The sequence below is a fragment of the Falco cherrug genome, chromosome 5 (genome assembly GCF_023634085.1).
Source record: "Falco cherrug isolate bFalChe1 chromosome 5, bFalChe1.pri, whole genome shotgun sequence".
Lineage (NCBI taxonomy): Eukaryota > Metazoa > Chordata > Aves > Falconiformes > Falconidae > Falco > Falco cherrug.
Window position 1 is genome coordinate 31,590,037 of NC_073701.1, and position 63,859 is coordinate 31,653,895.

Sequence of the window (63,859 nt, forward strand, 5' to 3'; positions counted from 1 at the left end):
CTTTTCTTTGTCCCATATAGATGCAGCCAGGGGTGCAGGATCTAGCAAATTTAAGGTGAACCAGGAAAATTAGATCCATTAGCCTTATCTCCTGCATAGATTTCACTCAGTGACACGTACTCTGAACCAAAAGACTTGCCTCGAACAAAAGCATTCTTGTGTTCAGGCAAAAAGCCTATTTTAGGTGGGAGGCAAATGGTGGGATAGACTGAGATAAGCAAAACTTGCATTACCATGGATATGGCTGAATGAACTGCACACTCATCTTCACAATCTCTTCTGGTAAGATGGGAACGCTGCTGGGTCCTTGGGAAATTTTTGAATGTAGACCAAGAAGGCAGTCATCTGGAGGCAAGGTAAGGAAGGAGAGCTGTGATAGCAGTTCTTTGGCCAGCAAAGGTGATTGAAAGAGCAAGCACTGATACCTGGCCTCCATCAAAAATTTGCAGTGAGGTTCTGCTGTGGAGCTGGAAAGAGGGTGAGACAGCAGACACAAAATAATTGCTTATGGCAGAGCTGCATGAATGCACAGACCTCACTGTTCCAAGCTAAGTAACCTCTGCTCTGCTCTCAGAAACTCTTTACTTGGGGCCAGTGGAGAAACAGGATGCAGAGTATGGATTGTCCTGAGGGTGGCAGTCCCTTTATCCTAACCTTTATTTTTCCTTAGGATCCACTCAGACCCTTCCTATTTTGCTCAAGAGCTGTAGGTGCTGCTGTGATGGCATTCTGAGAATGCTGGCCATATTTTGTGCATCCAGGGTCCCACTGGACACCAGTCTGTGCAACCATGCTCACAGCCGCCCTCTCCTACTTGCCCACGGAGCTTGTCTGTGGGAAGGGGGCTGCCATGGTGGTCTGACCAGTCAGGAGGGCTGGTCCTGGCTCGAGTGTGCCAGCAGACAGCCTAGTAATGTGCAGGGGCAGAGCTATTGTCCCAACTATCTTCTTTTGTAGAAGAAAGATGCTTTGCTTTATATTCCCTTGACATCTCATTGGTAATTTCTTCTTCACTTCCTGCTTTAAGTTGTCGAATGCTGTTGTGCCAGCCCAGTGGAACAGAATTCTTGTTTTCTAGTCCTAAGGCTAGGTTTGCTGTGAAATTAAAAGACATGTCCCAGCTTTAGTTTTAGCATACTGTGCTAGTAACAATTCACTGAGCTCTGGCATTCTGCTTGGTCAAAGGGCATTTCCTCCCCTCCCTCCTCCCTCCTTCCCTCCCTCCCTACTAGCCTCTTATGAAATTAATAAAAATAGAGTGTTTGTTGACTGGGTGGAGAAATTGCATTCAGATCACATAATGTCTGAGGCCTGGCAAGTCTTTGTGAATCTGTTCTGGTCTTTGCTAAATGGAGCAGGGTGCCCTCCAGTCTACTAGCAAATATCTTTTGTGTGGGAGGGAAAAAGAAAAAGAAAAAGAAAAAGAAAAAGAAAAAGAAAAAGAAAAAAAGAAAAAGAAAAAGAAAAAGAAAAGGCTTGTATTGCTATTAATTAAACAGGTCAGTATGATTTGCAGCCCCTTGACCCTTCTCATTTATTTATTTATTTATTCATATTGGGTAAGAGATTGTGGTCCTCATAATGGTGGAAAAATAAAGTCTGTGGTTGGAACCACATTACATAGTACTCACCAAAACTGGCAATTCTACAGGTCTTTTATAATGTGATAAATATGTCTGGGCCAGGAACTTTGTACAGTCTTGTGAGTATGCACGTATCACCCAGTTCCTTTTCAAAGAGAGATTAATGTATCTGAACACAGATGGGCTCCCAGGCCAAAAGATAGGAGCTATGACAGCTCCAAATATGCATCTCCCTCAGCTGATAGGACAACCTGCAGCCTTCTAGACCCCTGTTAAGAGGTCTTGACCTGTTCGAGGTGTCTGGAGTCTATCTTAGGGCCTTGTCCACTATGTTGTGGAGGCAGTTCTGTGCTGCTGTACCAGATCCGGTTTCTCTAAGACTTGTCTGTCAACGCACCCTCCTCAGTTGACCTGACAGGTTATGTCTAAGTGGATGCCTTGTTTGCTGCTTCTACCAAATTACACCGTTTCCCCTGGACCACTATCAAAGACTACAGCAGTGCATGCCTTCCTGTTTTTTATTTGTATGTGTATGTGTGTGGCTCTTCTCAACATGAACAGGAATTTCCTTTCCTGAGTCTAGACATCAGCCGCTCACTATTTCTGTAGCTTGCTAACAGACTGTCTGCTGCCCTGGGCCTTTTGATTTTTCCCATGAGACTGACAAATTCACACTGGGCTGATAGTAGGGGCCTCATATGATACTCTGGGTGCAGTCTGGTTTGTGCTTGTGGTGTTTTGACTGCACTAACGATACCTGTAAAGCAAACTGGGCGCCTAATGGGAGTTGTTTCTCTGCCTCCTGCTGCAGGGTCTGTCCTTGCTACCCAGGTGTTGCCAGAGCACCTCTGCCATGGGGAGAAAGAGACGTGGCATGATCCCAGACCAAACGTGTGCCCATGAGACGCAACCTGGAAAACCGCATTGCCCAGGCAGCCATCTGGGAGCAGGCAAGCCTAGGTGAAGTTCTGCCTGACCTGACATAGCTGTCCCCTTCCCGCTGAGTGGGGTCCCCTCAGTAGCACCCTGGGGCTTCCTGCACTGATTTTGGCATGGGCACACTGCAGTGACTCCCGGGCTGTGCTTAGTGTAGCATGGTTCCGAAATAGGGCTCTTGGGATGCTTCCGGGCTTTGCAGACTCGCAGGGTGTGGGCTGCTTCAGATGAATCTCACAGATTTCAGTGGTCTTTCAGAGTAAATTAAGCCTGTCAGTACTTTCCTAAGACTTGCTGAGAGCAACAGATGGAGCCTGGGTACACTCGGTAGTCACTTTTTGCAGCTTTTCTGGGTGGCTACTATAATATGAATTTACCAGGAAGAGGGGTAGGAGAGAAATCTTCCTAGGCGAAAGACTGCCAGAAGGCTAGAAAAGCTGGTAGGATTTGCCTCACTGTCCATCAAGGGTGAGCAGCCAGCGACTGCACAGCACAGATTGTGAAGTGGTGGAGAAAAGCTTGGCAAGGTGGTTGAGAGCAAACTCCCACCACACAAATGATTTATCTCTGCCCCCTTTTTAGCCTGTGACTGTCCGTCTGCATGAGTGTCTGTCTGCCTGCATGTCATTCCTCCTCTCCCCAGAAAGTTTTGAAGTGGTTGGCTAATTTCAGCCAAACAGCTGAGGGATAAAGACCTCAGCATTGCTAAGGTCCTGGGAGTTTCTGGAAAGTAGGCATCTGGCTTGGAGCAAGAGACTCCACCAGTGCCTCAGCTGGAGCAGAGACCACAGGACAAGCTGAATCCCTGCAACGTTTGGTGGGATTCCCGTGGGTCCACAGGCAAGCAGCATGGCAGAAAATCAGACTTCAGTGCTCCCACTTTTCACAGACATGTTTATTTATGCATTCCCAGCACCCTGCTACAAATTCAGGTTATGCCACACTGCAGGACAAAAGAAATGTCTAGATGTGAATACCATCATCGCTGAACTATTTTTAAGTGCTATAGCTTGGGCACAGCCATTCCTGTGCCTCCCCTGTGAAACATGCGTGTTATAGTCATGTACCAATGGCTGTGAGAACCTGTGGAGCCAATTAGTATGGGCTTTTTGAGAAGTCTGTCTTTGGACTTTGCAGCTGTAGCCTCTCAAGGATGTAAGGAAGTTGACAAAAGTAAGAAATTCATTACCATAAGCTTTATTTTGTAACAAGGAAAATACCAAGTTTCCAGGTGATGTGGCATTTCCTGAGGGAATAAATAGCCAAAGGCATACCCAGAGTGGCATAAGCAGAGCTGTTCAGGAAGCCCAGTGGTGCAAAAAACATGCTTTTCGAGAGGAAGAATGAGAGATTAGGCAGACGAGGAATAAACACTGTGGACCAGGTGAGGAAGTAGTGTGTCCTGGGAAGTGGTGACAACATGCCGTCAGGCGGGTGAGCGAGCAGCAGTGGCACGAGATGGCAGTGGGGCTAGGACAAGGGAGCCAAGGCTGGGCTGTGTCCAGGAAGAAGTACTGCTCAGGAGCAAACATGTCCCACCCTGCCCAGTTCTGCTGCCTCCCATGCCGGTCTCTGCCCTTAGACCAAATACTGAGAACCTGCAGAGACATCAGAGAGGAATTACCAGAGTTTGGTGTTAAATCCACTCCTGACAGCTAGAGACGTGAGAAACTCCAGGTGGTGGGTTTATCTGAGTAGGAGACAGAGAAGCCCCCTTCAGGTCTCAGCCTGAAGTCTTTGCACGGCGTGAAGGCTAGGATATCAAAGAGAGCTTATTGTGCCTTGAGCACAGCAGGACATAAGGCTTGGAAGGTGAAAAATCAGAAAAATCTGAACTGGAAATGAAACGCAAATGTCTTAACCATGAAGGCAACATACGTCTGGAATGGCTAACCAAGGATATGGTAAATTCTCCAGCACTTGGAGGCAAAATCAAGATAGCCTGGATGTCCCACAAGGTACAAGGCTTGATTCAGAGATCAGAGGGTGAAATGCTGTGGTGCATGTTTTGCAAGAGGCCAGACCAGATGATCAGTCTGGTCTGCTCCAGCCTTCAGAAATATGAATCAATGTTTTAGCAAGGATCTAGGAGAATTACCAGGAGACAAGAAACAGAATAATTAAATAACCACAGTATTTCCAAGGGTTCACATCAAAGAGTGGACCATTTCTTTTAAGCAGCAGCAGAGACTTGGGGGAAGATCTTTGGGAGGAAGGAGGTTGCTTTGTTTTCCTATTTGGAAACTTGCCCTCTGGATGCCTTTGGCCCCAGAGATAAAGTTGGTCTTCATACTGGAGGTTCGTGAGCTCATTCATGGACAATGTTTATTGGAAAATTACAGGAGTTCCAAGGTGGGCTTATTCTAAAACATTACTGGCTTCCAAAATGCATTCATCAGTCTTCAGGGGTGCAGTAAGGCATGGTCTTGCACAGAACAGATTTACACAAATGGCTTATTAACAAAACCAGGATTAGGGCCAAGCAGATGTCAGTATGACTGATTAGCTCAAAATAAACGCAGTTGTGAGATAAGAAATAGCTGTGTTTTTGCTTCATCTTCTTGTGGTTGCGTACTCCATAGATGATGGGAAATGACATGTTAGGTATGAGGTAAAATGACTCATCCACTGCTGCAACTCGTAGAAGGCAAAGCAGAAGAATTCAGGAATTTTCAGTCCATGGGTATAAAATAAGCAATGGCCCCAATCCAGGAAACTTTGCCATGGAGATGGATCCCCCCAAGGTGTTCAGTCTCTCTTTCTTAGGATTGTGCAGGTGTAGGGTTTTATTTTGGCAGCTGAAACTCCCTCAGCACTGACATTATTATAATTTTCATTATGCCACATGCATTAAAGTTCTGATAGCGAAAAATATTAGGAAAGAAATAACAGTTGTTCTCTTGTGAGACTTTAAATATTAATTGGTCTGGCCAAATGAGGAATACAAACTTTTTTAATAGTTTCTCAGTTTCTCAGGAGAGGTCTGTGTTACCTTGCTTGGTCCGTGTCATCAACATGTGCAATATTAGGAGATGTACAGACCAAATCTAGTGCTAGAGGTCATAGAATTGCGTTAAACATGAACAGATCACACCCATAAATGCACACTGAGAACTGTTGATCAAGTTCATTTGCTACACTGCTTTACAGAGAATGTGCAAGTCAGACTAAAGGCGTGGAGATTAAAATGGCAGCAAGAGTTACTTTTTGGCACTCCCTTTTGTACAAAACATCATTGCTTGCTCAAACATGGTAGAAATTCCCCATTTTTAAAATGTTTTTAGTGAAAAAACGGGTTTTGCATTACAATGTACTCTGGTTTGTTAAGTGTATAGATCCACAAAACCAATTTCTAGTAATTCAAACAGTTGTATTCATCTTACCATTCTCTAAGTGACATATTTGGATTTTTCAATTTAATTTTCAGAGCTGATTTTGCACTTCAATAATTTAAGAAATTACCTGTCTAAACCCCTGCTGAAAAAAACATTGTAGTCAACCTAATAGTCATTCCTCTTCTGAACCATTTCATTGTGAAAGTGAATCAGCTAGGGAGAAGGAGGACCTGTTTCAGATCAATTGGAAAAGAAACTAACCTTGAGGAATACTCCTTATGATTTTTCTTTCCAGTAGGCAGAAGAATCAACACAACAAAAGCTCTACACATAGGCTTCCTTGAAAACCTGCTGTGTTGGGAGTGGATTGCACTCTAAATGATTTAGTTAGCCTTTCAAAACCCTGCCTGGATCACTTTGGATCTTACTTTATTCCTTTTCAGATTGCACTACAGGAACGTTATGAGAATAACATTCTCAAAATGGGAAAGATTTCTCACTTTGATTCCAGCCCTGATCTAACTCTTGTGTCTAGTGGTGCCATCCCTTATGTTGTCCAGGCAAAGACATGTGCAGTCATAATTGCTCCTCCCGTCCTGCCTTGGTCACTTCCCATGTACCTTGCCCCTGTCTGTGTTCTGGCTCAGCTACTGGCTGATCTCCAAAATAAAGGAAAAGGTTTCGTGTATTTTTTCCTCTCTGTCCTGGTCTCTGCCCTTTTACCACCATATGGCCTCAGCTTTCCCTCTCTGCTTTTAGTCAATAGCAAGTGTTAAGATAGAAGTTCATTAATTAGCATATTCCCACTTCTTGTTTACCCTGGGACCTCTAAATATTTCTGTATCATATGGATATTACTGAGAAGCAGTAAAATTAAATCTAATCTAGGTTCCCAGAAATGCATGGGCTTGTGTTTACATATTTACACTTTTTTTAAAAAAATAGTCTTCTCTAAGAGTCTGATCTTTGAGTTGGGGAGTATCTGTTTTCTTAGCAAGAATGTAAGCAGTCTTGAGGGTATGGGAAGTGAGGATTTAGTATGATTAGGCTGAAATTCATCTCATCCCCTCTTTAGATACCAAACTGAAGTGTTTAATTTTAAGAGATTTGTTGCTCTAAAGTCCTATCTAATCAAATGGGATGAACACAGCACATTCAACAGATAGTTCAGTTCTCTAGCTGGACCCAACACTATCATTTTAAAAGGGAGAAGTGGCTTATAATACACATCCTCAGACAGGTCCCCAGCTGATGCGAATGGATAGTATCTTTCTCAAGGTCAATGGAACTGTATCAACTTACTTCAGCTCAGGCTCTGTCCTTCCAAACTTTTCTGTGGATAGGATTGGTACTCCTCATTTTTATCCTCCCCAGTCAGAACGTTTCTGCTCCATCAGTGCAATTTTCCCTATAACGTATGGTATTCCACGCTAGCCAAATTTCAAAGTATTGCTGAATCTGACAAAAAAACAGTCTATGGCGACTGCTCCCCGTCATATGCCACAACCAGATTTCATGCACCTGCTGGAAAGGACTGAGGTCAACAGCAACTTGTGAGCAGCAGAGTCTTGTTCTGCCCATGACAGTGGGGGGTGCTTTGGGTGCAGTCAGGACAGTATCTCGGTCTTGAGGCTCTTCTTCACAGGGTGCTGTCAGAGAGGAGATAAAAGTCCTTATGTGCAGAGCAGAAAAAAATGAAATGTCTGAAAGGAATTTTTCACAACTTTGCAACCAGCAGCAGTAATGTTTTTTGGTCAGGGATTGTCTTGATAGTTCTGTGAGTGAAAGCCAATTTTCCTTTCAAGGCACTGTATATTTAATTATTTAACCAAGCTAAATTATTCCTTCTCTCCTCACCCACAGTTAGATCATGGCACAAAATTAAGCACAGCCTTTCATTCTACCTCCTCTTGCCTCTCTGTTTGACCTAGACTTTGGGGAGCCATTAAGTTGTCTGAGATATTGATTTAATAAGGGTAGGAGAATTAAAAAGGACAAAGAGACACCTGACTAATTGGCATTTCCAAGAGATCTTTGTAATCAGCCAATGGGGATTTTATAAGGTATGAAGTATTTGCTTTCACATAAATTTCTTCCACATTCTTTCTCTCATGTTTGCTTGGTAAACCTTCTGGAATAAAGATCACATCTGCCTCTCTGTAAGCCTTATACTTGGGAGGTAATTGAGTTGGCTCTTTATTATGAGAGCATGTACTCATTTAATTGCACATATGTGTCTGTGAACACACTGTCCCTGCTTCTCTCCTAAATTTGATTTGGAATGACTCCCACAAAGGGCCGTTTTCCAGCGTTAATGGATAAAAGGTCTTTACCAAGGGGAAAAGTATTCAAATGCTAGATTTAATAAAGTTTAGTTTAAAAGTTATTTCTTTGCAGGAACTCTCTTTGAAAATACACAGTTCTGAGAGTAATTCCTTTTCCCCCCACAGTGATTTAATAGCAGGTATCTTCTGTTGGTTTTGTGATTTGTAACCATTCAGTTTCTATTTTGGAAATATGACATAATAACATGACAATTTAATGGCATGACAGTAACACATTTACACTGTTGTAAGAGTTACTTTTTACATCCTGCCCTGCCATGCTGAGAGGTAATGCAAAACTTTGGGAAGATAAGATCCTTACAGTGAGATGAAAATAAACACTGTGGTAATCTTTGTTCCATTTCTGGGCTTAAGGTGCTGACCTTAAGGGAGTGATGCAAGCAAGTATTCATCTTCAACATGTTGCTCTCAGGAATAGCAGAGCAAAGGGCTAGGAGGGAGGTAATATGAGGGCCTGGAGATCATAGAATCATAGAATGGTTTGGGTTAGAAGGGACTTTACTGTTCCAACCCGCCCTGACACAGGCAGGGACACCTTCCACTCTACCAGGTTGCTCAAAGCCCCATCCAACCTGGCCTTGAACACTTCAAGGGAAGGGGTCATCCACGACAACTCTGGGCAGCCTGTTCCAGTGTCTTCCCACCCCCACAGTGAAGAATTTCTTCCTAATATCTAATCTGTCCCTTAGGCTGAGAAGTCACATTACTCAAGCCACGTTAGGCAGTATATATTAGGTAAACTATACTTTGTAATGCGGTGTGTCGAGTGTGATAGATGACTCTCCTGTGGGCTTTTTATCATCTTCCATTAATTTGTATTTTATTGATGCCAAGGCTCAGCAACTTATTGTTATGAGCTGACAACCTGATATTTTTATTCCATTTCTACTTTGCATTTGTTTAACACTAACTCAGATAAAACTGCCAAGAACTGAGTTCTGCCTGAAAGAGAACATCAGAGTTAGCTGAATGATGCACACTTTTGCCAAAGGATGTCACTCAAGTTATGGCTCCCTCTGAGCTTAGGAGAGAAGGAACAGGAGCAGAAGAGGTTGTGTCTTAGTGTGGCTGGTGGTCTGCCCTTGATGTGCTTTCGTACACCTGCAACTAAATCATGTTGCTTTGTGTCAAGTGATGCTTCTGTGGGGTACAGAGAGAAAAAGTCCTCTTTCATTCACTGATACCTTGGTCATGCTTTGTTTTTTTAAAAAATACATTGTTTCCTTTTCTGTCTCTTCTGGAGAATTTGGAGATGTTTAGGGTTTTTGTGTTTTGGTCTGTCCCAGCAGCAGGGCTATAAAAGCAACATAGCAGTATTTTCAAATATCAGTATTTTCCAGCCAAACTGTTTACCTTGGATTCTTCAGGCATTTGTAACAGAATACTTGGTGCTTAGCTGGGTGGTTAAGAACAAGTAAGAGATATGGAAACAGGGCTCTCAGCTGAGTGCTGTAACCACGGTTTCATAGGGCATAACAAGGAACCAGAATCTGGTTCCATGGAGCAAAGAGACATTTATAAAATACTCTTAGCAAAAATATGGTTCTAGTTCAAGCTGTAGTTGCCTGAATTTCCAGATTTTACTTGGTCACCAGTTTATTCTTTATACTGGTGCAAATACTTGTACACAAAGAGTTGTACAACCAGCCATTTGTGGTGTCATTAAATCAAAGACCAGTCTTTTCAAAAGCAGTGGATTTCCATGTCTTCTATGTCTCAGGTCACGAATAAACTGGCTGCTAATTGGAGTTAATTGATTACATAATCCAAAACTGATATTTTCTGAAGAGGATGAGAAGCATCTTTTCTTGCAGTCTCCTCTAAGCAAAGCTGTGGTTATAACTAGATGGTTAGGCCAGAAGGAGAAAATTGGGAGGCATTTGTCTCTTTCAAGGTGTTGGGATTTATGGCAAAGTTCAGAGGCAGACTAGATTCATGCCTTCCGAGAATCCTGGCTTACATCTGAGTTCTATATCCATGCTCATAAAATGGCTACTGCTTAGGTATGTGTAAGAAAGCAATGGCACAGAAGATTTCTTTTTCAAGGTTTATCCAGGTGGAGCCTATCAACATTTTGCTTCATAACTTTCAACTCTGACAGAGAATTGCAGTTCCTGCAATATTTCAGTACCTCTGAAGTGTCTACTCTATATGGAAGTGGCTTAATGTTTTTTTGCTCAGTGTTAAACTGAAAACTGTCATTTTTAGTCAGAGGGTACTCTGAAGTCTTCAGCTGCTCTGAATTGTATCACAAAACAGATTTTTTTTTTCTCGAATATTTGCTATGAGCATGTTTCTGTTTTAATTTGCTGATAAATTTTTGATATACATAAAAAAAAGCAGTATTGGCCAGTGACCTATACGTGAACCTGGCACAATATTGGCTTTGTATCAGAAGGGTTCAATTTTGGATCCAGTGCCCGTACCAGAAAACAGAGCTGTGATTTTTGACTCGGTCTGGGCAGCCCTGGGACAGCATATCATCAGGAGAGCTGCTGATGCAATAGAGCCCTCCAGAACGTGTCTCAAGGCTACAGACACTAGGTCTTCTCTTTCACCTGGATTCATTTTCATAAGCTTGATAAGGCTCTTAATACTCATCTGGTGTCAAGTGGCCACAATTCTGCTTCTGGGTTTGTTCTTCCCATCTACAGAGGCTGCAGAAGCATAACAAGGGCTAAGACAAACCTCGCTAATGCTGTCAGCTTAATTACAGAGAATATCAGGCCTGCAGGTTCCTGACACCAGTTTTCATTCAGAGAGTTTGAAACTGGGCCAGATGTTCTGTGAGTGCAAATCCACATTGCATCACTGACTTTGACAGGGCAACGCCAATTTACACCAGTGAAGAGTCGTGGTTTTGTTCAGTACTATCAGTACCAACATGGAAATACAGCGAGGGATGACAATTCAGACAACAAGGCATAATGGAGAGTCTGCTTATCTGCTGGTCAGTGCACACCTTGTAATTTATGCAGTGCAAAGCCCAGTAACAGTACTGGGGAGCCAAATACTTCCTGATAACCGCACCTCCTGGAACTATGCAATGCTGCAGCTAATAAATCTTAGTGATGGCACGCAGCTAAGCCGGGAAAAAATTAAATCAGCCACTCGGGCAGCTGAACAGCCGTCTCAGCTGTGCTGATTCACCCAGAATGATGCACTCCAAGGGGTTTTCACTGCCTAAACAGATGTTCCCCTAGCACAGGATGCTTTCCATTCTTACATTGCTCATGCTGGATTTCTGTGTTGCTGATCAGATCTTCAGCTGCTGTAACCAGACCTGTCTAGTCAAAGGCTGTCAGGGCAAGACTGATGCTCTCAGACCCCATCTCCCACTTCCGTCTGCGGTGCAGGCCCCCCTCCCCCTGCAGGCTACGCCAGCTGCGTGGCGGCCCCAAGCTGGAGAGAAGCCATGGTGATGTGCTGCATGTGGCACTGTGTCTCCAGACAGGCTTTGCTGGAAGGCGTGTTTCCCAGGCGGTGGGAACATTTCCCCCGCTGCTGCTCCCCATCGCTGGGGAGGGTGGGATTGCATGGCCACATCCAGGTGGCTTGGGTGCTCTGCAAGTTAGTGAGCACCGAGGGGCAGGACAGGGAGAAATACCACCTTTGCATTACTTCTGCACATATATTGCTAAGTGTGTGTGCTAGTTTTGTTATTTTGGCTCTGCAACATCAAAGTTGATCAATCTTTTATCCTGCTTAGCTCTGCAAAGAAGATATAGTTATTTGCCTTTTTATTTTTTTCTTTCAACAACTGAGGGAGTGTGGCTTGGTAGCATGCTGAAGCAGAAGAGAATGATAAGGGAGGGCGACAAAAATACTGGCCAGGTAATATTGCTATGGCGTGTTGAATTTTTTGTAATCTGCAACTTTCACATTATCACATCTCATGAGAGTGATCTTGTTTTTCAAAGTTTCACTGAACAGTCTGAAGTTTGCCCTTCACAGGTGTTAAATTAGGTTATTACTGACAGGTGGAGGGAGAGAAGGAGGATAACATAGTTTAATTATAAAGGCAAATATGTGACTGTACAATGCCAAGTGTGCTGAAGTGCTAATCCCTGTGTGAGACTGCAGCAGTGCAATACAATAAATAGCAATAAAAACAGACACAGTAGCAATTCCAGACTTCTGTCAGTTTAGGAGCCTTTTAAGTCAATGGTATAGCAACCTTTTCTTGCCTTGGACTGTGCTGCTTCTTGGATGTTGTAGAGCTCTAGTCAATCAGACTAAGGGTCTGCTTTACAGCCCAAGGTTCACCTTGCCCCTCTGTAGACAAATACAGCCTTGGGTTAGTAGAAATACCAAAGTGCTAGGCACAAATTCTGAGCAAAATGTGGAAGTGTTGTTCTTAAACTTATCAAAATATACTGGAAGGTGTTTACATGTGTGAAAACAAATGGAAATCCATACTCTTAAACCTAAAATTGACCTGAAATGCAAGCTGAAGACTGACCACTGTGTTTCAGTGTCATGTGAAGAAGGATATGCTATGTGCAATATATACAAGCAAGGCAGAAATCTACACAGAAGTGAAGGTATTACTAGTCAGTATTTAGTAGTGGCTATCATACAGTGTGATATGAAATACTGTGGTTTTCCCTAGTCTATATATGGGGGCTAGGAGAGCTTAAGAAAGGAATAAGTGGTACTCTTGGCTACTAGAGCACAGTAATTGCTGGCAGATGCTGACTCAGCTGGTTGCCACCATAGCACTAAATTCAAGCTGTTAGTGTCCTGTCTGACTGCCAGTCCAGACTTGAGGACTGATGTGCCAGCATGGCATCTGTTGTGAGGTCAAGGCTTTGACTAATGAGATCAAGGGGTTATGTTACTATAAGACATGGATTAGACCATTGACACCTTTGCTTCTGCTTTGACTGTTAGCCCATAGGGAGTGGAATTGTGGGTGAATCTTCTTGCACACAGTATCGGTGGACTGTCTCTTTTCTCTGCTACTTCATTAGATATCTTTAGGGTGTTTTGGTTTCAGTGAATCCCAAAACTCAAAGGAAGACTTGACCACAACTGTAAGTTTTTCATCTGCTCTGTATTGGAAGCCAAAAAAATCCATCAATCATTCAAGATTTGTTTAAGTGTTTGTGAACTGAGCACTACTGAACCAGAACAGAATTCCTAGGGAAGCCCATGCCCAGGTTTTCTCTTGTTGCTTGTTTTATAGAAGTTATTTTGCACCAACATCCATTTCAAGTAAGTTCTTGCTGCTCAACCTTCAAGTAAGTAGCCATCTCCTACAGAAAATAGGACCTTCTCCTACTGTGCAGTGATAGCAGTCACAAAAGGGTAACACTTGATGGTACCTTCATGACTTAGGAAATACACAGTGAATAACAGTATCTTTGAGTCCCCTTGAGTCTCATCCGACTTACTGATGTGACTGTTGGCCATATAAAATGCTCAGGAGGAATACTGGTTTTTAAAAAATATAGGTTTTTTTTCTGTGCTGGTTCTTGTAACCTCCTTTTGGTTTAAAGAAAAGCACAAAACTTCTTATTAGTTGGAGGAGAAAGTCAAAGTGAGTATAGTCCATTCACGTGAGTATTCTGGAGGCCCAAAGTCTCCACAAGAAGATAAGTAATGTCTTTCTGCATTGTGCAGCAGGAACTCTTATTTAGATTGCAATAATAGAATTAAAGCTCCTTAAAAATTATTTTTAGCTGTGGATATTTAACAAGGTTCTCCTTATGTAATTATATACCTGAACTGTCCAATACTGACAGACGCTGACACTTAGGAAATTATGTAGTAAAGGCAGTGGCCATCTTCTGTCAGAAAGAGAAAAAATGAGACAACTACAGCCACACATTTTAATTTTTAAACCTAAGATAGGTTATGGTCATCCTCTAGTATGACCTCCTGTATGACACGTCTACAAACTTCAGTGCATCACCTCATGATTTTTTTGGTTCGTAATAACGGATGGCTTTTTAACCTTTCCTTAAAGACCATGTGCGATAGAGAATTCAGTTCATCATATTCAGTTGCTGTGCCCTTCACAGTTTAATGAAAAGGCATGCCCCAGCCTTGAAGTTTGTCCAGTTTTGGCTTTTACCTATTGGATTTCATTATGCCTTTTACACTAGTTATGACACCTACAGTTAAAAATCTCTTTCTCACAGTTATAAGTTACTCTACCATCTGGGTATCTGTGAGCTGTGATCATATTACATTTTAAACTTCTCTGGCATAAATCAGATTAAACTTCTTTAGTCTCAGTCTGATTTCCAGACCACAGGTCAATCTCGTAGCTCTTTTCTGAACCCTTTCCAAATTTTGGATACACTTTGTAAAGTTTGGATGCCAGAACTGCATGTGGTATTTCAGCAATATTCTCACTAGAACTATACACTCTTTCAAACTCCCTTGCTTATTTATCTAAGGATCAGAATTGCCCTGGAGGGTCATGTTCAGCTGATTATCTAAGGTGACCATGAAGTCTTTCCAAAGTTAATGATATCTGAATTGCTGGTTTATAGCTTAAAGGGTGACATAAAGCCTTTGTGCAAGATATATAACTTGCATTTTCAGAACAAAATTTTGTAGTATGCAAAAATGCAAGTAATACAAATGATCAGGAATTAATTCTTATAAAAAACTTGTTCCCCACATCACTTTTATCACCCTATGTCCACTTTTCGTTGTCTCAAACTTCTACCACAGTGGGGTTTTTTTTGTCTGCAGGGTTGGTATAGATGTCATTGACAGCATGGAATGCCTCCCTGAATGATAGGGATTCTGCTACAGCTACTTTTAGAAATACATTTGTCAGACAGCTTTTAAGCCATTTAACACTAATAGATTGTTATGTGGGAGTCAGTTAAACACCTTAAAAGATCTAAATATTTTTCCTTTTTGCAGCTACTTCTGTCAGCCAAGCTGGCAATCTGCACAAGGACTGTAATAAAGTCCTGCAGGTTTACAAATGTTGTCATTAATGACTGCTGTTTAACATAATCTCTAATTGCCAGTGGAATAGTAAATATCAAGTTGGACTCTGAACATATCATTCTGCTTCCTTCTGAATCTGAAACAGAAACATTTGTCAAGTACTCCTCCATTTCCCACATTATGATTGATAATTTTGCTATTCTTTGCTAGTGTTGGATCCATCCCATACAATCCAAACCCAACTTTTCCACCTGGAAATGAACTTCTCTGGAGCTTGTTGAGAGAATGTAACTGTTTCAACTATAATATCAGCAGAAAACCTTCCTAGACTGGTAGGGGAATCGTGGAAAGGAGAAAATGAGTCCTACTCTGGAGATGCCTGATATCAGCTTCTTGGAAGCCTCAAATCCTGCTGGGAGAGTCTGTGTGGGGGCCTGTATGGCAGAGCTGAGGGGCATGGGCATGCTTGCACGCTGGTTCACACGACGATACTAGCACACTGGCTGGATATGTGCCCTCCCATGGGTTTCCTTTCAGAGCAAAGCCCCCAGAAGAGGCAGCTCCCCCGGAACTGGCTGACTGCTTCAGCCTTCCTCCCACTGCTGCTTTACGTGTGAGAGCTGATTGATCTGCCAGCGGTTAGGAGGCTTCCCTGCGAAGTGCATCCCTAGGTTTGAGTCCTTGCTCTGATTTGGAGTGGTTCCCTGACCGCCAAGCTGTGCTGGCCGTTTTGCTTTCTTCCAATGAATACTTAATTGAAATCAGCTTCAAATCAGACGGAGCAAGAACTTGAATCTGCAGCTCCTTTTTATCTCTAGGGAACTTCCTAACCACTGGACTGCATACTCTCATTCTCTCTAGCTCCGTTCATATGTATTTATTTACACAGAGTGGAGAGGTTCCAAGGAGATGGGGGCAGAGGGTGAGAGAGAGTTAACTAGAGGAGTGTGTGGGGGAAGAAAACCTGGCTGTCCCTGACCTTCTGGTGGGAGAGTCCAAGCTGCTGTCCCTCTCCTGTCTGACAGTGCTTGGGAGCTGGGAGCCAGGCTTTCCCCTCTGGAGAGGAATCACCAAGATGCTAGATTATTTGCTGCTTGGCCAGCCCTTCTCTTTCCTCTCTGGCCCTTAGATGTGAAGGTTTTGGGAATACAGTGGTTTTGTTCTGATGTATAATGAAAACAGGTTTGAAAAACTTCAAAAAACCTGATTTTTTTCTTCTGAATATTCTTCTTTTGTGGCCAGCCCTGTGTAACACATCTGAGAGGCAGAACTTGCAGCAGAAAGATTGATGAAGTCGAACCTGACAAAACCTGATTGTGCATTCCTTTCCCATTCGTCAGCAGGCTCCTCTCCTTAATAGATGAAGAGTTTTTGGACTAGTGGCTCATTCTTAGGTTGAGGTATATTCTTTCATTCATCCCCTTCAGTCATACTGTGGAAGCACGGCTTGTATTAGCTCAGTCTAGTCCACCCACTTCCCGCACCTCCATCTTCCCTGCCTGGTGCCAGTTCACTTGCTGAAGGACAGATCAGAATATGCCAGGAAAGGTTGTTTCATGTAGCACAAAGCAAATCTGGTCCTTCTGCATCTCCATTTGTGCACCACCCATCTAGTTCAGATATGGGGGAACCTACACTTTCTATTTCAAGGTGCTGTTTTTAGGGATCTCTCTGCAGATTCATTGTGGGGACAATGCTGCAGGAGGAGACACAAAATGTAGAAGAGAAACAGCTTGAGTGTACCATAGCCTTTCCACTGATGGTTGGGGTTCCAAAACAAATGTGCCAGGCCAGACCTGTGGTGCATATTCACAGCTTTGATCCACTGATTTATGCCAGGTCAGCCCAAAGGTGAGGTGCTGGCCTCACGGCACTGACTCTGCTGGTGAGCGAGTGCCAACGTTACCAGCATTTTTTACATCAGGGTTGCAGCTCTCCATGCAGTAAAGTTGGATTAGCACAGTGGAGAAAGAGAGCCTATTGCCAGAAACTTGAAACAATGTCTTTTCCAGGCCTCTCAAAGCAACCCAAACCACACAGTGGTTTCACTGACTTTTGGGACTTTTCACCATAGGTCACACTTTCAGATTTCACACTGCAACCATTAAGACTGCGAGCCTATTCCTTTCACTCTGTATTTTGAAGAATAACATCAAAGGTGTTCAAAAGTATTCAAAGTGCTGAGAGTGCTGCTCTACCTTGCCTATAGCAAAGAATGAAAGTGCTGTGCTGGAGGATTTGTCATCATACAGAAGTGCTCACCAGCAAATACATGCAATAGGGGATGCAACATTTTTTTCATTTTGTTTCTCCCCTCACCCCCAGCTTTTATTCCTTCCCTGGTGTCTCTGTACTATTCCCAAATACATTCTTCTTGCTTATCCCTGCTCACCTAAAATAACTTGTATCAGTCTACTGATATTAAATTGTCAGTACCACACGTACCTTTTGAACACTTCTTTTAAAGTCTGTGTCAAGAAGATACTTTTTTCTCACATAAACATTTTTTCTTTTTTGTCTGATAAGGGATATAGTAAAAAAAATTGCTGAGTCAAACTCGGCAAGTTAAGTTAAATGGACTTTTTTGAGTCTTCAGTGAAAAAGTTGCATTCATAAGGAAAAACTGTAAGATCAGATTTCTTAGCTCCAGGGCCATTTTCACTCATTGGAAGAACTAGGTGCAGTTTTCAGTTTGCCCTAGATAAAGATTTCCAGCCACCAAAGTGAGCTAGCTCACTGTAACACAGGGTTGTGGAGCAGGGAGGTTGCCACAGATGGCCTAGACAGTTCATCTTGGGGGACTGTTTTCCCTTTGCAGTTATTGCAGCGGAAGGGGTAAGTCTGGCATTGCTGTTGAATAAATGCCGGTTTAATGCTCTGGGCATAGTAGGTGGTGTGCATGATCCTTTGTGACAAAGGTGTGTTACTTGTCTGATTCTATCTCATACCTCAAAACATTCACAACTAGTAGCAGGCATTGCTTGGAGACATAGTTATTTTAGCAGCGACCTAGAAAAGTTGCTTTGTGAAAGGCGCCCTTTTTCTAAATGTCTCCATGTCACTTCAGTATAGTGAGTGAATTATGCTACATCCGTCGCAGAATGACTGGAAGTCAACCCAAACCGAACAACTCTAACCTGGAGCTTGGAGATTTGGTTCCAGGGATTTAACTTGTTCTATTACAGAGGAAAAAGTAAATGAGAAATTCAGGTTTGTGTGAAGCCCTCCTGTAGCCTGTTCAGTAGAACCCTTCAGTGTATAAATCAAGGCTTAGCTCAAGCCTCAGGTTAGTTTTGCTATTGAGCTTTAATGCTTATAAATGCTTTTTACAGTTTAAATGATGTCAGCCTTGATGTTTATGAAACCATGGAAGTGCTGAGTCGAAAACATTCACATTAATAAGGAAGCACTGGGAACCACTGGGTTGGTGCCAGTGTTGACTGGTGTTATTAAGCTAAGAAGTTCTTTGGCACAGCTGAGTTAGGGAAGATCATACCCAATTTATCTCTTGTGGTTAGTCATTTGATTCATGGCTTCTGATTCATGCCTTTGTCTTGGCCTGAAAATACCAACTTTCTTATCAACCAGCAAAGACAGATTGATTTTTTAGAAAGGTTTGACCATATTTTTATGCTAATTGGAGAAGGACCACTCATTTAGCAAGAACATATCTTAGTAGCAGCCAGTGCCTTACTGATACGTTACTGTACTGCATCTTGCTGGACCCAGCATCTCTGACTGGTATGAGTTTAAATAGTGAAGATTTATTTCTCTGAGGCCCTGCACAGATTAGTGCAACATCACAGCTGCTCTCTTGTACCAATGAATACCTGGTTGAGATTGAGTGCTCATAACTCTGCCTTTTTCCATATAATGCTCTTGGGAGGATTTGGAATACTAAGGAAATGCAAGGGTTCCTTTGCTTTGGTGTCATCCTCAGGTGCTGCACTATGGGAAAGATAAGTCTCCCATGTGTCTTTAGAGTGTCCTCATCAGAAAAACCTCAGAACATGATAAAAAGAAGTAGTTTCGTCAGTGTAGCTTCATGCAAAATAAAAACATTAAATGAATGAAATCACTGTTATCACTGTTGTTCACCTAATTGGTGGGGGTGGTTAGTATGGTCCCGTTCCCCCCCCCCCCCCATCCCCCCCGCCTTGGAATGGGAGAAGTCTATTTATTAGGGTTGCTAAAAAACAGCCACAGTTTCTGGGTGACAGGCAGTTCACTGTCCTTTGTTTCTGCTCGCTTTTGGATGCACCTCCATTGTTCCCCATGTGCTTTTTAACAGTCACAAAGTTTTGTGGTAAGATGCAGTAGGATTATTATTATTGTTATTTCATAATGCAGCTATGGTCACACATGACTCTGGGGCAGATGGAAGATCTCTGAGGTTTTTCTGTTCTGTGTTTTGAATGTGGTGCACTCCCTAACATAACATACTCTGCATGTCTTAGCCAGAAACATCCAAATGAGAAATGAGGAATATCAATTTTATCTACCAAAGCTGACTGAACAGCCATATAAAGCAAGTCTCGTTGGTCACCACTTGGACATGTCTTGAAAGCCACTTTCACGAAAAGGCCCATAAAGGCTCACTAAAACCTCAGTATTTTGTGGTTTTATTCCCATAGTGGTACATACCATTTGGCTGAAGAAGCTTGAAAACACTGTGGGTTTGGACCTTCTTTTGCTTAATCCATCCTCAAGCGCCTCCACCCTGACTTCTAGAAAGCCAAGGTTAAAGAGCCTGGCTCGCTATTCTGCTATTCCAGCTTTATGCTAATGCAATTCTTCTGAATGTAATAGCAGGACAAAATCAGGGAAAGCCATCACTTAGTCCCAGAACAAACATGACCTTCAGCAAGATGCAAACATAAGTAGAAGGCTCCTCAATATAGCTGGAGTTTGCATCTTTGCTACACCTTTCCTCCTAGGAAGTCCCTAGGCAAATAAACTGTGTGGTGGATGTGAGAGGAAAAGGTATAAACTTTCACTGTTATGACTTTTAAGCAGAGATTTTTTTGGAAAGGGAGGGAGCCCAGTGTTCTGGGGAGAACAAAAGAGAGGTTTTGGTGAAGCTGGTATTTGCCACAATTATAGAGGGAGACTTTGGGGCTGGATTCCGATGTTGTGTAGATGTGTGTAAGTACAGGCTAACTGCTGGTTACAGTGGAGTCATGCCCGATGTGTAGCAGCCCATGCGAGTGTGCAGTTTCACATGCAGCCTTTTTATTCCTGTTCATGGCAGGCTGCTTTTTCTCTTCTTTCAGCTTTCTCTCTCTAACGTTTATGATGAACAATTGTCTGCTCCTTGTAATTGGAAGAGCGTTACAAGCCATGAATGCCTTTGTTGCAGTGAACCACTTCGTCTTCATGTCTCTCTTGTCCTTGCTTTGTAAGAACAGAGTAAGCTCTATTTGGCATCCAAAAATAGGATAACATCAAGTTTCTGCATCTGTCCAGATGAGCTTCTGCAGGGTCTGTTGTGCCAGATGCATTTAACCTGGCCTGGCCAGAAACATTATCCCTGTTCCCAGAATGCCCTGGGATGTAATTGGATGTCCAACCCCCATACATTACACAGATTCAGGCAGGCTACTGCGGTTTGCCACAAGCTTGCATTGTCCACTCACTTTAGAAGTAAAAGCTAGTATTTGGCTTTATGAAACTTATCACAACACTTACAATACAAATGGCAGATACCTTTAATGCATTGGTTTACACTGCCTTTTTCTTTAAGCAACTGCAAATCACCTTATATGTGATTTAGCTATCTTATAGAGATAGTGCCTGTTTCTGCAGCCAAGCCCATTCAAATGTCCTTCTGCTCCTAGAGGGAGTGATGTTATATAGCCCCTTAAAAAGGCATGCAAGGCAAGGTACCTGAATTGGTATACCACCAATTAGATGAACAAACCAGTGGGTTGGTGGTAAAAGGCCTTGTGGGACAGGCAGTTTCAGGCTGTATGTTGGCTACCAAGACTGCATGGGTCAAAGCCCCTGTTCTTTTGAGTTGTGAGTACCTGTACATCCCTGCCAGTGAAGTTGCTCCCTCTACACCAAAAATGTGAGCCTTGCTTTCCTTACACATTTTCTAAAGATGCGTTAGAAGCAGTTACAGGCTGCTTGTATGGTCCGTGGATCACAGCACAAAAGCTGTGGTGTTAAGCTAATATTTCAGCTCCCCAAAAAACAAGTGATGGGGATTCATCTTCCTGCTGAAGGCTGATCAAGGCTTGCAGACCACTGAAGTGAAATTAAATGACACTATGGCTTTGTTTTGGTTCTTGGCAGGACATCTCATTTTCCTCATTTGTGGAAGGGTTGTATGAGTAAGGAAACAAGGCTGACATAAGTGGAAGATCTGTCTCTGGGTCCCTGTCAGTGTTAACTGTGTTGCCCACACTTGAGTTTCTCCCTTCTGTCTCATCCACCTTGAGTGTCACCTTCGGCCAGGCAGTGGGGTGTCCCCTCTCCTTCATGTCATGGCCCCTGACACTTCTGTGGCTCACCCTCTCTGTATAAATCCTGGAAGACCTGAATGATGCTATTGATTCTTGCCCCGGAGAGCCCAGGAAAGTGTATCTAATAGCACTGGGCACACAGGGAAAGCTGTGGGAAGACAGGGAAGGACAGCTAGCATCGGAATGGCACTTGCCTGCATGCGCCCTCTGACAAGGACATCTTGTCAGCTGATGAGTGGTCCTTAAATGAGTGGGACCTTGGACCAGTCAGCCACAGCTGAAGCTGATTGTAACTTCCAGGATTTAACGTAGAGGTAGCACTTAATTTAATGACACGTGCTAATTGTTAGTCATGTCAGCTTTGCAATGAAGGCAAGATTTCAGTGATTCCTTAAAAAAGAAGGTTAAATAAAAGCTGAGCATAAAGCCCAATGTAGCAAGATTAATTCTGAAAAATGGATGCTTGCATTTTCATTGCACCAGTTTAAGTCTCCAAAATAAACAGAACAACCAATTTAAATCAGATGCATGGAACAACAATCAGTTTTCATCTCTGGTTTTAATCTTTTTAAATGACAGCATTTGGTACTCAGAGCTCAAAGGAACTGCAGACTGAATCTGGAGTTTGCTGTAACTTAGCAGCTTGGAGGAAACAGATTTGTGGCTGTATAACAGAGAGATGAAACAACTCTGTTCAGATAACCAAATTATAATAAAATACGCAGGTGTTAGAATCTGGAGACAAATTAGCATCCAGAGTGGCTGCCTCTGAACTGTTGTCAGCTACAGACTGGGAACAATAGAGCTAAGCAGTAAATGCTCAAGTACTGCTCCTTAAGTGATGAAACAGTAAACTTATGAGTTTTATTGGTAGTTGCTATCCTGTGTGTCACAAAAAAAACCCCAGAATGTGGAGTGAATCAATGCTATGTGAAAACAGGACTTATGAATGAGGAGTAGTATGATCCCATTTTTACTTCTTTTGGTGACTTTTGGGAGGGACTTCTTGTTAACAAGGCAGCTAATGCAAAAAAAAGCCCTCAGGAAAGCCACATGGGTCTGATTTCCCATTTCCCTCCTCACTGTGTCAACGTTTACCTCAGAGGCTTTGCATCACTGTGTGTGACTGCCCACAACTTCTGATCTCGTGAGGCTGAAGTCATTCTTCAAACAGCAGTCAGCTTTTAAAGATTTGGTGGAGGGGGAGATGATGCTAGGCGGTACAGCTGAGCTAAGACAAAGAAATGTCTTTCACACAGAGGAGCTAATGCTGGAAAATCCCTGGGAACCAGTTCTGTAACACAGTTATACCATTGTAGACATGTTTTCAAAGCAGTGGGTGCGGTGGGTGCCTCTTGCCAACCTGGCTCAGACGAGCCATGCAAAGCAGTGGTGATTACACACGTGCCTTAGCACAGGGTGACCAGGACATTTGCTGAGAGTAGAGATGCCCCAAAATGGTGCTGGAGAAAAGTTTCACAAACTTATTGGAACCTCAGTGGGGTCATGTTTTATTTTTTTTTCTTTCATGTAGTTTGAAGAGATAATGTAGACATTTTAATGCTGAGTCCTGTGTGCCAAAAAACCTTTAATCAAGACCAAATCACCCTTGGTGCCAGGGTACATCGCAGAAGAGCCATGGCACCCCACTGCTCGGTGTACAGCCAACAACCCTCAGAGATCAGGCTGTGCCCATAGCTGCTGCCCCTGTCCATAGTGTCCATATGGATTTGGAAAGGCAGGTTATTTTTATCTCTCCCTTGGTTCATGTTGCTGATGCAAAGCCTCCTGGAGAGAGGGGGAGATATGAAAGAGAGAGGCAGTGCTGTGGCTACAGCAGCTGGGGAGGGATGCAGCTCAGGGGAATGCGCTGAATGCAATGGTAAGGAGTGGTGTGCATTAGGATAGAGTCTAATCCATTACTTAGCAGACATGTTTTCTCTCATTTTGCTGCCTTTCTTATGTTTCTGCTTCTTTCTTTGCCTTTTTTTTTTTCCTTTGTGAGTGATTTATCTTTAAGGGGTTTATCTTCAAGTGCCTTGATAAGTAGACATTAAGTAGCAGTAAAAATCTGAAGGCATCTCTAACGTGGTGCCTGACCAACCACCACTAGCCTGTAGTAAAGGCATCTACCTTGTCACGTTCATTGAAGGCTTGCATCCTGATCCAAACTGTGGTCTACTGATCTTTTTTCTCCCTGGATTTACAGCTCCAGACTGTGAGATCACAGGACAGCCTGATATTTGTTATCATTTCCAAATCTGGAGAGTGACCCCTTCCTCCTTTTGCAGCTCACATACATGTAATTCATTGTGTTCACAGCCTCCCATTCTGATCTCCAGCCCTTTTTAAAACAGCTGTCCTCCTCCCCCTTCTCCACTGCTTTCAGCATGCTTTGGTCTATTTCTGTATAAAAACACTCACAAAACAGCACCAGAAATTATGAAACCACTTAAGCCTTCAGACAAAAAAAATCTGAAACTGTTTATGTTCACAAATGGTACCTATTTAAACAGTTTTTGTAACTATTGCTTCCTCTGGTAGCAAGTTTAATAAAAAAATTGAATTTAATTCCAAAAGGATAAATATGACAGCAGATATTTACAGAAGAATTGGATTGTTTTTATGAAAAGAGCATTTTCTCTACAGCCTTCCAAATGGGATCTAAACAACCAGTCTTACAAAAGATTAAAACACAATCTATCAGTCCAGCACAGAAAAAATATAACCCCAAGCATTCTTGTAATAACAAAATATTACTGCCAAACAGAGCAGACTGCAGTGCCATTTTTCTACCCCATATTTCTCCTTTATCTCATTAAACTCTCTGCAGCATGAAAAGATTAGTTGAATAAATTCTGCATAATATTTTTTTTAAATGCATGAATTAAGAAAATAGATGTGCTTTGCTTGTAGAAAATTTTTCCAACCCAGGGCTTAGGGGCTGCAACCCTGTCCCTGTACTCTCCCTTTGAAACAGGAGAAAATACTCCAGAGCATGGCAAGAGACAAACAGCCACGTGGATGTTTACATATTTTGATGGACATCATGACAGCCTTGGCAAGTGGTAGGGGCTTTACCCTGAGTCCTGCTGAGAAATACCAGTAATGCAGGACTAGAGTATTCGGATGCTACATGAGCCCATTTCTCTTTCTTAGGAACAATTAATGCAGCTAGGGACAAGTCTGTCTTACTTGTTAGGGAAGATAGGAAGGAGAGTACAAGTCACCACAACTTCAAACCTATGGGCTACACAAGCAGTTTGCATATTTCCATAGCTGCAGCAGGCTGCTGGGTTTCTCCCATATTCTTAAGAGAGGTCTGGCTGGCACGGTGGGTGTCCCCCTGCGCCCTCAGCAAAAGAAGTGGAGACCACAACCTAAAGGAGATGATCCTGAATTGACGAAAGCCAAGCTTTGGTCCTTGCCTAGTGAAGAAAAGTGATGGCAGTTGGCACAGACTGTGCTGGTTGTGTAGCCCAGGCCTGCAGGTTCGAAGGGAAGTGTGGTAACCCTTCTCAGTGCACCTGAGACCTCGTTTTAGCTGTTTAGGGACCTGGGACTTTGGGTAGTGTAGAGCACGCTCACCACCTACTCAAAATACAGCCACAGAGAGTCAGGACTCCAGCAGTACCTCCCTTATGTACCGAGACTGATGAGACCAGCCTGGGATTGCTGCAGTTTCAGGATAAAGACCCTGCGCTCCTAGGACAGGGTCTCCTCTGCTCCCTGGGATGGAAGGTTTTGCTGCAGTCTCATTTGCAGTTGATGTTTTCCAATATACCTAGCCTAAGTTTATGATGCAGGGCAAGACTTAATAAAGGAATGATAGGCAAACAAAGGTGAGCTAAATCAGTCTGTGGGTGCGGTTTTTTTTTCTTTCTTAAAGTGATAATTTATCAGCATATAACATAATAATGCATTTTTATTTACTTCCATTAGATATGTATTTCTATGCCTTTTGGATATTTGGACTGGTTCTGAACTTCCTCTGATCAATAGACTACAGCTTCTACAGAGACTAGCAACTGGCATAAACATTCTTTAAAAAGGTAAACCTCACTTTCCAAGCCTTTGAGCAATTCAACTAACTTTACTTCTAATTTAACTTCAATTCCAATCCTTAGTTTTCAAAGCTGGTCTAACTAATTTATGGATGAATCCCCTCCTCCCAATATTTCAGTGTTAAACTCAGTTTGCTGCTTGTTTTCCTTCTCTAGGCACTGGTGTATCAGACTGGTAACAATAATGAAAAAATACAGAAGAGGCATTTTATGTAGGTAGCTTTTCTATCAGGAAGGAAATTAAGTGGGGGAAAAATCGACAATTTATCATCATGCAACTGAGAGCATGATGATAAATGAAAGTTATTCAACAGAAATTAAAATATCCTTTTATCCCTGGTGATTTTGATCACTTGCAAAGTCTTTAGGCACCCATAAAGTGTGTGCTTGTCATTAACCCAATGTGCCTTTGACAGAGAGAGGAGTGTCTTCACTGTAGAGGTATTTGACCATCTTATACTCAGAGCTGATCCTTGTTGTACCACATGACATCATATCAAATGTTTCAGTGGTTACCAACTGTTTTGTAAGACAGTAAAAGAAGCTGATCAAAACTCCGCTCAAGAGATATATTGATGATATATCTTTTTGAAGTTCTTTCCCCTTAACCAAGCCCTGCTTTCTTCTCCAGAATCAACAGAGGCATATGTTCCACAGGTCTGCAAAGGGAAACAGCTTCAGCTTTTTTCTTTTTTTTCCAGGGAACCAGCTTGTTCTGAATCTATCTTTGTCCTAAGCAAAGTGCTTAATATTGCATCATGATACACAGTTTCTGCTGGAGGAAGCTGCACAGAGGGGGCAGAGGGCCCTGGCATTCTGTGCATTCCTTGTTTGCAGTCAGGTCAGCTTAAAAAAGATAAAGTGCAATCTGCTGCTTGCTATCCATCATGAGAAATGAAGCCTGATAATTTTGGAGTAATGTTTAGCTTGTCGTTCTTGGGCCATTACACTGAGTTAGTAGTGCTAGGAGAAGGGTTTTATTTCCTTCTCTCTCTCTTACTCTAATAAGTCTCAGATTAATAATGCTGCAGGCTTCAAAGTCTGTTTTGTTCATAGCTGCTGGCTGGGGAACAGGCAAAAACAAAGATCATATTTGCAATGAACTGGGCATTAAATCCCTTCAAAGAGTTTCTTTTGGCACCATGGTGAAGAGCTATTAACAACATTCCTGGATGACTGTGGAAAAATAACAAGTTTTTATAAATGGCAATAACATCTCAGATTAGCTACCTGACAAATAGGTGCTTTCAGTTTATTTTAGGGCCCATTTCTTCCTTCTGCTAAGGTCTTTTCCCATTGCTGCTTTATAAGAGCATAAGAGGGAATCAAGCCCTAGTTTGAAAGGGAATCAGGCCTTCAGGATGCAGCCACCAGAACAGTCTTGGCACACAGGGCAGTATGGATCAACCATACAATCATTCGAGTTGGAAAAGACCTTTAAGATCATCAAGTCCAGCCATTAACCCAGGACTGCCAAGTCTGCCTTAGACTACTAAGCACCACGTCTACATGTCTACCAGGGATGGTGATTCTCCAATGAATGAGAACCAGCAGCTGCAACATTTGACAGCATCTGCAACTACAGTGCATTAAAAATATCCCCAGAGTGAAAAACTCTAAAGAAAAAATAAAAGCTGATGTTGGGGACTCCAGCAAAAAGCTGCGCTTGGCTCAGAGTAAGAAGTGTCTCTTAGGTGTGAATATCCAAAGCGTATGAGCAGACTGCTGTGTTAAGCGTGACCACTTGCTTATGGCTGGTCTTCTTGGAAGAGGACCGCTGGCTGCTTTTCCTGGATACATCAGGCAGAATTTTAAAACTCATCCTAGAGGTTACATTTTCAAAATTTCATGACTTCTTTTAACTTTCAAGACAACATTCCTTCTGTCTAAATATAGGGAAGTGTGTTGCAATGTCAAAAACCTTCCAGTGAAAATTTTTCTGTGACTCATACAGGGTGCTGTTTAGGTTACTACATTCATTGCAAGTGCTTGCTACAACCAGAAATGGGAGCGAGAATTGCTTAAACCAATTCAAAGTCTTAAACTTTGCAGAACATCATCTCGTGCATTGCTGTGTGTTAGGTGTCAGCTGTGGGTGGCATCACTCCCTACTAATTGAGCAGTGAACACTTGTGGTAGTTATGCTGGTAGTAGCTGTCTGACTAGACAGATGTTGAGAGCAAACCAGACAATTGTGGAGGGAATGGGCTATCTCAGAAATCAGAGCTTTCCTTTTACATTTTGAAGCACCCAGAGAGTTCGAAGCCCTCAGGGAGAAGCAAGGAAGAAAAGGAAGCAATATCATGGTTATATCGTCCTGTTGTCATGTCGTATCCCCATTCCCGTCCCTGTCCCCTTTTTATTTATTTTTTAATTACTGAAGGGTGCTATCCAGGTAGAGTCACCAACAGCAACATTTTCATTAGTGGAAGAACTGAATTTTTGCATGCAATCTCCTTGCATGCAGTGAAACAATTTATTCCAAAGAGCAAGCTCATGCACATGTGGTCCAAAGAACCAAATTTTTTTAGAAGAGGACACATAGCAGACCAGGGTAGTCACAGGAATTAGGACACAGTTCAGAGAGGAAGTTTTGGCATTGCCCACAGCCGAGTGACAACACAGCAAGCGGGAAGAGCACAGGAAGGTCATGGAGTGGTCAGTTTTCTAAAGAGGGACATGCCAGAAGCACAAACCCAGGCAGGACATATTGACTGCACCCTTAAAAGGTCTCTGCTGCAAGAATTCTTAGTGGGGGGTAAGAAATTTATTACCTTGTCTTACTGGAAGAGGTGGGAAGCAAGGACGTTTGTGGGAGTAAAATGCACTGCCTTGATCTGACCATTCCCTAATGTCACTCATGGGTCCTGTCTAATCCTTCTCTCTGGCACTGTTGCTGTCCATCTGTGTTTATCTCTACTTTGAGTGTCCCATCGGCTTTTAAATTTGTGGATTTGCTCCAGATTCAGTGATGAATTTGTACTTTATGATATTTATATCTCCACCCTTCCCTGACTGTTGCATAAGATTTCATGCTGGAATTTCTAACCCCAGGTTTTTAAAGAGGTCTCGTTGATTTAGGGAGAAAAATGAGCATTTTCTTTCCCCCAAAATGTAAAGAAGAATAAAGCTAAGAAGGGGGCAGTTAACTTTTAACTGTGTCCTAGGGAGGTTGAACTTCATCAGATTGTGAGATCTGTGAAGTATGGTGGGATGAAAAAGTGTCCCCTAGAAAATAAGTTGTTGCAATTGGCAAAAGAAGTGGGGAACAAAACCCAAAGGAATGGGATCCTGAATGGGGGAAAGTGGAGCTTTGGCCCATACCTGGTAAATAGAAATGCAGCAGTTGGTCTGCTGATTGTATAGCAATAGCTATAGGTATTATATATGTATTATATTATATATATAGCTATAAGGTAGCAGAAGAGAAGAGAAAACTAATAGAGACTGTGTTTTCCAGATGAGGTATGTCACATGAGCAAGGACAGTCTCTCCTCTGGCCCCAGCTGCCCTGGCAGGGGACAAGCAGTCCCAAGCAATTTGTGCTACTGCCAGCTGCAACTGCCTCGTGGCCCTTGGCAGCTTCCCCAGAGGCACAGGTTTAGTGGGGCTGCCCAAAAGGACTGGAGCTGCACATCCTTCCCCACACCACCCACCCCGGGGCTGCCTTCCCTGCTTTCCTCCCTGGGTGGTCGGGAGAATGAGATTTTCCTCCTGCAGGACCCAAGGAACTGTGGTGGGATATGGAACAGAAGAGTTTGCCTCAGCCCTCTTACCGAGCATATGATCTGTACAGACTGTAAATGCCACACTAAGAGGTCGAGATATGCTGGGAACAGGATAAGGCAGGGCTTGGATGTCTCTGCCAGGAGGCAGTATGGCCCAGGAGCAGCAGATTTGCAGGATGAGACCCTTGGTGCCAAGGACCTAATGGGTCTCACTGGGAATGAGCTATTTTGGCCTTGTGATGGCTGGTGGTTGAAGTGCTGTAAGTAAATCCTCTAGAAGACAATGCACAGTTCAAGAGTAGATTAAATATAACTGATTATGATCTTTACACACCGGCAAAAATGCAATTACTGTCTTAAATATTTAGTGTAATGATTTTACTAGACCAGAAATACACACCTACTGAAGCTGTCTATAATATATCCTCATAGCTCTCCAAAACTTTATTTTTGGGTTTGCTTTTATATTAATCATTTTTTGCACTGAAGATAGATTTAAGAAATCAAACTATGACTAAGAGTTACAAACTTCCAGATGAATATTTTTATTCTTAGCCTGTCACAGGCCTCTATTTTTAGTCAGCTGAAACAGTGGCAGGGTTATTAGCATCAGTGATTTTTGGTGTTTGTGATGCATTTTCAGAGTTCTACCCAAGAAGAAGTATTCCCGAATATTATACTTAATCTATTCAAAACTTTTAGTGAGGATAATTGTTTATTTTTATCTGCTATTACATTTTAGGTTATCAAAGCCAAGAAGACCACCAGCAACTTTGTTTTTTTCAATTATAGTAGAATATGACAGAAATCAATCTGATAAACAGAATCAATTAGTTGAGTTTTTTAACAGCATTGAGCAATTTGCACAACAGTTGGCATTCCTAAAGGAACTGAGCATAATTAATAATGAAATTAATCAAGTTTAGAGATAGCTACCAGTAATTTTGAGGATCAGACCATGTATCTCTCTGCTTTAGTTTCCCTGAATTTAACTGCACTTGCACTGAACTTTGAGGTCTGACGCACTTTACATCCTAGGAGCATTATGGGAATTAATCAGGGACTCAAAATACCCGAGTGTATTTTTCTGGGAACTGTGGGTGACCAGGAGCAAAACAAGCAGCTGCACATGGTATCAGCTTTTCTGCACAAGAGTGCCCAGTGACTACTCACCTTTGTGCAGTACAAGGTGCTTTACAGATGGTAAGCACTCTGCAAGAAACAAACTTGTGTTGTCCCTGCAGTGAGAATTAAAGACATTGAATCAGTACATCCAAAATTAACAAGAATTTAGGTCTCCGGTTTGATCTTGCTTTCAATACGGCAAGGTGTTAGAGGAGGCAGATGTCAGTAGCAAAGTCTTTTCTGATAAAATGGACTGTTTTTCTTCTGACTGCTATGTATTCCAATGTCACTAAAATTCCTTCTCACTTGCTTTTGGCTATAATGGTTTAATAGTTTTGGGGTTTTTTTTCCTTGTAGGTACTTTCTAGTGCTGGAATCTCTGCAATTCATTCATTTCAGCTGTGAAGATACAACTTGATTGTCCTGTACACTCATCTGTGGCCTGTTGCAGGTGCACAGCATTTCTCCAGTAACTTGTAGGCATATTTATTACAAAGCACGATTAAGTTATTCAGGGAACTACAGTAAAAATGTTAGTGGCTAGGTCAAAACCGTTTGAAAAGATACATGAATACGAACGAATAGGTGCTTTTTCTGCAACCACAACTTCAAGAACAATTTTGACATAACTGGTACCATGTGGCAGCATTTACTACAGGCAGAAGCTACTAGAAGCACCTTACTATTTCAGGGAACAACATCCTTGAAGATAAACCCAGCAGTCCTTTCTGAAGGGTCCCCATCCCACTTTACTGAGTTGGTGGGTTAATTCTGGTCAAGAAGACTTTGCACTGACTCCCCACACTGTTGCTTTCATTTAAATGTGCAGCCAGCTCTTTGCATCAACTGCATTTCTGCAGAGTGCTGTGCTGGGAGTGGCAGAAGTAAAAACCCAGCAAACTTGAGAAGGAGCCAGGCTGTTGAAGAGTGGGGGTTAATGTTAAAATAATTTTCTGTGCTTGCCATTCCTCCATGTGTAAGGGAAATATGAAGTACTATCAGTAAAATGGGAAGAATCAGCAACAACACATAGGTGCATGCCAGCAACATGGGTGATTTTCTTCTATACATCAGATGCTTAAAATACCACAAGAGACAATGCAGAAAACAATGTACAGGGCTCACTGCTAATCTGGACTGTGGCTTCTTCACAGTTCACTGGCACTGAAAGGAGCAGTACAAATGCTGAGGAAAATGTTGTCCACTAGAGTCACAGCTTCTGTTTTATAGCCCAGGGTTTCTGTGTTGCAAAAACAGACACAAAAATACTACCAGCAGTTCAAATAATTTAGAAGTCATTAAAGCATCCGTACCAAATATAATAAAGGCTGGTCTGCTTGGAATTTAGTTAAGTGAAATAGAGTTTTAATTCCAAAAGCACAAATTTTTAACAGTTGTTTCATAACTCTTTCATCAGGCAGGTCCACCCCACAAAGCAGGGCACAGAGCCCTGGGCAACCTCTTGACAGGCTGATACATCTCCATGGCACAACGTGGGGACACACAAAGGTACTGGCTCATGTCTCAGCTGCAATATAGGTGATTTTATGTGGGGTTGCACCCTTTTTCGAGGCAAGGCCAGTTATTAATTATATAGCATTCAGCTCTGGAAATAGGTAGCTCAGGGTTCTTTGCCTCAATGCTTCCCTGCTGAGTGTAGACATGCCTTAAATCACAGCGCAGTGCTGAAGAGGCGCTGACTCCTGTGTTGTTTTTTAAAGTTACCTTTGAAGTCATAACGGGGGAGGGGTGTGTGTGTATCCTTCAGTTTATTTATTTTCCATCAAAATATATTGCTTGAGGTCCTTCAGCTCATCACACGTCCTTGTCCAACACAAGTCATCAAGGCTTCCTGTCCAGGAAGCAGACAGAGCTCTTCTGATTTAGAGGCATCCTGGTGTGTCAGGTTGGCACGTAGGTAGGTTAGCCATTGCAATAGCAACGGCAAGAAGGAGCAAGGCCACCCAAGCAGGAGTGGAGGAACAAGTCGTTTTGCTCCCAGTTCCCTCTTTTCAAGGTTAGAGAAGGAGCCAGCTCATTTCATTACAAGCCGCCCTCATATAACACATGACACAGTTTCAACTTTTGCTCTGGACCCCTGTGCTCTTTCCTTCCCTGTATTTGTTTCCCCATTTTTATTTTTATTTCTTCTGATTTCCCCTTGCCAGCTGCACGCCCACCCCAAGAAAGAGGTCTGGCGGCTGGCTGAGAGCAGCAGTGCTCATCCCCAGCGCTGTGATAAGCTGTGCTGTGGGCTGGGGAGGGTCCTGTCTCGGTCCCTAAAAGCTGGGCCGCCGACTCACTTGCTGACATCTGTTCCTGTTCCAAAGTAATGACTGTGGGAGTGGGCTTTGATTGTCAAATCTCCTGTTACCTCTTGCAGTTTTGCACAGTATTCCCACACATATAAACTGAGGTGTCTGATTATTTTAAGCGCACTCACACACGTACTTCCTACATTGTCTTTTCTACTCTGAATTTTTCATCCAAGGGAATAATCCACCTAAAATTGCACTCAGCTCTTTACCAGTGGAGCTGAAATAAACACTCATTGTATAATTTACTTAAAGAAGCTGTATTTTCCTTTTACTGGTAAAAGGGTAAAATTATCTTGATTCTAATGGCACAGTTACTGCTGACACAACACTGGCTTTGCTCGACTGATTTTAATGATTAATTCCCATGCCAATTGTTTTGGGATTCTTCTCAGTCAACAGATTTTTGACACTGAATTTCTGGTTGTTTTGGGATACTTTACTACTGAGGGTTCTTTGCTAGCTGCTTTTGAAATTCCTGTTTCTATTGTCAGAGCTGTTTGGATGGGAGTTTTCTCCTTCTGAGCCAGGCTTCTCCCTTAGCTCAGCGATGCCAGGAACTCCTAATCCCGTGTCTCTGACATCATGGTCCATCACCATGGCAACATCTGAGAGTCATGCAGTCAATGGCCTGGTTTTTCTGCAGAAACTATGTAGGAGAAAGGATGAAATCAGAGGGAATACTAACATTTAAATGATGTGCACACATACAAATGTATGCAAAAAAAAACCCAAAACAGCCAGGGAACAATGCAAAAGCTGGAAACCCAGAAGTTACTTGGGTTTTGTGTTTAAAATGTGGGCTTGAAGCAGAGGAAAATTTTTCTTCTGTGTTTCTGAAATTTCTAGCTCTTGGTCTTGTGCTAGACCTGGGTAACATGGCTTCATCCAGTCAGCATAGTGCCAGTGCCTTCTCTTCATGGATATTAAGCTGGTTTTCATTTGAGGTTGTTGTTGTTCATGACATTTCCATGCATTTCCCAAATTTGGATAGTTGAAGGAGGTAACAGAACAGGAATCAGATTTATTTACTCATTCCTTTTCTTTCCCTTCTAGATGTTCTGCAGCTTTAATTTTCTAGCAAACAAAAGAAATCCCTAGCCCCTGGAATGATTAATTCAAATTATATTGCACTTTACCTTTCCTTCAGCAACACTTAGGTTCCCACTGAATTGAAAATATGCAATAATGTACCCTGATCTTTTAGGTAATTTCTTCCTTCCTTCCTGTACTTGGTTGTCGACCTCCGAAGATCTCTACCTGTCTTCTAAGAAAAAATGCTTGTGCTGAAACCTGCACTGTTAGAATGGAATTTCCTTTCTTAAACTGTACTGACTTAAATGTCTGTGCACAGATGAAACACACTGCAATTTAGTCACATCTCATCTATAGTTAATTTATAGAAAAGTCTTCAGTCATATGTCATTTGGACATATATTATGATGGAGGAGCTGGTGATATATTACAATTTCCTGTCATGATACAAGTGAATGTACAAGCTTTGAAGAAATTTTACGTTATTGTCACACTTGTGAAGAAATCTTTGCCTGTGGGAAGCTATGGAAAAGGGCAAGAATACACACTCTGTACTCTTAATTCTCTTATAATGGCCAATGGGTTCTTATTTGGAACTGGTATTTGAGCTGAAACTCCTGAAAATGAGGGGTTGGAGTACACAGCCTGATGTAAGCCTGTTGCATAAAATATGCCTGGACCTGGCAAAACACATTTCTCCTTTAATGAGAAGCTAACCTGCAAAATCTGCTTCCATTTGGTAGGGTAGCCTACTCTGCTGTATGGATTAAATGCACAACTTCCCTGATGACAGCATTTTGTTTAAGCTGGTGAATGACTTTTTGCCTTGCCAATTTATGACACTATTTCCCTCTGGGCATCCCTTTTGGCTTATCTGTTAGTGCCAAGATATGTGCATTGAATCACCTGGTAGTACTTGAACTGCACATCTCACCCCAATAACTGGCCGATGGTCAAGCTGACTCAGCTGCTGCTGTATGTTATACCCCTAAGCTTGTTACATTTACTTAATTAATTCATTCCTGCTTTCAGATGTTGGAAGCTGATAAGAGAAGGTTGCCATTAGCTCAGTTCCTATTTCTTAACTTAAATATTTGATTAAATGTAATAATAAAATTACATTAGTCCTTTGAACTCATATCTACCCATGATTCAAAGGATTAGAAGAAGTTAATCCAATCTTTTAAGGAGGCTTTTGAAGTTTTGAGAGTATCTTTCTTCCCAGGGGCACACTTTGTTGTGTTAGTCTCCTTTTTTTGTCATTTTCTGAATGTCATTTATAGCTCTGCAAGACTTGAGGGAACTGCTGCAGTAACCTCATCTGCCTGCTGCCTGCCATGGGCCCTCAAGTGGAGCTTGTCCATGGGTTCCCACACTGGAGGGGCTTGTCCTGCCTTTCTTCTTAATGAGCCTCCAACAAAGCCCCTGCAAAATAGATGTGCTATAAAAAAAAAAAAAATAGCATATGCTTCTTCCTCACGTCATCCTTCACTTCAGTGTACTGATAACCACCAGTAAGCTCTGTATCTCCACCCAGTTCACAGATGCCATGTAGGCTGTATTTTGTTGGCTAAGCACAAAAGGTTGAATATCCCTAAATTCCTCAGATGCCTGATGAATTACCACAGACAATTAACAAAGAGACCTTTCCCTCCTCCCGCCAAAAGTCACTTCAAAACCTGCACCTGGTTGTAATCTTTTCTACTTGAACTAATTGCTATTTGCAGTGGCATATGGAACAAGGGTCCTTTGCCTAATAGTGGTATTTTGAACTATGAAGACATTTCACCACATTTCTTGTTCATTTTGGAGACTGTCTGTACTTTACAATGATTTTGCATTGCAGGAACTGTGGTTCTCAAAAAAAAAAAACCTAAAAAAAAACCAAAAAGAAAGTGACTCTGAGGAAGCAAGGGAATTTTTATATTTAAAGCTTCTTGAGAGAAGGATCAGAGAACATCAGATTTTGTTCATTTTCTTGAATAATTCATATGTACTTACACAAAAATCTGAAGGAGTTTCTAGTCTGTGTGGGCACTGTGTAAAAGTGGAAACTTTATTTATTTTTAAGTAGACTTGTCAAATTGAATTTCCTTTTGAATACACAAGGTATGAGATGTGGTTAATATTTTATCAATAAGCTTTTAGAAGATATTTAATAGCTGTTAAGGCCACAAGGCATCAATGCGATCGGCTGCTCAGAAGACTGGTACAGCATAAGCTGTGAATCCAGAAAATTGTGCAAAAGAGGAAATTATTCTTTTCAAAAGCATTAGTGCAGTGGCTTCTGGGGCTTATCTTTTAGGAAAGCATTCAATCTTAACATGAAGATGCCAGGTAACAATGAATTAATCATTACAGTACCCTACAAAGTGCAATTTGTGGCTGTTTTAAAACAGAAACTGTCATACTCTGCTTACCCTTAGATCCAATTACTTTTTTAGAGGAACGCATTTATCTCCTTTTTCATCAACAGCCTGATGATGTCGGGACTTAGCCAGGCAGATCCAACTCCCTTCAGAGGGTGTTGGCCATGTATCTCTTATCTCCTTGATAGAGGCTCTGACCTGCCTTTGAGCTGGAGCCACTACAAGGTCTTTTGTGGATACACGCTAGTGTGGAACATTGAAGTTCCACTTCATGTAGAGTAATTCAGATTTTAATGGAGTAGGAGTAATCTCTTCTCCTCTTTCATGTGGTTTTGGTGTTTCTTCAGGCATGGGTTTGAGTGTGGGTGTGGAACCCCACCTCTTCCCATCCATTTGAGCTATAAAACCATGGGGATATGGAGCCGTTCACTCCTCCTGTGCCCAAACACTGTTGAAATAGTTAAATAAAATAAGACAAGTCCAAAAGGAGGGGTTGGACACCTGGGTTCACCCAGGGAGGTGGGTAACATGCACACAAATGTCCCCAGGCAGATGCTGGAACTGTACCTGTTTCCCAGATGAACCGAGATGAATTATGTGCCAGACTCTTGGCTAAAAAGCAAGCAGGTCTTTTGCCTGTCTTTTGAAAGAGATAAAACCAGCTTTAGTTTGTGAAATTGAAGAATTATGACTCTGGCTGCAGTGGAAGAGTCAAGATTATGAATTGTTAGCAAAGATGGGCACTTCCCTACGATTCACTTAGGAGCTGGGCAAGTGCAAGCGGTGGGGCTTGCTTGTCAGGTCTTCATTCCTCACAGATAAGTGGGGCTAGCATCATATTACTGCAGTTTCTATAAATCCCACTGTGTGAGTATAACTATGTGGGCATCCCTTGGAGTCAGTGATGATGGTTTCTTCAGTGCAAAGCTATTTGCTTCTTCTGTGCATATGTGTCTATCTACTCATCCCGAGAAAATACCAATTTGTGAGAAGCAACCACACTAAACGTTGATCGAATTGATTGCCAGTGACCAAAAGGTGAGAGCTTGTTTTGTTTCAGCCACACTGCTGAGACATCTGGGATTACAGCAAGAGCAGGTACACTCCCCGCTGCCCCCTCCCCATGAATCCTTCTCACACAGGTGCTGGTGGCAACATCAGCAGGGCAGTACAGATGTTGGTACGCCCAAGGGTGTCCCAGGGGTTCTCGGGAGGTTTGCATGGCTCAGGATAAAGCTCACACTGAGGTATATTGGGTGGAGTTGGCTAAGTAAGGTAGGTTTAAACTAGCATGAGCATGCACCCTGGTTGCAAAAGGGATGTGCTTTTGTTGCTTAACTCTTCTTTGTGCCCTGGATAGGGTACCCATATATTCCCCTGGCTGTGCACTGTTAGCTGCGCTAGTGGCACCATACCCTGCTGAGTAACACACTCTGCCACTGGCTCATCCAAGAGTGGTAGTAGGATGAAGGAATAAACCCTGCCATAACTCTTTTCTCTGGGTTATGTGACCTAAAAAGCCTCCTTCGTCTTGAATTTCTCTGAACAAACATGCATACAGCCAAACTCGACTCTTCATCCTGAGTGCATGCTCCTCCCATATGGAGCAGCTGACACTCATCTCATGGCATCCCACCAAATTGTCTTCTCTTTACTGACCTCTACCTCTCTTATCTTGCTCAAGTAATTTTAGACTGGCCAAGTCTCTAAGGCCTTTTTATACTGAGATAAGAAAGGAGGAAAGGGTAGAAAGTTTACTCCTCCAGCTTTTCCCTGGGTTCCTTCATAGGAAGGATGTCTTCCCATCTCCACATTCGACCAATTTGAGTTTAAAAGGCTGAAGTATCACTTGCTGAGCGGCTAGTGTCAAGGCTGATATTACATATAGTAGAGATTATCTTGATGCTTCCTATCAACTAATATGCCTTTTTGATATAAAACAGATTACTCTGATTTCATTTCCCACCTTCATTACAAAGGCTGTCCAACTAGGACAACAGTACTTCTGCATGGCATCCTAAATCCTTGCTGTAGTAATTACATGCAGCGTTGAATGGATTGAATTTGCTCTTCCTATGATTCACCTTTAACAGCAACCTTTGGCAGCATTTTCTTTTTTAGTAGATAGAACATCTGAAGCATCACCTAGCATATTTGACCTACCGAAAAAGAATACTTGCCATCATTAAGTTACGATCAAAAGGAGAGGGCTGTTCGTATAAAGATTATAGATATATCTTTGTGGATTAGTGCTTAATACAAAAAAGCTCACAGAATTCCTCTTTTGTTCCATCCCCAGTCATGCAAGGCACTAAGCAAAACCGTATCTTGCGGAAATTGCTCTGCACATGCAAAGAGGAAAGACAATTTAGACAGCCTTGGCACACAGCTCAGTTCAGTGTCATTGACTGAAAGGAGATGGAATAGATTTAGTGGGGCTAAAGAAGAAGCAGCAGAAGGGCTCTGGCAAGGTCATAGTCCACAAAGGGATGGGGAATTAACATGTTTTAGGGGCATTTTTTTTCCCTAACAGACTTTTTAAATCCCGTTTGACTGCTCCTCCTTGGGTGCTGGTTTTGTTCGATGCCCAATGGATCAAAAGAAAAAGTTATTACCGACTCCACTGGGCCTTTAATGAGGTGTGTAACTGTTGGATATCTTTGATGGCTTCCTTCCCTGCCTAAAAACTACAGTTATTAAGCAGCTTCTTTTGCTTTCTTTAGGGTCTGTTGTTTGTAAATATAAATATGGTGGTTGAAATAGGTTTGTATAAAATGCGCCCAGAGGCCCAAAAGCTGACAAAAAAAAGGGAATCACTGTGAATCTTGCTACAAACCTGTTTTCTGTGTGATTTATGCATCATGTGGCAGCTGTGGAAATCTAAGACCATGTTAGAAACTCTGGTTTGATAAAGTATTTGTATGAATAATGGTTCTTAATGGTGTTTGTAGAAGATTGTCATGGTTTAAAAACACTGCGGCAGCCCAAGAAGTGGCTTCTAAGTGCAAGCATGAGAGTCCCCCAGTTATGACACCAGTGCATGGGGAACAAGGGCAAAATAGCATTCAAAATAGCCATTTGAACAGCAGCAGGTTAGAAAAACAATCAGATTAGAGATAAGGAGGAAAGAAACATAAGACAAAGAGAGAAAGTGGGGGAATTCAGAGGAGACATCCAGCAAAGTAAACTATTTTAGCAGGATGTCACTCTTTGGTCTGGGGGTTATCTGACGTGACTACAACAGTTACGCACTATGCTTGCAGGCATATAACTTTCTGCAGACTATGAACATAATTGTTTTCATGTTTCTTTCTTAATCTTTTCCACTGAAAAAGTATTGTTTTCTTTTTTTAAAAAAACTATATGGGTGAGAATAACAGTTTTATGTTGGAAGTTTAGTCTTATGTCACCCAGTAGCTAGATGCATCCTGTCCACGGATCTTGGCTGTGTCAGACTGAAATAAGGAACAAAACAAAAGTGCACAGCAGATACTTTGCAGATAGACGCCCAAAGCTCCTTGGTCTCTACAGAATCCACAGATGTGCTGGTCTTGTCTTTCCTTCCAGCTCAGCAGCATTTCAAAATCGCATGTTTATGTCTGGTCAGATCCCTTTGAGATACCAGTATGGAATTCCTTTCAAATATCTCATTTAACATGAAGCTCCATACAAAAAAAAAGATACTGCTTCTTGAAGGAATCAGGGTTTCCCCAGGGTTTTATGTGACTTCTGTTATTACCTTTCCTCCTACACCTCTTTCTCAACATCGTATTTCTTCTAATGTTTTAAGAGGCCTGAAATGCTAGTTTCCACTTCGACATATTTGGAAATAAAATTGATGCTATAAATCTTTGCTCATGAATAATGAGATCATGAGACCTACAGGGGCATTCATATGAAAACGTTAGGTAAGATCAAGGAGGTCTGGGGGAGCTGATTTTGGAACATTTTTCTTCCTCTTTTTTTACAAGGCTAAAACCAACCAAGTTAAAATTTGACACAAACTCTGAGGACTTAGTGTAAGGCATCAATTGGTAGTAAAAAAAATATCTTTGCTGTCACTGGCAAAGATCTGATCTATATAAATCAAGTGAAATCAACAGACAATTGAAACCAAACGTGTTGCACATAGTTTCCACTGCATTTTTATGACTGAATTAGCATCATAGCTGAGTTCTGAAGTGAAAAAGCTTGGAAAACTGTTAATATCTTCCCTCACAAATTCTTTTTAAAAGATGTTGTGTCAGGCTTACAATCTTCTATAGCACCTATATGAAAGAATTGTCAATGGGGTTATGAAAGAATTACCTGGCAAAATATTACTGCAAAATAATACCATTACACCCTCTAAGAAAAAGAAAGTTCCATTAGAAAGTTCGTGTTCTCTACGGCACGTGCTTAACAGGATCCTTTTTATCTTCACTGTCCTCATGGTGCTTACAAAGTACAAAGTACCAGACCTTACCTCAGACATACTGAAAGACCTGCAGCCCATTTTAGTGTTACCTGAACACAAAAACCTGGGTTTTTCAACATGTTTTTCAGCATGTTGTTTTGCCTATGCCAGGTAAGCACTGCAAATCTGCTGCTATATGGCTGGTGAGAGATGGAATGGTCTTTGCCACCAAGATAGGGCTGTGTTCTCAGAAGGAAGTATCATTCTATTAAGTACTTGGCTTTTCAGCATCTTTTTAACAGATTTTATGGGAATCGAACATCACACCCCTTTTGGTAGAAAGATAAATTGGCCAACAGCTCTTGGCTACTGTAATAGCTACAGTTCATGTGGGAGTGAGCGTACATGAGTAAGGAAGACATCGACAAATACCATTTGTAAAAGTTATTACATGGGAAAAAGTTTTTTCTTCTTAGTCCTAGACTGGTCTGTGTTGCTTCCTTCCCCTCCTTCCTCTCAACGCGGAGTTTTATGGTACTTCAAACACAGATGACACATGTGTGTGGTGTCCATTTGGTTTCAGCAATCACATAACTTTTTATGCAAATTAACAATGCTTTGAGTCAGATTGTAAAATTATAGAGTTGGCTTTTTTTTTCTCCACAACAGTTATTCCTGAAAAAGCTGTTGCTAACCAATAATCAGGTATTTCTCTTTTTCAAATGATAAAAGCTGAGAACTGCTGTAAAAAGGCAACAGCTTTTATCTGAAAATGCCTCTACTCTGAAAAGCCTTGATACTTTATTTCAAATGTAAGCTTGTCACCATAAAGATAAGATGAATTCAAGTATTTAAGGCTTGGCAGAACATATTATGTACCATGTTTAAGATAAAGCTTTGCTTGCTTAAAACAGCAGTGGAAGGTGAAACTGTAAACCAGCATCTAACAAAGAAAGACTGGCAAAAGCAAAGAAAGGATTCACGCTCTTTAAATAAAAGCTATCTGTTTGTAACTAAGAAAGGTGTAAGTACTGAAGCTGTGTTTGTCCTCAGACCTCTTTAACAGATATAGTTGCTGTGTGTTTTAGAGATCGAGTCACATAAGTATTCGATTTTCTGAGCATTTCATTCTTCCTTTTTCTCCACCTTCAAAAATAAATGTTAGTTGTTTTATTTTAATTTATCCCATAACATTTTAAAATCTATCTAGCTTTTTTTTCAGGACCAAAAGAAATCTTACCAGTTGTTTTTGGAGATATATAAGGTTTCCTTTGATATATGTTTTTGGGTGTAACAGTCTCTCTCTTCCTAGAAGTTACTTTACTGCATCCAGATTTGGGCTAAGTATCCCCAAACACAGATAAACCGCACGTTCTCTCAACAGGCGTCTGAACAATCTGCTCTCTCCTATTACCCATGAAAGCACAGCTAGAGTTTTCAGATGTGCCTTGGGAGCTGAGACACTGTGACTCATGTTATTGAAGCCTATTCGTGGCTAAGACATTTTTGAAAATGAGCTTTCTTTTGAAAATGATGTTTCCAAGACATTTCAGTGCTCTGGAAAATGTTATACCATATTGTCATGAGGCACACTGCCGCTCAAGGTTAAGAAGAAATTTTAATGTAAAGTTCTCAAGAAGGATCTGGGAGAGACGGAGACAGCAGCATCTGTCCACCACATCTGGCACCCCCAAAAAGCCACTGTGTTCAGCGTCTCCCCATCCTCCTCATGGCAGTGGAGATTGCTGCAGGGTGGGGGCTGTGAGACAAGGTGAGCTGCCCTGGCAGGCACTGGCTGTGGCCAGGCCAGTTGCTGCTGTGGGACACAGTCACCTTGGAGTTGCCTACACAAAGACAACTGCTAGGGCATCCTAGGGGCAGTCCCTGCTGTCTCAGGCTCTGACACAGTATTTGGCCAGATAAGTGGGTATTGCCCATCATCTCCAGTACCAACTGGTACATCAGCAGGAAAAGGATGACCAGGGGAAATGTGCATCCACTGCTGAATGAGGTGGGTGCCCTGGTCATGAAGGATACAGAGAAGGCAAAGTTACTGAACACCTTCTGCCAAGCTGGCCCTCAGGAATCCCAGACCCTGGAGGCAAGAGAGGAAGTCTGGAGAAAGGAAGACTTTCCCTTGGTTGAGGAGGATCATGTTAGAGATCTCTTAAGCAAACTTGACACCCACAGATCCATGGACCCCGATGGCATGCACCCCGGGGTACTGAGGGAGCTGGCAGATGTTATTGCTAATCCACTTTCCATTATCTTTGAAAGGTCATGGAGAACAGAAGAGGTGCCTAAGGACTGGAGAAAAGTAAATGTTACTCCAGTCTTCAAAAAGGGCAAGAAGGAGGACCCAGGAAACTACACACCAGTCAGCCTCATCTCCATCCCTGGAAAGGTGATGGAACAGCTCATCCTGGATGTCACTTCTAAGCATGTGGAGGAAAAGAAGGCTATCAGAAGTGGTCAACATGGATTCACCAAGGGGAAATCATGCCTGACCAACCTGATAGCTTTCTATGATGAAATGACTGGCTGGGTAGATGAGGGGAGAGCAGTGGATGCTGTCTGCCTTGATGTCAGCAAGGCTTTTGACACCATCTCCCACAACATCCTCACAGGCAAGCTCAGGAAGCGTGGGTTAGAGGAGTGGACAGTGAGGTGGGCTGAGAACTGGCGCAATGGCAGAGCTCAGAGGGCTGTGATCAGCGGCAGAGTCCAGCTGGAGGCCTGTAGCCAGCGGTGTTCCCCAGGGGTCAGTGCTGGGTCCAGTCCTGTTCGACTGACTTGTCAGTGACCTGGATGAAGGGACAGAGCGCACCCTCAGCAAGTTTGCTGGTGATACAGAGCTGGGAGGAGCAGGTGATACACCAGAGGCTGCGCTGCCGTTCAGGGAGACCTGGACAGGCTGGAGCGCTGGGTGGAGAGGAACCTAATGAAGTTCACCAAAGGCAAGTGTAGGGTCCTGACCCCAGGGAGGAACAATCCCACGTACCAGCACAGGCTGGGGCTGACCAGCTGGGAGGCAGCTCTGCGGAGAAGGACCTGGGAGTCCTGGTGGACAACAGGCTGCCCACGAGCCAGCCGTGTGCCCGTGCGGCCAAGGTGGCCAGTGGGACCCTGGGGTGCATCAGAGGAGCGTGGCCAGCAGGTGAGGGAGGTGATCCTGCCCCTCTGCTCTGCCCTGGTGGGGCCGCACCTGGAGTGCCGTGCCCAGTGCTGGGCTCCCCAGTTCAAGGGAGACAGGGAACTGCTGGGGAGGGTCCAGCAGAGGGCTGCCAAGGTAATTAGGGAACTGGAGCATCTCCCTTATGAGGAAAGGCTGAGAGAGCTGGGCCTGTTTAGGCTGGAGAAGACTGAGAGGGGATCTTACCAATATCTACAAATATCTTAAGGGCAAGTGTCAAGAGCTGGGGCCAGGGTCTTCTCAGCAGCGCCCAGTGACAGGACAAGGGGCAACAGGCACGAACTGCAGCACAGGAAGTTCCATCTGAATGTGAGGAAAACTTTACTTTGAGGGCAACAGAGCACTGGGACAGGGTGCCCAGAGGGGTTGTGGAGTCGTTTTCTCTGGAGACATTCAAAACACACCTGGAAATGATTCTGTGCAACTGCTTGGCCAGGGGTATGGAGGGGGGCTGCACAGTGACTGGGCATGTGACCGGGCAAGTGTGCTGTAAGCTCGGGGGCTTCTGGGCTCATAGAGCTTGCTTGCTCAGTGCTACTATTACAAGTTAATGGTATTAAAATTAATAAAAACAGAATTAAGATTTCTATTTTTAGTAGTTATGCATGTAGTGCCATAGATACTATAATACACCACAGAAAATATGGTGAAGTCCCCACATCAAAACTAAGGGCTGCCTTTTAATCACAGTAAAGCCATTTTAACAACCTTTGGCAAGCTCAGCAGCAATGCAAATATTTCAAGTGGTGCAATATGTGTTTAGGAGACAGGAAAAAGGGCTTAAAATTCATTTAAATTGAAAAACAGCAGTCATGCATTTCTCTAAACGATTGTTTTCAGTACCATAAGCCACATTCTTTCAAATTTCCTCTGCTTGGCCACATCATTGGAATGAAGTGTCATAGCTGGTTAAGTCACTTTGACATCATCCTGATGATGTGTCAAGCACAGGAAATTTGAAAGGACAGGGCTCAGTAAGGTCTTACCCTAACTTGCCTTCTTTTGATAGTTCTCCCTCCTGCCCCACACCCTCCTTGCTCCTTTTTTCAACTTCAGTGTTTCTGAGCTTGATTAACTCTTGAAATCCCTGTGATGAGGTTAATACTGCCAAAGTTGTGGAGATAGCACTCTGAAGATCTTCTGCCTTCCTTTCAAAGCCAGCATTTTCAAAGTGTCTAAATATTTATGAGGATGGGTCATAAGTGGAATTGGTTATATTGAAATTCTCAAAGGCAAACCGTGCAAGTGAACCTCAGATGCATCTGGCTACAACTTCAGAGTGTAGGACTGCAAGAGATCCTGCAGGCTGTGAGCCCTCAGCCTGGCTACATCAGGCAACTGGTGGAAGTAAAGTCCATTGCATAAAGTGGTTAATAATGAGCTAGTGAGGTTTCTTCCTTCAGATACTGCTAGTGGGAAACTCTTTGAAAAAATTACAGCTCTGAGTAGGAGGCAGCGTACACAGCTCTTGTGCCAAAGCTGTCCTTCAGCTTAAATAGCTTTTTCTCTGATCCCCTTTCTCCACCCCAATGTACTTAGAGAAAACAATCCTACCTCTTCTCAAACTTCACCTTGCTGACCTAAATAAGCCCTGTTGTATTTTCTCAGGAAGTAGTCTACCCACTCTTCTGAGAAGTCCCCCTGCATTATTTTCAGTTTCAATGCTTCTTTCTTGATAATAGATGAACAGGAAAGAAAATGGTATTCCTTCTGTGGACTTCCCACAGAGTCTTAGGAAGCGTTACTATTTTCCTCTTGCTGTTGGAAGTACCTCCCCTATATACTCACCACAGTAGCTTCTGGGTTTGTCCATGGATACATCCTGTTGATGACCCAGACCCCATCCTGTGGTCCACTCCTATGCAGATATTTCTTTCCAGTAGAAATTCATGGTTTGGAGGCAGATAGCCTACATTCAACCTGTATCCATGTGCTTCTTACTAGTTATCTGTCTTTGAAGTTTCAAACTAGCCAGTAGCTGGCAGATGGAGGCAGACCTGTGTCTTTGCTTCCTCTGTGCAAGGGTGTTGCTTTCAGTTCTGTTACACATGATCTCACTTCTAGCACACCAGCCCCCAAGGTTACCTGTGTCTTTCTTTCCGGTTCTTTTCATGCTTTCCAGTTTTATGTCATCATATGTATCTCTCATTTGCTACTATTTTCCATGCCAAGGTCACTAATGAAACCATTAAGTGAATAGGTCATAAGGTCAATCCATCACATAATAGATTTCCTCCTACCTGATAATTTCCCTTTCAGTAGAGTCTGTTATGACCTGCCCTTTAGGCAGTTCCCTGTTGACCTTATAGTTATTATACTAATTCTCATCTTCTGCACATAACATGACATTTTTCCTTACGGCTTCATATCAAATGTTTACCTGAAATCTAGATAAAAAGCTGTGCTTCCTTCATCTAGGAGAGCATTTTTATCACCAAAGAAATATACTTGCTTATTCTCACATGATTCAGTTTTGGTAAAGCCATACTGCATTTTATATAATTTTTTTATTTCTCTCTACATATACTTTCTTTCAAAATTCATTCTATACTCTGTATACTCTCAAAGTCAGGTTAGTCTCTAGTTGTCAGTGGGCTACTTCTATCTTTTCACAAGCTGCAGCATTACTTTACCTATGTTCAACCGTGATGCATCATGCCAATTTAATGTAATTGGTACAAAAATTATTACCTGATCCTCAGTTTCTCATGCCAGTTCTTCCACAGTTCCAGAAGAGAGATTGCCTGGTCCAGAGATTTCTGCCTCAGCTTCAGCTGTGTACATTTCCAGTTTGAGGATCTCTCTTTCATTACCCACCTTACCCTATTTTGTTGTTTTTATTAAAAACAAGGAAGAATTTTGAAACTCTACCTGAATTATCATTGATTTCTATACCATCTTCACTCCAGTCGGGCTTTACTTTTTCTTTAGTCTTATAGATATGGTTAAACAGCTTTTTGCTTATTGTCTCAGTTTCGTAATTCAGCTTGAATTTCATTGATTCTCACTTTACCTGTATGTTTCCTGACATCTAATGTAGTTCATTTTGCTGATCATTCAATTTTCCCTCCTGAAAAGGCTTTTTCTAAAATCTTAGTATATTCATTAAGGTGGTTATTTACCTCTTTCTGTCCAGAGTGCTCCCCCACAAGTTTACAAAGATTTTTCCTTTGCTTATGATATGGATTCCAGATAAGCTTCATCTGTCTGACTCTGAGTAATTCTATGTTTCCTCTGCACTCATGTCCTTGGTTTCTTTTGGATAGCTCACTAATTAGATACCTTTATTTTTCAGTCTTTATCTATTTGAAATCTAAAACCTTAATTATAAAACTGCCTTTGTTTATCCTTAAATTGTATTTAAACTGAATCAACCCATGATCCACTTGAAACAAGTTTTTATTTCTTATCACTTATAAAAACAAACTCTAATTAAGATGCCCTCTTGTTTAATGAACTTTATCGTAGTTGATAAAGAAAATTGTCTGCTATCATACTCAGGAAAACCTGGACCTTATCCTTATTATAAATATTTATTTTTTTCATCCTATATTTTTGCATAGCACAATATACTCTACTTATGTACTCTGAATAGTTTTACCGATGCTACATGATTGCTTACTGCTTTATGGTCTCATAGGGCATGGTCTCTTACTCCACCTCATTTTTCTCTAAAAATATATCTTTTCACCACAACCCCTTCAATATCCTTGTTCTCTCATCCTTGACAAAGCATCTTACACTTTTGGTGAAGCATGATTTAAGATCCTCAGCTTCATATTCTAATTTTCCTCATTTTTTAGGGACAGCCTGGACATCTCAGTTGTCCCTTAAAGATTGATGGTTTAGTAACCAAACCAGAAACCATCCTTCCTTTAACAGCACCATCCCTTGGGTGGCTGTTTTCAGTACTAACTTTCCATTTTTCCTCCCTTCTGTTGTTTCTTTTGGAGGCTGGGGAAGGTTAATGCATATATTACTATTTTATAACCATGGTCTGGGTGCTCAGAAATGAAGGAGCTGTAGTGCATGCAGCATTTTGTCCCTCTTCTTGGTGCTCCTCAGCTCAACTCCATGGCCAGCTCAGGGTTTCAAACTAAGTGACTCTCTCTGGGCTTGGTGTTCATCCTGCATGGATACGCGCCTTCTGCATTTTGCTCCAGTGGCAGCCACTGAGCATGTATAATACCGTCTTTCTGTTTTCACATACTTGTCTCAGCTGGCTTTTCTTCAATGGTTGACTGCCTCTACCATCAGCTCAGCAGAGTACCCAAAATAGCTCTGGACTGAGGACCTTTCCAGAGAGGACCAAGTGGAAGACATCACCTACATCGCCTTTAATGCAAAGGATGGACAATAGGCCAAAAGCTCCCTTTATTTTTATATTATTTGGCACTAATGCCACTAGTTGTTTGTAATTTCCACCAGTGTGAGAGGTAAGTCAGGGCCAATATTTTCAGACTTGAAAGATATTAATTTTTCCTATAATATATCTAGCTGCAGATTCTGGCTATAAGTTAGAGATACCACTGGTGTAGCTTCCCTCTCTTTCTCTAAGTATTACTATTTACATGATTAAATTATTTTGCTAAGCGGGCTACATCCAGCCCCTATATTCAAAGTGCCCTCTGCCTGAACTCTTCAAACCTGGCACAGAAATTTCTGTTAAAGTTTACAATACAAATGGTTTATGGAAATAAAGTGGCAGTAGGAATGTTTTGACTAACTGTGCCAGTTCAAACCCACATAAGTCATACAATGGGTTGTTATGGTTTGAAAAGAGCTGTTTGCATTATATTTTTTTAAAGCATTAATTAAATTACATATAAAGCTACTAACATCTTAGGTCAGGGAGAGTGCCAAAATGGACATTATAAAAATGTTCGCTTTGGTATTAATTCCGTGTTTATGGGGCGTCTCATATCTCTAAAACCTCCCTAGACCACTATTAATCATAACCTATCAAATACATTCATCACATATTTTTCCTGTCATATGCCAAAGAATGTCTTATTAATTAAAGGGGTGAAAAATTGGAAAGGTTCCTTTTCTCTCCTATTGTTTTGAAGACGAGGAAATGATAAAGTTCAAACAGTAAATCTGTTCCTTTCCAGAAAATGTTCTTATTGGGAAAGCAGACTTCAGTCATATTAAAAGCAGAACTGTTTTGCAAAGTTTGGCCCAAATCTGGCTTGGGCTGCTTGCTCATCTAGTTCCTCTGAACTCAATTCTCTGCAAAAGCAGGATTTGGCCTTTTAGCACTTGTGCTGCAAAATCCATGACTGTTATTAAAGGCATTTTAATTAAACCCAGCATTAAAACTACATATTTCTTTCAAACCATCTATAACCAATAATTAGCAGCAAGGGGTTTTTCAGACCTCAGAAGAAATTGTTTGGGTGATATGCTATATGTGGTTTATAGATTTAAAATCCCTGGGGTTCTGTTTTCTGGGAAAGAGAAGACAAATCTCCATTTTAAAGTTAAATGAGTTGAGTTTTCTGTTCATTCCCTACTGGACAGTTGTCCACATCTCAAAAACTGAATGTAGCCTTAATTCATGACAGCTGTTTTCTTTACAATAGAATTGAATTTTATATAGCTCCATTCATATTTGAGATGTCCCAAAGCATTTAACAATAAGGAGTTGGTGCCAGTTTTTGTGGACCACTGCAGCACGTCAGAATTGTGCTTGATGAAGGTCTCTGGGATTTAGGTCTTTGGCTGGTGGCAATGGTCTGGGTGTGGGAACCACCAGTGTAGACGTTCTGCACCCAGCCGCCAGTCTCCCAGCCACAGGAGGCAATACTGACAAGGACTCGGGGTTAAGTTCATGCCAATTCAGAAATTATAGCAAAATGCCCTTTCCTTTAATATCTTTGAGCAACAGCACCCTCAGCCAGTTCTGTAAGCATCATTCTGCTAAATTTCTGTATTTTTTATGCTTTATGTCTAAAAAGTGAGCTGCCAACATTCTGCCTTGGATCTGCTGCAAAGACTGACTTGCATTAGTTTGATTGCATTAGCTCTTTATCACATAGCAGGCTGAGCAGAGCAGGGCAGATAGGATCCTTCCACCCTCAATAACGATGATGCTCTCACATCACAGAGAAATCCTGGGTTAGTCATTGCCTGCTTATCAGAGTCAGTCCATGCATATCTGCTGAGCATATCTGGGTCTCTAAGATTAAACGGCCATCTTAATCTTTGTCAATAGATAACAACTTGAAACTTGCTATTCTACACCTCACGTACTTTATTTTAACCACCACCTTTAAATGGCAATAGCAAAAATACGTATGTAAGTCTTAAAAGTTTGAAGGCATAATAACTCAGACCAACAGGTATGACAAAGAAAATGTCTCTTAGGTGCATGTTTACTTCTAACTGGGAGTTCAGTGTAATACAGTAGCTCTGTATTACACAAAGGCGTATTCCACCACAGAAATACCTGAGAACACACGTAACAATCTGCTTTTGAGCTCACCATCAGGCCCTTGCTATTGCAGGCAGCCACTTTGTAAATCAGCTGTACAAGTAAGGGAGAAGAGTTTACAGTGAGTACCTTTAGAAAAAATAGACCAACCTTTCCGTCACCGACATCCATGCGACTTACTAACCGGAAGATTTCCCAGAAACAAATTTGGCTGTCTTCAGCTGGATAACTTATTCAAATCAGAATGATAACACTGAATTACTCTAGAAAGACTTTTCCCCATGAAAATGGCACTAGTTAGTAGTTTTGCCTTTGAAACAAAGAGTTTCTCTAGACAGAGTTGGGTAGGGCAAAGTCTTTCAGGATAAATACATAAAGTACAGGCCACAAATTACATCAGGGGTTTGAAACTAACGAACAAGTTACACCAAGTTGTGCTCTGGAGTAGCATAAACCCAGTGGATTTAAATTCCTCCTCTGCTGTGATTCTGTGAAATCAGTGAAGTTACACTAGGGCTTTTTAATACCAGTTTTATTGCGTAGGAGTAGGCTCATCTTCTTTAGAGGCTACAGATGGATTCCAGCTATCATGAAACAAATAGTTTTCAAGGATGGATATCCAAAGGGAATTTTCTAAAAAAGAGCTGAAAAGAAGCTTGCATCACCATTATATTTTTAAAATAAATCAATATGACAAAGATCATGATTAAGGATAGGTGGGGACCTCATGGTGCCAAACAAGCTTTGGAGACTGAAGTCACAGGTGAGCAAGAAATCATGAGAAGGATGGAAATAAAAAAGGAAGGTACAATGAACACACATCAAGCAGTTTCATGGCTGGAAGCATCATGATCTTTTTCCTGACCTCCAAAATAACACACTACAAGAATGTAGGAGGGGAAAGCAGAAGCGAGAATGAGCCGGGATAAAAAGAAGAATAAAGTATCAAGCAGCTCTGAGTAAATACGATAAGAAGAAAGCAAGGTCTCAGCAAAGTCACGTTACAGAGCCTTCCAAATACACGTATTGCCCAAGGCTGATGCTATTTTCCAAAAACCTTTTTCCCATTTCCTGTGTTAAGCTGATGGATGCAGAATGCACCATTAATCTTAAAAGAAGCCACTTTTACTTCCAGGAACAGAGTTGTCTAAGCTCGGCTCAAAGGCAGTGAATTCTTTTTACTTGTCCTGTTGTAAGTAGGTTTTAGTGGGTGATGACATTCATCTGTTGTAGCAAAGGATAAGTAAGATTGTTCGTCCTATTTTTCTCACAGGAAGAAATCCAGATGTGCATTCTTAGTATTATCTTTATCCTTATTCTGAAAAATTCCCATTCACCTCAAAAACTTGCTTAGCCAACATAGAGTAAGGATCCTGGATGCATCTTAGTACATAGCGGTTAAATGCTGCAAACAAGCAAATGAATGGGAAGGTAAATGTAAATGAGCTATAATTCTTACAGCAGGGCTCTGTTCTGCTTCTCAGTTTCCTGCTCACTTTAATCACCAACTTGTTCTTTAGGAAAAATGCTCATATTTTTGGTCTCATTGGGTGGGTTTGTCCCACTAACCAAAATCTAGTCATCCCAGTCTAAGCTCATCCTTTTAAATCTCTCTATAGAAAGCAATACCCACCTCTGAAGGGTTAGCCACCCCATTCAAGTACAGCCAGTGCTGAGATACAATGCCCTCTGGGGGTGTTTATTTTTCTCTACTGCTTATAAGGGAAATCTTGATAATTCTTATATGTACCTAGCTGGACAAGATGAAACCCAAACTTTGTAAGCAGATATATCAATACAATCAAGTGAAAAATACATTTATTTTTGTTTGCAGATGTGCTATACATACGTCTCTGTCCTTTCCTGCCCTTTTCTCATCTTCACACCTCTTTGGTGCTTAAGCTGTAGATATCAACAGCTTCTGTGGGAGAAAGGAAAAAATGCTGATTGCCTCCTAAAAAATAAAGTGCAACCACAACATTCTTCAACAATCAAAGCCAAGCACCTAGTTTATTAAGTATCCATAGAAAAATGACAGTTCACTACAGCTTCTCTGGTGTACATGGAAATAGGTGACCATCTTTTCATGTTGTTTGGGGCCTGATCTGTGTACATAAAGTTTTCTAGTCTCCTTGGAGTTGCTCACAGCTTTTAAGGCATTCAGGGACCTTGTGGTAATGACCTCCTCAGGCTGCTGAATGTGGAAATACCCAGTTCTACAGCTTCATAGGCTTTTAAGCTAATATCATAATCTTATTAATTAAGATTGATCTTAATTCCCTAGAGGAAATGGCAAAGGGCAAAGCTGCAGAAGTCTCACTGTTTGCAGTTGTCTCTGCCTGTGCACCCTGGCCCTTCCATTCCTTGGCATCCAGGCCCCTACGTAAGTAAGCCTGCTCTTAATTTTAAGTCCCACTGAAACCAGCTGGCAGGGATGTCCCCGGTCACCTGCTGCTGAGCACTCTCAGAGGCACCGCAGAGGACAACATGGGCTTCTAGTCTGACTCAGCACCGATGCTCTTTACTCTCTGCTGTGTATGAATTCTGTGGATTCAGGGATTAAGGGTGCATATCATGACTTAGAACCAGTGAGAGACATGTCCTCCTTTTGTAGTGTATAATTAGAGTAACTCTTCTAGCATAAAGCTAGGGTTCTGGATTAAGGCCAAACGGGAGAGAGCATCATGTGTTATAACTTAATTATCTTACTATCAGCTGTGCTTTGCTGAGCGTCTGGCCTTTGGTCTTTTACATTGAAGCTCCAAATTAATTAGAAATACCATCAGGATTGTGATGTAGCCTAATTGCATTTACCTCCTAAACATTATTTAATCAATTTTGAAATCCTAATCTACACATCATAAAGTTTATTGGTCTTGTTAATTGGCTAAATCTGTCATTGGAAAGATGGAGGGAATTGGGTAATTTAACTAGACAATAGAATTTACAAATCCAATGTCCACATAATCCTGTTGTTGATGTCACAAACTTCTACTCTATTCTTTTTCTTTTGAAAACATTTTTACAATTAAGATTGATTATATGAGGCTGGTTATTCTAAGGCTGATTACTTTCAGTGCTGCAGAGCTTTGCCTTTCTCTCTCCTCTTCCACTGAAGTGTGGCAGAGGCAGCATTAAATACAGTTGTGGATTCAGAAATGTTTATGGTAGGCAGAGCCTTCAGATTAGCATGACACATGGAATTTGTGAGCTGTTAGATTCTATTTCAAAGCCTGAGGTTAGGATTTCAAGGTTTGTTTTTATAAAATGCAAATAGACTTCAGTTGCTTTGTTATTAAGATGGATTTGAAATGCTAGTCAGGGAGCAGATATGGAAACCATGCTCGTTACACAAGTCTTGCTTCCTGGAATGGATTTTTTTTTTCTTTTCTTCAGGATTTCTCCCAGATGCTAAGTAAACTGCTACCGTGAGACAGGCCAACCAAAAAGCTGTTCCCCTCACTAATAAGGGAAAAAGAGGTAAGGAATGAATGAAGCGAACATTCATTGAAGGAAGAAAAATCCATGCTGGCCACAGAATGACAATGGCTGCTGTATGCAGAGCTCCTGTGCGTTAGGGCTTAAGGCAAGCGAGCTGCCTTGTCTGGCAGCACATATCTTTATTGCTACTGGTGATCACACCATGGCTTCTAGAGCTACATGCAGGAGTCACTGCTGGTGTAGGTAAAGATAAAGGATCACCATTCGTGGTACAGACAAGTGAGGGAGTTCCAGAGCATTCCCTGTGCCAGCATTAAGGCTATCCTGAGCACCACGGTATACCTCTGACTGTGAGGAGAGGACCTAATGGTAAGTGGGCATGACACCTGAAGGTCTCCCCAAAGCCAGGTTAGCTGTGTGTCCCGACAGCGGGCATCACCGTGGGACCCATGCACTGCAAGAAGGCATTCCCTATAGAAAGTTCAGTTACAGAGCAAGCAGCTCCCTATCCTGCCACATGCACCCAAACAGATTGCCAGAAGTCTGCTTGCAGGCAGCCAACAGGCTGTCAAGCAGCTGCAAGGACAAGAGGTGGGAAGCTCCTGGGCACTCCTAGATTGCACCAGAAGAAGAATGTAGTGTGTCCTTTACCTTTGTTTTAGGCTGCCATCAGATTTCCAGCCATCAAACTGCAAGCAAGGCCTCAAATATAATTTAAGATTTCGATTTAGCTTCTACCTGGAGTCTCCAAGGCAAAATGTCAATCTGACAAATACCTTAATAACACAGTTTTCTAACAAAAGAAGACCAACACCTGCTATAAAGAGAATTTCCATAGTTGTAATTTTTAGTCCTAGCTTTAGTCAAATATTTTGGGAATGCATGCAAATGTCTGTGGATTTCCAGGAATTTGCAGACAGTTCTCAACATCCCAGGTTTCCCGTTGTAATGCATGAAAAACAGGAAACGCTTTTAAAAAAAAAAAAAATCCTCTCTGCATACTTCAGGTAAACATTGTGCTAGCTAAAAAGGCTTGAACCAGCCAGTAAGGCTTGCTGGCCCATGCTGACATGCTTGCAGTGATCTTTGCATGGGTTAGGAAGGAAGCATGGCTGAGTGTTTCTATGGAGATTAGAAAGAACAGGTCTTGTTTCCTAGGCATAGCTTTAATTAGTAAATGCTTAAAGTTAGGAAGATCGGTTATTTTTACAAGGACATTTTGTTCCAGCAGTGATTGTGTTTTCCTCTCTTTGCTCAAGCTGTCAGAGGCTGGGAGGCTAAAGGAGTCCAGGGTGAACAAGAGCTTTCTGTCTCTCACACCCACACCACCTGCCTGAGAGGTATGATGTTGCAAAAAGACCTGGTGTCTGAGGATGCTGCTTTGTCGCAGCAGAATCAGGAGAGATTTCCCCAGTAAAAAATGCATCCTTTTTGACTCTAAAGGATGATTTGTCAGAATAGAAATCAAGCTTTCAGGATATCTTTCTTTGGCCCTCCCTAAGATAGCCAAAAATAGAAGAGTGGGTTAAATGAAATGAAATCTTATGCCTCTGTGTATTTATAGGTATTTTTGGAAAGATGCATGGATCTATACGTGGATATATTCTGTAAAGGTAGGAGCAGAGCCCTATAGCTTACTCCATGTGCAACTTCAACCAACATCTTGTTATCTGCTCATAACTGTTACTCTCATCAGCATGAACTGCAGTGCGATGGAGCAGGTGATCTAAGGGAAGGGGTTTCCCTTGAAACCCTGACACAAATTCCCTGCACCCTGTGAAGCAGAGACAGCATGTCCTGAAACCTGAACAATTCTGCTTCCCACTTCAGCTGTGGTTCATTAAACCACTTTCTGATGCTGGATTGGGACGGAATTGGTTATGTTGGAATGAGACCTGTTTTCAGACAAAAATTTTATCTTCTCCATTTCCCCTTTTACTGCAGATTTACATCCCCAGTATTTAGCTTGATAAAATTACTTCTGCCTCTTTGCTTGTGCTTATAAGGAGATATTTTTGCAAAACTTGAGTCCTAGCTACTTATTATAGTTCCAAAATGCAGTACAGATTCTGCTCCTGAGCACTAAAGTAGCATTTTAGCAGAGCAGAGCTGAACTTCAGTACTCAAGTGAATTTGAGAGATGTATGTATAGATCCAAACTGGTTTTGTGCCTTCTTTGAAGTGTGCTGAGACCAAGCCAGTCTCTTCTAGCTCTCCTGTCATTTCTCTTACACTTTATACCCAAGTTGGGGTATTAAAAATATTGCTATTAAAAGTCTATAATGGCCTTCATTGTTACTTCAAAAGTCCTACCTCCCCAAAGTCTTCATGTTCAGCCAAGCTTGACAGACATAGACATCTTAAAGAAAAAATGATCCTCACACTTCCCTTCTGCTTCTTGGCTGCATTTTCCAAGCGCTTTTCTGAGAAATAGAGTATTTCAATGACTCCTCCCAGACTCCTGAGATTGCCCTCATAGATTGCCTGTGGATGCTACTGCTTCCTGAAAGGAGCTATACAGTAGGACCATGCCGGCTGACCCAGCACAGAAGGTGTCTTGTACCTGAATGCCTCAGATCCATGCATCCATAGGGAGTGATTTTGGGCTTCACGGCAGACCACTGGAAAATTGAGCAAGCAAGCTTGTCCAGCCATGTCCTTTGGCACTGACACTGATCAAGTGACAGGAATATTTTGGGCTTCAGTCTTTCAGCCTAGCTTGTATCCCTACACTGTTTTTGCTGTCCTCAAATGGATACAAGTCACCATCTGTGAAGATCTGTGCAGGCAGGATCTGGATGTCTGCTAATGTCTCATTCCTGACATCCTTCAGCCAGGGCATCAGTGCTCTGTAGTACTCTAACAGTTGCTGGCCCTGGAATGCAAGTAACTTCCCAGCCTCTTTTATGAGGCTCTGAGGAGAAGCCCTGCTGCAGGATGATAACATTTAGCCGGACTCCCCAGGGGCATTGCAGTCACAGGCGCCAAGTAAATGACCCACCACACTCCTACTTGTATGGTAAGGAACTTTACCTGTGCACTTTACATCTTTCATCTCCTCTTTCGTTTTTTAAAGCTATGTGGCTTGCCTTCACAGGATGTCTGTGGGTGGTGAGTGGTATATACAGGGCAGGAGAAAATGCCTAAGAACAACAGGGCTCAATTCCACTGCCACCACAGATCTCAGGAGCTATGGAGGCAGAGCAGCAAGTACTTAAGCTATAAACCCCTTACTCTCTTACCAGTGCTCAGGCAGGTGGGAACTGCTGTAGCTTCATGTGATTCACATTCACCTTTCAGAGGTGCACAGGACCACTGCCTCATGGTCTTGTGCCCAACAGACATAAAACCCTACGAAAGAAGAGAGGGTGGAGTTTTATACTCACTTTCTGCCCTTGAATGCAGAGGATTGTGCTTTGGCTACATGCCAGGCCATTTTGTTAGCTGGGAGGAGGTGGTGGAGAGGAAGTCATTGCCATGTGGCAGAGGATGTGTGCAGCACGGATTCATAGGCGTTTTCCATTTGCTCTTTCTCACGCAGCGCTTCTGCTTTATCTATCACAGGTGCAGGACTCTAACAGTATTTCTGCAAATACAATGGCTATCTGTGTTGGATGTCAAACTCAGAGAAACAAGACAGCAGGCTTTTGTATATTCCATTAATTTTGATACCACAACAAGGACACTTAGCTCTAGGATTGTGTAAACACATGATAGCTGATGTTCAATGAGAGAGCTCAGGGCAAAGGCCTGAAAGTCACATCTCAGCATGCTCGTGTACTGTAAGCTGGATTACGTCTTGCAGAAAACTGTCCTTCATTTAAGATACTGCAATAGACTGCTAAGCACATGTTTCCACCCAAAACAAAGGCAGTTTAGGAATTTGAATATTGTGGGAAGCCGGCTTTGTCTGGGTATTATTTTGGGAAAAGAATATGTGGGGGTGGATAAGAGACAGTTCAGGTGGGGAAGGAAGGAGACAGCATGTGGGAAACAGCAGCAAAGGGGAGCTGCAGCACAGCCAAGCTGCACAGACGTGTGTCCTGGGAGAAGCCCAAGAGGCCGGAGAGCTGGCTGGGAAAGTTCTGCTGCTGTGAGAAGAGAAGTTGCCTCTGGTTGTTTTCATCCTACTGTGTTTATGAGAGCAGACTCTCTATATTGTTCTACATAAAAAGAATTGCATCAAAAATGCTGGTCTCTGCTATTAATATCTTTACTTGGAAAAAAACTTAAGGGCCCGAATTTTGTACAGCTGGGATGGTGTGCCTTTATTTTGATGTGGCATATTTTTTAAAAAGGCTTTTGGTTTCTTCTTTTCCATCTCAGTTCTTACTTGTTCCTGTTGTCTCTACTTGGCAGGAGAGGCAACAGATCTCAGAGCGGGTACCTTGTCACCTTGGGGAAGCCTCTTCTCTGTAACACAAAAAGCAAGGTCCTGTCTGAGGGCAGAACTTGGTCCCACCATGGGGCTCAGCTCTTTTGTGTTAAGAGCTGATGTTGACACCTATAGAAGACGCTGAGTTTCAGGTACTTAATGCTCATCCATCCAAATAAGTGTAAGAATTCTACCTGTCCAGTTGGCTGTGCTTCTGATGGATTCCTTTGACTCAGATGAACTATGTCCAGAGGGGAGATATCAAAGCAAAGGTTACTTACAGGGTTTATGAGAAAATGGCAATATTTCCCTGTTGGAAAAAATCCCCAAAGTCTTGCTGAACTTAAAGTGCTCATAGCGAGAACATGAGGCACTATTTGCATGTTGCTGCCAGGTATTGATCTGGACAAGGTCCTCCAAGTCAATGAGTGCATTTGTTGAACTCCTCTTACTTCTTCTCACACCTGAGCAGCCTTCTGTGGTTTTTCAGAGGCATCTCCTAATGCAACGGTGACACAGTCCAGCAAAGGAGAGATCTAAAGATGTTACCTTAAACTAAGCAACTATCTCATCAGTGAAATAACACCTGTTCAAGAAAATAGCAATGATTTTGAAATTCAGCCAAAAGAAATGTGTAAAAAGTTGGCCAGAAATCTCTTGTGATTCTGGACTAGCCTATAGTAGGTAAAGCAAAGAAATGATATACCAAATTCTGAGAGCAAGAATTACACTGCAGCCTATAACTACAATCCGTTAGATGAAGCATGCTTGGATTTGAAAAGTAATTTACATAGAAAAATCTCTCTGGAGCCTCCCTCCCACCTGAGTCCTGATAATGTTCTGGGAGGTGTCACACTTTCTGCTGAGGTGTTTGAAGCAAACCTAGTAGCTAGAGAGGTCACCTACTAATGGAGATGCCACTTTACAATTCTCTAATCGCAACCAGCAGTCAATTCATTGCCATCTTTCTGAGTCTCTGGCTGAAACCAGCAGGGAAAATGAAACAGCAGCCACTGAGATTCAAAGAGCTGTGTGCAATCTGGATTGTGCATTTAGGCAGTGTTTATTTTAAAAAAACTATTATCTACCAGCTGCTCATAAGATCTGTTATGCCCTGCAAGAATCTTTGTCCTGTGTAATTGTGTTGCCTCTCTTTAAATGCATATTCCACTGGTTTGAATTAGCTTGTAGTGATTATGGTCATTCATCTAGAGCAATTCAAATCAGATTGGAAGTGGTGACATCACCTCTGTACAAGGAGTGTCTGTACAGTGGGGGCATACTGTCCTCAGCCTAGGCCAAAACTGTCTCCTGTTTTCCTCTGGTGTCTCACAAAGCATAGTTTATGCAGGAAAGTCTTTCCTTCTTCCACTGAAAGTAACGTGTTTTGCAGTTAGTGATATTTGGCACCTTAATTACCATTATGAAAATTATGACCCTGCGCACACAGGTTTTCTGTTCAATCCAGCACATTTACAGAGTGCATCCATCATATCTGTTATGCCTGTGGACATCTCCATCTTAACATCTGTAACATACTATGTAATGTTTCTTCTGGCTCTCCAGTAAACAGAAACCATATGAAGGTTCAGTGCTGGTGTTCCCTCAGACCTACCTAACGCTGGATGTTAAGGTTGGAGAACTACTGGCAAACAGTGGAATTAAATAAATTACTGATATAACTTGCATATAAAAGATGTCTAAGTTCATTCAATCACTGACAGGCACAGCCGATTTTTTGGTAAGACGCTGTATATTGGTAGGACAATAGAAGTCTGCAAGAAATGTTGGCAAGCATTCATAGGATTTTGACTTAACTTTCTTAGCACACAGGTGGGAAAGTTTTCTTATTATTATTCTGTTTCTTAATTTGTTGGCTGTGTTCTGGCAATTTGGATGCCAAATAACTCAGCAAGATCAGGAAAAGATCTTTTCCAAAATACGTGTTGTCTCACTATGCAGCAAAGCAAGTCAATGTTGCCAAATTGATGGCAGCTGTTTCCAGTACAGCAAAAGGATGCCTTTGTAGAATACCTCACACTTTTCAGAAATGCTACCCATAATGAAAAGGTGTTTTCTGGAAGGTCCGCAGAGTAAGGAAAACTTCTGGATTGCATTTTCATTTATAGAATAGCAGTACCAGTAACATTTGCGATTAGGAGTAGGTCCCAATTTTTGTATTGAGGTAACATGAACCACAATTACCACTTAAATCTTCATATGTAAAGTAGGCAAGGAAGTCCTACCACCAGGGTACTGTCATCAGGTGAATTCACCACTTCTCAGAGTTAAGACTGGACCAGTACACATCTTAAACCTTCCTTGTGTCCCAGTGCTCCCAGTAACAACCATAGCAATAGTGGTAACTATTTGCAGTGCCAACATTACAAAGATATGGAGGCTGATCATGATAGAAGAATAATTTTAACGGTCTGTGCATGAGACCTGAGAAGCTCAGGGTGAACTGGGTCCAGTCATAAGCAGGGTAGGCAGGAAGAAAACAGGGAAAGAGTGGATACTAATACAACAGTGCAGGTGATGGATTTGGAGGGGTAAAAGTTGTCTTTAAAGGCTTTATAAGTAAGTTTTTAAACATTCACCAGTACTCAGAGCCACTTGAACCTCTTTTCTAAAAGCCTACTTATTTTAAAAGTGTTTTGAAAGATTTTTAACACCTTTCCAGGAGTTAACTGAAAATAGGGTACCTCTCTTTAAGTATCTGAAGACTAAAGCCTTTCCACATGTGTGTAATAGTAATGTTGAAGGTCCTAGTAAAGAAAATCATGTTAGCAAGTGTCTGCAAAGTAAAAAGCAAAGTAAGGACCAAGTTTTTCCTTTAATTGATCATATCAATCAAACTGGGTCAAGTTTAGCTGGAGTACTTCTGGAGAAAAGTTTTCCAATGTCAAGGAAATGAAAAGCTGGATGCCCAGCTTCTCCTCATTTTTCTGGCTGAAATCTACTCACATAATTAAAGAGGCTGATTCCTCATTTGTGCAATGAATTTGTACAGAGCAAAATGACAACAGCAGAGGTTTAAAGTTCCAGCTGTGAATTTCTTCTTTTTTTGTTGGCTTATATCAGAGCCAGGAATATATATCCTGCAGCTTTTTGTGATTTACAAGAGTGATACTCACCTTCCGCAGAAGGCCTCATGTAAGTCTGTTTACAAGGCTGGGTTTACTCAGGTAATTCAAACAAGGCAAGTCTGGTTTTCCATACAAAACCATTCTCCCAGGAAGTAAACCCACCCAACCAAGCTAAGTCAGCACTCACAAGTGCTCTTATCAGCAAAACGTTGTCATACACCATCAATCAGAGAACAGGCAACCATACAGCACTGTAATAAAAAATGTATTTGGCACTTCCCAGACTATTTACCGTTTTATTAAATACCACACTCTTCTGAGTGACGACTGCAAATTCCAGGGGACAATCCGGCCCACTCTCCCTTCTAGACTGGAATTTTAATGGCTCCGATAAGAGACGGCCATCTTTCATCAGATATTGTGGTGTTTATTTTAGCTTTTTGTCTCTTTTGTGGCAACTGTGTCTGCACACAGGCCTGGGGTATCAACCGATGACAGTCAGTCCTTTCAGAAGCCTCACCAAGGCACTTGAACCATCCATTACACAGGGCAGCATGAGATAAATTTATCAGAAACACTTGCATGGGCCTTCAGCAAAGGAAGTGGTGTGCTCTGTGTATTTTTTTCAGGCTTGGTTGGGAGCACAAACAGGACCAAATGATGGAAGATTCGGTTTGCAAGAAGAGACTGTTCCCTCATTCAGGTTTGCTTCCTCAGTGCCAAATGAGTCCATTGTGAATCTAGTGCCTTTGCATGGCTGTGGATGTGTGGATGAAATGAGTGAAAGGCTCAGTTATGTTTAACTTTGTTTTACTTTTACATTTCTTGTCTTTTGACTTACTAGATTTTAAACCCAAAAGGTTAATGTGGTCGTCTAAGCTGACACCCCACTTGTAGCCCAGTTCAGGACATAGAATCATAGAATGGTTTGGGTTGGAAGGGACATTAAGACCACCTAGTTCCAACCCGCCTGCCATGGGCTGGGACACCTTCCACTAAACCAGGTTGCTCAAAGCCCCATCCAACCTGGCCTTGAATATTTCCAGGAATGGGGCATCCACGACTTCGCTGAGCAACGTGTTCCAGTGCCTCACCACTCTCATAGTGAAGAATTTCTTCCTTATATCTAATGTATATCTAACTTTTTCAGTTTAAAGTCATTCCTCCTTGTCCTATCACTACACGCCCTTGTAAAAAGTCCTTCTCCAGCTCTCTTGTAGGTCCCCTTTAGGTACTGGAAGGCTGTTATAAGGTCTCCCTGGAGCCTTCTCTTCAGGCTGAATGACCCCAACTGTCTCAGCATCTCTTCATAAGAAAGGTGCTCCAGCCCTCTGATCATCTTTGTGGCCCTCTGCTGGACTCACTCCAACAGGTCCATATCCTTCTTATGTCGGGGGACCCAGAGCTGAACACAGTACTCTTACACTGAGACAGAAGGAACAATATGTACAGAACCTTATTTTTACAGGCACTGATCATCTGACCAAAGGCCATGCTGTTTGTAACTTTTAATATTTCCAGCCCAAGAGCTGAATTGTCACATATCAATGTGTGGTTTCTTCTTTCATAAACAAATGCTTATTACAGTCTACTTTGCAAATCACTTTTCCCTCACTCTTTAAAGAAGACAGAGAAATACTGTAATGAATAACTCCAGGATATACTGATGGATTTATCATGAATTTCCTTCAACACCTCTGTCAGTGCTTCCCAAGACTATTGACTAGGGCTTCAACAGTCAGACCTCATCCTCAGTTAGACACCCAATGCTTTGAAGCAAACACCTACCTTTGATTAAAAAATTGTATAATTCATGATTTTTGTGGTACAATTTGTGTGTCTGAATCTAGAAGAAAGGTGGAGCAAATGCCCATGACAGGTAAGTCGCTTGTTGGGAAAAACCTCCTCCCAAGCTGCTGGTGGGAATTGAGCATGTGTTGCTTGATGGATTGTGTCTTACTGCACTGGAGTTGCTCTTTCTCTGCACATAAATCCAAACCTCCTCAGAACAGTAAACTGCCCCCTTTTTAAAATGCCACTGTGCTGGAACAAATGCAAAGCTTCCCACAGGATTTTCAAGTCCACAAGGAGGCTCACGGCCAAGATATAGGATGGAAAGATGGGGCTCAGCTGTAATCTGGCTAGGTATTCTCAGAGGTCAGGTGCCTTTCCTCAGAGAGCATCCAGTGGCCTGTCTTTACATCTTTTAAAGGTTATGGTGGTATATCCCTCTGGGACGCTTCTACAGAGTTGCATGGTGATAGGTCTGGCAGGGTCAAAGTGCCTGACTTGGCTCTAAGTGGCCTCCCTCCAGCACTGTGGAGAGCCCTCCATGTATGCCACAGGTTGGAACAGTCCCTCGCTGATCCTGACCCTGGCAGCTGAACCCTGAGGAGAGTACACTCAGGGCCCTGACAGCCAGAGATTTGGGTGTGCTCGAAATTAATATCAATAGCGTTGCTAAATCCTCAGGAAAATTCTTGAGAGCAGAACTGGAGGTTTGTCACCTCATTTCCATTGGCTTTCAGTCACAATTCATGTCCTAGCTGCTCCTTATGCCTTTGGAAAGTTCAACCCATAAAGGCTAGAATTTCCCAGTGACCCTAAGCAAACACAGAACTTGTGCAAACACCTACATTTCTGTGGTCCCCTGGAAATCCTCTGTTTGTTTTGCTAACAATTTTTGTGATAATTTATGCTTTCCAAACACTG

General features: G+C 42.1%; 1 long non-coding RNA gene across 1 annotated transcript; it reads left to right on the plus strand.

Annotated features, from left to right (window-relative positions):
• Positions 1-28,313: 28,313 nt before the first annotated feature.
• On the plus strand, positions 28,314-53,740 carry LOC114017968 (uncharacterized). The gene is made up of 4 exons (XR_003563333.2): positions 28,314-28,403; positions 30,856-30,974; positions 31,916-32,007; positions 53,639-53,740. It is a non-coding gene; the product is annotated as an uncharacterized LOC114017968 (long non-coding RNA).
• Positions 53,741-63,859: the final 10,119 nt, after the last annotated feature.